Genomic DNA, 58,229 nt, shown 5'->3' on the forward strand with positions numbered 1-58,229 from the left:
TTATCAGTCATAAAGAAGAGAGTAGTAGAGAGTTATGGAGCTTGTTTGTGTTGCAGTGCTCATCACAGGTGGACGTTTCTTCATTTTATTCATGGTCAATGTAATTTTGCTTTTTGCAACAAATTTTCAAAATAAAAGTCTTTAATGTCAAAGTGAAAACATACCAATAGAGTGATGTCACTTCACTTAACCCCTTAACCCCCACTAATTAATGCTGGCCTGTGGGTTTCATATGGGAGTCAGATACCACTGTCATTTCTGTGTTTTCCATTTAGTCCTGTCATAATCACTACGACCACTAGATGGCACCTGTCAACAAAGCTCAGCTATGGGTCATAATAACCTGCTGCACATACAGACTAAAGGCTTTTTTTCCCTTTTCTTTTACATGGCACATGTCACCCTATTTTTCTAGGCCTATTTTAATTTGTCATTTGAATTAATGAATTATATTTTTCTATTCTTATCGGATTGTATCATAGGCTACTGGATTCACTGTCGTTCACCAGACAATAAACATAGTGAACATTTGAATCTGGGAGGGGAGGTGTGGGGGAGAGAGAGAGAGAGAGAGAGAGAGAGAGAGAGAGAGAGAGAGAGAGAGAGAGAGGCGTGACATCGCGCTGTCTGCTCTTAAAGTCGGGAGGAATGAACGTGTCTCAGTCTCCGGTGAAACGTGAACGGAGGAGAGGCGATGCTCCTGCTCCAGATGTCCTGCGCTCCCTCTTCCTCTCCTCCATCATCCTCTCTTTCGTCCTATTCTTCTTCTTCCACTCTCCTGAGCTCCGTCTTTGCGCTTCCTAGGCCTTACGGGGACTGACACGCTCACATCCACATCGGGGGGCGACGGGGGGAGAGACAGAGACAGAGAAAGAAAGAGAAAGAGGGAGAGAGCGGGGAGGAATTACACGCAGACCCGAGCCGGTCCCGGACCTCCATTGGCAAACATCAGCGGGTACGGTGCCTGTTTATGTGAATGATCCGTGGGTAGCGGCTCCGTCCTACAGGGAGCAGCCGGCAGGCCCTGCTGTCTGCTGGGCTGGTCCTGTAGGGAGGAGGAGGAGGAGGAGGAGGAGGTGAAAGTCACTTTTTAATGATGAGTGGATGGATTGTGTTGCTTTGTTATCCGCTGAATTCATGATGTGAACCGGTTGGTAAGTGATGTGCACTGATTCTGCGCTTACCCCCTCTTTTTTCTTTTTTCTTTATTGTTTACCTCCATGTCACTGCTGTGTGTTTGTGCGTAAAGAGGGTGTGTGCGCGCCGTGATACCTCCAGTGTGTGTGTTGACTGCGTGTTGTGTAGCTACAACCCCATCCTGCAGACACTGGTGTTTATTTACAGGAAAACAGGAAGAAATCATAGGCCACATATGGAGTGGATGCTTATTCCTCCTCCACCTCCTCCTCCTTCTCTTCCTCCCTTGTTATTTAATGTGAAACCTGTTTACGGCCAAATCCGATCACGTTACTACATCATCACCACCACCATCATCATCATGTCTTAACAGAGAAAGAGGAGGAGGAGGAGGGGGAGGAGGAGGAGGGAATACGTGTCCATCCACACAGCATGGCAGCGTGGAAAACGCAATCCGCTGCAATCCGCACAGACAGAGCAGGAATAATAAGAGGCCATGTTTGAATCATCACGGACACAGATGTGAAGTGTTTCTGGCGCATTAAGATCCTCATGTTCACGTCTCCAAAAGCTTCTAGATGATTCCAGGAGGAGTAGCCTATGAGGAGTCCGTGTTGTGGTGTTGGTGTTGTTTATGATCCACACTGTACTGTGCTGTCGTTTGCTGAGTAATGAGTCATATCTGTAGCTTGTTGGGAAATGACACAATGGGCTACTGCGGCCCCCAAACTCATAGAAAACCATTGGTGCATGCATGGTGATAGTGGTGAGTTGTGCTGTTGATCATAGTGGTCACTGCTGGCTGCAGATGTGTGGAGCCAACATCTGTAAAACTAGATTACTGTCATAATTTTGCCCACCTCTACTATAATGAATTTGTGCTGGTGTTTGTCCAGTGTCTGGAGGCCATAACAGTTGTGCTGCTATAGACTTTTACTCAATAAGATGATCTCAGTCGGACTTCAGAAGCAGTTACAGATGTTGGATTTTAATCTTGTTATTCCCGTAGAAAGGAAAATACATTCATTTTCAATTGAACACACCTCTTTACAAAGCAAAACTAAATTTCCGGCACTAACACATCTGTAGTCTGGGCCACATCTGGGCAGAATCTGGCTTGTTATTGTTTCATGGCAGCAAGATTTTCTTTATGTGAATTAGTCCAGATGTGGTAGACTACCATATGGGCCAGATTTGGGCCGTGGATCCAGGTGTAGCCTTCAAAAGAAAACAAGCCTCTGATCCAAGTTAGTAGCTAGCTGATTGCTGAGCAAAACACTACGTTGCTAATATTAGCCGGTGTTGTTTGATCTTACAGTAAGATATCTAGGCTTTACTGTGCAGGCTATATTAAATTCCTTGTTCAGTTCATTGGTTGTGCTGGTTTTCTACATTAAAGTACCAGACTAACTTCAAACATATTAACAAAAGTAGTTTATTTACAGTTCGTGTCTCTCTGCAAAGGTATTGAAACAATATAATTGGGTAGCAGATAAAAGATAAACACTCTAGTGGTACTACTTATTCAACAAAACAAAACAAAAGTATATCAATATTCAAAGTATTTATAAGATCTATAACATTGGCACCAGTAACAGAGTAGCTTGTAAATAGTAGTAGTAATAATAACTAGATAGTTTTAGCAATAAAGGTGCTATCAGCAGTAGTTAGCTCAGTTGTAATAGTGTAGTATTACTAGGACTTAGCACAGGTAGTACACTGGGGAATGGGCTATAGCACAAGTATTTTAGGGTTAGCTAAGTTGGTAAAACTGTAACAACACTGTCTCTGTCTTAAGTGTCTTTGGTTACAGAACCAGTAGCATGGTGCTTCAAATGAACAAGACAATAGTATTAACTGGTGATATATTTCGGTCATTGTTGTCATACAAATGTAAAAACAACCTGCAACAGAACAGAACCCAACATAGTAGCGCTAACCTCCAAGTAACAGACAGATACACAACAAAAGCCTGCAATGGAGACAGTTTGATTGTGAAACTGCAGTAACTACCGCAGGATGATAATAATCTCCAAAACCACAGCTTCAAACCTGAACTTGTGTGTGTGTGTGGTAGTGAGATGAGGTAACACAGCAGCGGCCCACCTGTCAGGCTCTCACAGAGCCTGGGGTCAAACTGAGAGGAGGTGAACCTGCAGCAACAGAAAGGGGAAATTCAAAACAACACAAAAATAGTTTGGAGCTGCTGGTGGAAAAAATGTTGTTGTGAAGTGGCTCTTTGAGCTCCGGTTCAAACCTGTTTCAATAATATGAAGCAGAGTCAAGTCGGATTCAACTTCAAGGGCTGAAACTGAGGGAAAGGCTTAGAAAGGTCCCTTAAGGCTTACCTAGAAAGAACGCTGTTGTTTCATATGTGAATGAGGACATTGTACTGATGCTGACCTCAACTAAAACACCTGATATAAACATGCATTTACATGTAGCATTACCAAGACCTCACCCTGCATCGTGATTGGATGTCAGTAGGCAAATTAGGTTGGCAGACCTGTCCGCAGCCGATTGTGATACTGGTACAACATTCAAGCCAACAGCAAAGTAAACTCAGGCCACGTGTTTGTTTACTTTTGACCCAAGAAACCTGTGAGTACTACTTGTGCTAGCTCAGCTACACCTGTTGGTCAGGTAATCGTCTTCTTGGTCCCACAAGAAGCATTACTGCTGAACAACTCTACTTCTTAGAGACAGCTTGAACGAAGCAGATAGAGGCAGAGGTAGGTGGACCTTTCCTTAGAAATACAATCAGTCGATAATCAAACAGGTTGTAAACAAACCCCCAGGTTAGCCAAACTTACTTAGAATAGAAACAAAGGGAATACAGTCCAGTTATTACCCAGAGTTTGCATCCAAAACAGATCACAGAACAAGTCCTACTTCAAATTTGACCTAGCGCAAGTTCATCTGAGTTGCAAATATCGTTTGAATTACATCACTGAGTATGATGTAAGATTTGGTTTTGTTTTTTGGCCAGATGTAAACATTTCACACCAACTCGCTGTTGTTTCAGTTTCCATGAGGTGGAGGTTACATCAGCCATTGTTTCTGTTTTTAGCCAAGCCTTTGTTTTTCTGGAGCTGCACGGTTCAAGATGCTGACTTATTTCCAGTCATCATCACAATCACCAACTGCGATGCTCTGTGAGGCAGCTCACGAGCTGTTGTCATACTTGATGTTGCATGGCAACAAGCATGATGTAACCATATGGCGTGTCACCCGAGCCCACAGCTGAGCTTTGGAGTTGTAGGATCTCAGCACCAACCGATCGTTGGGTCACCAACGTCTCCCACGATCCTTTGGGCTACAGGACGAAGGCTGATTTTCACTGCAAAAACTCAAAATTTTACAGAGAATATTTGTCTTAATTCTAGTCAAAAATGTAATTTCTAGTCAAAACAAATCTCATTATACTTAAAATAAGACTCATCACATAAAAAGTAGCTTGTTTTTAGACACTTTTACTTTTTTCAAACATATTTTCACTTGAATTAAGTAGAAAAATCTGATAGTGGAGCAAGTTTTTCTTTCTTATTACAAGCTCAAAAAACTGCTTCCATTTTTTTACTCATTTCATATAAACATTTGTTTGAAACAAGTGAAAATGATCTAAAAACAAGTTCATTTTTTAGGTGATGAGTCTTATTTTAAGTGGAAAGCGATTAGTTTTGACTAGAAATGAGACATTTTGTCAAGAAATAAGACAAATATTCTTGGAAAGATTTTGAGTTTTTGCAGTGTATTCCTTTTTATTCATGTTAAATGTCGGTGGTGTTGACCTTCAGGAGGCCGTGATGGCGGCTCGTTGGTGTGGGTGGTGGGTCGGACTCTCTCAGCTGAAGGGCAGTGACGGGTGCTAATGTGTAGAGGAGAAAACAAAGGTGGCTTCCTGTCACCTCCGCCTCCACTCCCAGGGTGAGGGCCAGGCGACAAACAGGGTCATGTGATCTGGTCTTCTGGGATATTCAGGTAGATCTAATGAGAGCTACAGGTGCAGTATCATCTCCCTCTCTCCTTCCCTTTCTTTTTCTTCCTTTCTCTCTCTTTCTTTTTGCATTTCCTCTCTTTTTCGTTCTTGCTCTCCCCCCCCTCCTCATTTTCTACGGGCTTATTGCGCCTCAGACAGCAGGGATATTTAGGAGCAGACAGGACTGCAGGACACATACTCCATCACAGCACCGCAGCAGACACACACACACACACACACACACACACACACACACACACACACTCATACACACACTAATATATCACCACCGTTGCCGGCTATATAACACTGGATGGGTTTCTCATCACGGAGAGGAAACTTCTGGATTGTGTTAATTTCTGTCTCGAACACACAGATCACAAAAGCACATAATTAACATGCTGCAGATATGATCGTTATCTTATGTAATATTTATCCATTTTGACTAAATATCTTCAAAACTGACGAATTCCCATCAGCCTCAGCTCCAGTCTGTGTTTCAGTGCTAATTAACAGCAATGCTAGCACACTACATGGTAAACATAGCCTACCTGCTAAATATAAACATGATCTTCAGGGGCCACATCCTTGTTGGTGTGGTTTCACCATCGCACTGCAGAGCGCGCCGCCTGTCGCTAAGCAACCTTGACAACATGCACTTACCTTTTTTTTCTTGTATAACTTGAAGTTATAAGGTCCTTGGTTTGTGCTGTTGAACTGAGCCGAAACACAGTGTGTTAATTGAAAGTGTTGATCATCAGACTCTCTATTGGAGGTGTTGTTTGCTTTTGTTTCTGCTGTGCAATCAATCTTGTGATAGTTTGTTTGTAATCTTGGGGTTAGAGGGTTTGGGTTGGCTAGGGAACCACTGCATGCTAACATTATTGTAACTTAGCCTCACGGAGGGATCTGTTAGCATAGCTATAGACTCTCTACCTAGTCTAATAACCTGAGCAGCGTCAGAGAGTTTACAAAAAATCTACTTTTTCAATCTCAAAAGTCAAAGTAAAGCCACCATACTATTCCTGTAAAGGACAAATAAAGTTGAATCTGAATCTCCTTTCTGCTAACTTTGGTAGATGGTAGAGTTCAAGGCTCGAGCTGGTCACAAAATGTCAACTAATGGTTTGTGTTGTAATGTTAATTTTGCAAAGCATAAGTTATTTCTTGAATATAAAGAAAAATGGGCTAATTATATCTGGTTTAAATCAAAGCAGAACCTATTGCCAGTTGAAAAATGTATATTGTTCAGAACCCTATGTGACTTTGCCATTGGATAGTTCCAAGAGATCCTTATGTGCCCAGTTGAGGGCTGGGATTCTCCCTCTGGCAATAGAAATAGGTCGGTTTAACTCAGTACCTAAGGAGGAAAGACTATGCACATTATGTAATTTCAATGTAATCGAGGATGAACTGCATTTTGTGTTTCATTGTCCGTTATATGACGAAGCCAGGCAGTTTTTGTTTCAGAAAATGCAAAATGTGGAGTTGTTTTGGGTTGATGATGAGGTAAAGTTGGAATGGTTCTTCAGAAAAGAAGTCTTTACTATAGCTAGCTACTTTCATAAAAAGTGCCTGGTCAAAAAGAAAAAGTGAATTATTGTAAGTCCTTATAGGCTGGGTGCCTTAATTGGTGCATGACACTTAAATAAATATAAATTCATTCATCCAAATTCATTCATCAGGAGACAACAGCCAATCGGCATCGCACTCATCACCTTATTCCCACTTTATCCCCAGGCCTCCTTTGCGAAACCAGACCCTAATGGCAATGAAACAGTTAAAGTGAAACATCAAAGTTGGAGGAAATATCCAATCACCATAAAACAGAGGTCTGAAATTTCTATTTCAAGGCTATAACTGTAATTTTACAAGACAAAAGTCATAATATTGTAAGAATTGATTGGTTTTGTTTGGCTTCTTAGCAATAGAAGAGTCTCAGATTCTTCGCAATCTTTTCATTGTCCCGATGCTACTGGTGATGATGATGATGATGATGATGATGATGATGATGATGATGATGATGAGCTAAAACATTAAGGATCTCCTTCTTTATGGATCATGTCCTAATCCTAACGTGGAACTTCACAGGAGGCTCCATGTACGTTCCTCGTTTTAAAGCTTCCGATATTTAACCTCTAAATCAAGACAAAACCCAAAATTAAAAACTTTATTCTCATCATATTACAACATTTTTCTTGCGAAATTGCAGCTTAATTCTCATTTTAAGACATATAAAGTTCATATTGCGAACTTTAAACAAAAACTTTTTTGCTGAAATTTAAGATTTTCTTCCGTAAATGTGGCCCTAACACTGTGTCATGTAATACTAAAATATATAATATGATACAGAAATGTAGATTATCACCCTAACCACAGCTAGCTCCAGTATGGAGGTTGATAGTTTTAGTACCATTTAGCTCTGACCGGTCGACACCAAACCTCTTCATATTGAATTTAACAATAATAATAATGAACTGTATATTCGTCATACAGGAAATGCAGCCGTGAGGTTTTACAACAAACAAACAAAACGACCGGCACCAACATGAATGGACATCAAATGAAGATAAAAACATGAATCAGAGGTGTGGGTGATAGCGAGGGTCACATTCATCCTCCCCAAAAATAACACGACAGGTGATGTTAAAGTGAAAAAAATAATGAATGAAAGCAAAAAGTGAGCAGGATAAATGGTGAGTGGAGGCTGGATGTCACGGTGGGGGAGGGGAGGGATGAAAGTTCATAACTCCAGCCTGTAGGATTTGTACAATATGAAGAGTTACATAACGCAGAGCGCTCTGATCTCTCTCAAACATGAAAACACATCATCCGTGTGCCGTTGAAGACACAGCGAGGCTCCGACGTCACCACGGAGACGCTGGAAAATCTTTATTGAAACAGGTTGAAAGGGACAAATAGTGTTTTTGTCACAAGGTCATAATTCACGGCGCAGTTCATTTGTCAGCCGGAGTATATTTAGCTCTCTGTTCATTTGTTTCTGGGAGAGACAAATTTGACTCTCTCTCTCTTTCTCTCTCTCTCTCTTTCTCTCCCACACACTCCACACTCGCTCGCCCTTCCCCTGAAGTGGGTGGTGAGAGAGTGAAGGAGAGGAAAGCCATAAAAAGAAAAGAGAACCACAACCATCCAAAATTAAAAATAACATATTTTTTTCTTTCTTTTTTTTTAAACAACACAGGCTGGAGAGAGAGAATATGGAAAACCATTGATAATATCAATTCTGTTTTATAGACGTAACGTTTGACTGGTTGTTTAAAGTCAACAGTTCATCCGTAAAAGTCAAAATAAAGTGAAACATGGTCACGAGTCAGTTTGTTTAAAGCAACAGTTCAAAACCAAAACAAATTGAATCTACTTTTAGAAAAACAGCAAACACTGCTGGAAAGAAGAAAAAAAAAATCCCCTGAACCAGTGAATCTATTTTTACTTGATCTTTTTGCTTTCAAACTGAATTATGTCGTGATCTTAAAGATTTTATGTAGCTGGAAATTATTAGCATTGATTTTCCTGCGCTGTGTTTCCTCAAGTTTTCAACAGCAGATACTGTAATGGATGGAGGAGCTGTGGCGTTGGCTCGGCCGCTCCGTCAGGACACAGCTACATCCTGTGATGTCACGTGTTGGCTTGTTAGCCTGGTCATTAGCTAACAAGCTAACAAGTCCCAAGCTGGTTAGCATCCCCACTGCAGTATACTGTAATGGTTATTACAATAATGGCACCATTTCTTCACCATACTCCTATGGAAATGTAATACATGTAGGCCTATATACAGTGGATTTATGTTAAATATACACTTGTCATAATACAGTATGTTATGATTATATAAAGACCTAGGGCTGAAACTAACGATTATTTTCAATATCGATTAACCTGTAGATTATTTAAATGATTATTCCATTTGTAGTTTGGTCAATAAAATATTAAAAAATGTCAATCAGTGTTTCCCCAACCACCAGATGACGTCCTCAAATGTCTTGTTTTGCTCATAAACCAAAGAGAGACTCAGTTTATTGTCATAAAGGAACAAAGAAACCAGAAATATTCACATTTACGTAAGAAGCCTCTTCTTTTTTTTTTTAAACTACCCAAACCGATTATACAATTATCAAAATAGTTGACAGTTAATTTTATAATCGATTATTGTTCGATTAATCGATTAATTGTTGCTGCTCTAATTATATATGAAACCTATTAGAAACTGGAACAATTTACAACTGTAAAAACATAAATATACTGACATTTTATTATATTATGAAAGATATTGCATATGACAGGAAGTGTGGGCCCAGCAATGAGATAAATTAGCTAATAGCTATTAGTTTTACCCTATAAGGAAGAATGACACGTGTCTGTATGTAGCGTGTATGTAGTGTGATGGTGATGTTGCAGTGTCTGACATGAATATGAATATTGCATCATAATAGTAACGATGTGTTGTGTAGTGACACAGGTCGTTGTGTTGTAACGTTGTGGTTCAGTGTGTATGTGAGTGTTGTGGTCCTGGTTGGCTGGTTTTGTGTAGTTTACAGGGGGCGGTGTTATATGCAACTGTGTGTATAGTGTGTGTGTGTGTGTGTGTGTGTGTGTGTGTATAGTGTGTGTGTGTGTGTGTGTGTGCAGACCCTCCAGCCACTCCACTGTGCTCCTATGGACTGAATTCTCTTCATCTATTTCTTTCTATTATCCTCTGCTTCCTTTGTCTTCCTTTGTCAGACAGCTTTTCTTTGTTTCACTCCTCCCTCTCTCACTCTCTCCCTCCTCTCTCCCTCCACCTCTCCCTCCTCTCTCCCTCCTCTCTCTCTCTCCTCCACCTCTCCCTCCTCTCTCCTCTCTCTCTCTCCATCCCCAGGATGTGGCTGTGGGTTGATTAGAAAATGCGTGGCACAGAATAGGCAATCCATCACCCTGCCAAAGCTCGCCACTTCCGCACATGCGCCGGTCGACACACACACACACACACACACACACACACACACACACACACACACACACCATCATCTCACTCTGCTCTTCCTCATTCCCCCTCATCATCCTCACAGATACCTTCCTAAGTGTTTGCTTTAATGTTTTGTTTAATGTTTCCTTCACCTCTCTTCGCCCTTCAAACCCTCTCTTTCTCCTCCTCCTCCTCTTCATCCTCCTCCTCCTCATCTGCATCCACTCGTTCACCCCTGGCAGCCGCGGCTCTTTTGTTTTTATGGATTATCCCGGTGGTAATTTCCTCACTTCGATTATTTACAGTGGAGAGTCGGGAGGAGAGAGGAGAGAGAGGAGAGAGAGGAGAAAGGAGAGAGGAGAGAGGAGAGAGAGGAGAGAGGAGAAAGGAGCGCGGCCTCATTTACAATCAAATATTTATTAAGCTCTCGTATGTTCTGACAGGAGGACGATCATCATCATCATCCTCTTCATCTCTGCTGTTCTGCTGTGCTACAGGCTTTTTTCACCAACAAATCATCTTTATAGTGAAAAGAAAAAAAACTACTGAGACCACAGAGGAAATCTGTACTTTGTGTTCTTCTCACTGCTGCTTCTTTTAGACCTACTGTACAGCAAGGTTGTTGTTTTTTTTTTCATATGAGTTGCGTCAGCCAATCAGGACGCAGGATGTGCAGCTCCACACCACACACCTGTGATTGTAGCAGTAGTATATGTACCTGCACTTCTAGGATATGTGTGAATAGGAGGAGGAGGAGGCTGATTATATTTGTATAGAAGGAGATTCTTCATCTTTAGTCTCATTATAATCATCATCATCACCAGGACATTGAACAGACTGTGCAACAAAAAGACAGATTCAGCTGTTTGATTGGTTGTTGTAATATTCTTGAACCATACAGCGTTTTCTCTCAAAATATAAAAATTTTAATTTTTGTAATTTCATGACTTCACTTTCTTACAGTAATAATGTGACTTTATTCCTCTAATTTCAAGAGTTTAGTCTCAAAACTTCAAATTATTTCCGTAGATTTCTGTATCTGTTATGTCACGCTGTGTCCTTTATAGATTTCAGTGGTAATTTCAAAAACTGTAAATCCCCAACTGTAAATCCCCAAAAACTGTAAATCCCCAACAACTGTTTTTCCGCTCAGAGGCACAAGAATCTAAGTAACTACACCAGATGTTGTATATGTTGTGGTTATCAGGTTAAATCACTAAACTTGACCAGAAGCCATGTCAATACTTGAATCTCAACATTATGGTTTTTTACATTTTTAATTACTGTAATATGACTTTATTCTCCTATTATTATGAGTCGATTCACAAAACTTCAATTTCATTCCCTTAAATTTCTGTATCTATTTATTCATTCTTATGTCATGTTTTATTCTATAGCCTACAGTAGATGTAAGTCGTAATCTGAAATGCTGTAAATCCCCATTTCTTTTAATATTATGAGTCAATTCTCCTAATATTCTGACATTATTCTCCAAACATTATGGGTTTATTCATAAAACTTCCATCTTTTTTGTTTTCCTTCAGTGTGACATTAACACTTCATCCTATGATAGGACCGATCCAGTCAGGACACAGGGGTGTTTTTATGTCTTCTCAGAGAAGCACTGATCGAATGCAGCAGATTGATTTAAGGTTCAGTGCCAGTGGATAAAACTCAGTGAGTGAATGATCCTCATTAAATACAGTTTTTTTTCATCAACATCATCAACACCTGCCTCATGTCACCGGCTTTAACTGGTAAAAACAGTGAGTTGACCAATAGAGACAAAAGACAGAAGATAAAAACCCAGTTCCTTCTGTCCGCTCGTCCTCCCATGAGTCCATTCTGCATCACTACCACCGCTCGATATCCAGCCGGGGCAACAGAGAGCTCTGGGTAATGAAATGGCCACCGGCCGCCTGAATCTGCCTCCTGCCATCCATCATCAGCTGATGACGAGGTCTTCTCCTCATCGGGCCTCGTTAGGATTCGATCACCTCTAATGATGACACTTCATTTAACGGGCTGTGAGGTTTTCCTTTTTTCTTTCTGTGCGGATGCTGCTGACACAGAGATTCGAACAGGAAGGAGGAGGAGGAGGAGTGAGTCCAAACTCGGGACAGTGTTTTGAGTATTATCATGTTTACGCTCCCGGAGTGATTATCTAATCTGCTCAAAGGGAGAACAAAGCTCGTAGGGCTTTGTCATGCTTTTGCACTGCTATGCTTTTGCTCTCCACTGTGTGGGTGGTCTCGCCCACTTTTGATTAATAATAGGTTTGAGCATTAAGAACGGGCTCAGAACCTGAGTGCAGAGACAGGGACTGAGCTTTGTTTGACTTGTGTAAAATGAATGTCAAAATATCCACACAGTGACTCAGAGGTAGAAGTGATCCCACTCTTTACAGCATAATATCCACATCCAGCTGAAAAGCATATTGAGAGATTCTCTGCTCGGTTGCCAGGTCCTTTTAATGCTTGTCTCCGGGTGTTTTATCGGTGTATTATGAATTTCTTAAGATCGTATGTGTTTTAATGCCAGGCCTTTTTTGTCGAATGTGACAGTTTGTGCTCTATAGGTTCGACACGCTCCTGTAGAAATGAAAGGCAGCGATGGTGAACCGGTTTGGCGGCTTAAAGGCTGCACAGTTCCTCTGCTTTTGTTGGGAAATCGGAGACGTGGCAGTTTGTCAATTGATGGTTATCTGGTTGTTAACTGTAAGAGCCCGTGAAGAGGCCGTGGCCCCCCCTGAAGTGCAATTCATCACCGTGGCTAAAATGGTGCATCGCATCATCACATCACCGAGTATTAACAGGGGGCTCAGAGATGCAGGTATCAGTTTATCTGCACTCGTGCAAACAGCTTGATCACTTGTGCCCATCCAATCCTATTAGGACGGGCCGGCCGCTCCGTAAAGGCCCCGGGTCAGCAAATAGAAAGCACTTCAGCTGCATAAAAGAGGATGACAATTACAAGAAGAGCCAACGACACGGAGACCGCGGAGCTGGCCACCTGCTCTGTGCTGCAGGAACAGCACACATCCAGACTGATAGAGCTGGATTTGACTTTATGGAGTCAGATGCAAACACAGATGCAAAACTGAAGGCTGTAAATGATGAGGTGAATCCCATCATTGTGACATTGCTGTGTCCAGATGACAATGATGAGTTGGCAAAACAACAGAGGGAAACTGTTAGCTAACAAACATGTGTTGCTAGTTGCATTTGATGTTTCAAAAGATAGCAGAGTACCAGACTTATTTGCGGTACAAAGATCAGCAGAGGTCAAATCTGTCCAGTCTAGTAACAATGATCTATCTGTTCTAGCAAGACAACAGTCAGTGTTTACCGAGAGCTAATGCTAGCAGTAGCTCTACCAGTAAACAACAAGACTCCCTATGTTTGATGATGCAACTATGATGTAATGTTTCAACGGTCTGTGGTTGCTGATGTAAATAACAGCAGTTACAAGCTCACATGCAAAACTGAGCTTTACTGATCAATTTGACCAAACATGGGAAAGTTAGCTCCACACAGGTCCAACATAGCGTGGGAGCTCTTTTATTTACAGAGGACGTGACTACAAACCAAAACCTTGGTGTACTTCTCTCAGCAATCACCTTGTGTTTTATTCGATGTTACGTCATCATGTCAAGGTTAAATTTCTTCATCTACTACTGTATATCACAATATCTCCTCTCTGTCTCTCTCTTCCAGCAGTGAGCCCCAGTTGTGGCCGGTGGGCATGGTTTTGGAGGGCAGCTCAGAGGCGCTGTGTCCCCCCCCATCTCTGGAGCTGCGCCCATCCTGCAACAAGAGCCAGTCCTCGCCTCCTCTGAGCACAAGCTCGCAACCCCACGACGGAGTCTTCCCTGAGGACAAGGAGCCCGTCAAGTACGGCGAGCTCATCGTCTTAGGGTGAGATACCGAGAGTGTGTCCGCTGCTGTACAGTGCATCGTCTTTACGTTATGTTTGAATGGTATAAGACTGGGATGGTCAGTTCCTGGTCTTTGAGTCAAACTCTAAGTAGGGTAGACCTGGTCCAGTGAGATCCAGTCTAAGTTTGGCTTTTGAAGAACTGAATCTACAAGAGTTCACAAGTGTCCATTTGGTTCCCATTACCTGAGATTGGACCCAGGTCTGCAATCAAAACAACAATGGCAAACAAGGCTTTAATAAAAACAGACCAACCCCAATCATCCATTGGTGGATCTCTGAACAGGCCAACTGTGGACAAGCTCAAGGGTTCAAAAGGCCCCAAAATGTTTTAGCAAGCCTTTAAACCTGTCCAGCATCCAACAGATTCTCCAACCTCTTGACCCGTGATGGGAATTTATTGATTTTAATAATGTTGGTTTACGTGCAAGCAGGAGTCAAGCTAACTATGAGTTGCAGGCCCTTAGCTTCATATTTACTGTCAAACAGTAAAGATCAATCTGTTCTATCTCTTTTCATACTAAGGTAATCACACCCTAATTTTAGCGTCCTATTTGAGCTGTCCCTTTATGGATCTGCCTCACCAGTTGGATTTGAGATGCTATGGAGAAGCCGAACAGATGGATTTCTTGGCTCAGAGAACCAGACCGTTAGTTTGCTGAGTAAGTTGCCCACAATGGACAGTAATAAGAAAAAGCTCTTTAGTACTTATCCACTGCTAAATCTGTGGCCGGCTTCAAGGACACCAGCTTCTGAGTAGCCTCTTAATATTCTGGATTAGTGTGACAATAACGCCGTAATCACAATAAGCCCTTTCATTCCTCTCATTGGGCAGACTGGGCACCAGTCAGGTGAACGACTCTTTGCCCAATCAGCTGTAAAATACCTTACAGAAGACCGTTATCTCAGTCAATTAGTCCGAGGGAAAAAGAGCTAATTCGATCTTCATTCACACCGAGGCCAATTTAGACCTTAAACTCCACGAGGAACAAACAAAAAGGCAGACAAATGGATGTGTTGTATAGATTGCATACAAGTGTGAAGGAGGGATATCTCTCCCACAGGGATGGTGTGGTGCTATTCCAGGCACAGAGACACAGACATATGCTGCCACTCCTCGACCTATTGATCCATGCACTGATGGATGATGAGAACGACTCGCTTGTCCGTCCATGTGATTACAGAGAGAGGGGGAGATTACCTGTCACTGACGTTTTACAGCATCTGTCTAATCATGGCTTCTCCGGGTGCCACTGCAGGACACGACTGGAAGGAGCGGGGGTTGATTATTAAAATGAAACACTCATATCGCTGATAACCAGTCAAGACAAATGATGTTTTATTTGGACTTCTCATGTCCCACCGACCAAGAACCAATCTGGGTTTATGAAATCAGACTCAGCCCTTATTGACCTGACTGATTGAATCAGGTTCACTATGGACAGTGGGTTATAAACAGGCACATAATGTATTAAATCTGTTCAATTTAATACAATAAAAGGAACATATTGGATTTCCTGATGTAGTCGTTTGGTTTAAATGTTATTTCAAGTGATCATATTCGGAGCGTAAATATTAATCTGGGGCATTCTCATGTTTAGTGACCTAGTGGTTTCCAGTAAGACTACGGTTCAATCTGCAAGTCTGATCTTTCACAAGAGGTTGTAACTGTGGTGTTTGTGTGATTAGGACCACTGAAGTTTTATAAATCTGTGTCCAGAGTCACTGAAGAAAATAGGAAATAATCAGTAGATCAGATACTGGTGATACAGGAGATACTCATTGTAAATGAGCAACTCCACATCCCCTCTTGTTCGACCTGCTTGATCTTCTGATGAACAAAATACAAAACACATCACCATCTGTCTCAGTTCTTCCTCCTTCTTTCATCTTCTCTACATCACTGTGTGTTTGAGGCTAAAAGAATAGTCTAGGGCTCCTTGTAATTTGACCTGAGGTGTTACACAGCAGAGCTTTCAATGCAAATACCTTTGGTCGTCAATGTTTGACCACATCTAACCCTTGGTTCACTTGCCCGCCTTTTCATGTTGTCCTGCTCTTCACCTGCTCTGGAAACCAAAAACCCTCAATTAAGGAAAATAATTATGGGATATCTAATGCATACTACTAATAACATATCCTAGTTGGGATATATAGGAATGATATAGGAGAGCTGTATCATGTGATGTTTCTGAAACCAAGGCACCCTAAAGGAAACATAGATGTTACTGGGATAAGTTAATACATTAAAACTGTAAAACTGTTTAATTCAATTGATGTGACAGTTAAGTGCATTTTATTCTTCTGATTCACAGGCACAATGGGTCTCTGGCCAATGGGGACAAGGGTCGCAGAAGAAGTCGTCTGGCCCTTTACAAGAGGCCGAAAGCCAATGGGGTCAAACCGGATGTTATCCACAATGTGTCAACACCTCTGGTGTCAAAGGTGAGCAATCAGAGTACAGTTACTATAGTGCAAGAAAATTATACAACAAAGTTCATCTGTAATGGAAGTATCATCATTTCTATTGAACAATGAAATCACAGTAAAGGATTTAAAGCTGAAATTGAGCCGATGAACTTGGAGATAACTACTGAGCATTAAAGCAGTGGGGTATAACGGCGTTCCCCTGCAACAGGAAATGTTCTGTGGGTAGATGTTCCTGGAGGAAAGTCCTTCATGTCTCCTTGTCATGTGACCGGGGATCATGTTTTTTTCCATCGACAGGCACTCAGCAACAAAAGCCAGCACAGCATCTCCTACACACTGTCACGGAGCCACTCTGTCATTGTGGAGTACACCCATGACACCAACACAGACATGTTTCAGGTCAGTGTACATGCGCACACACACACACACACACACACACACACACACACACACACACACACACACACACACACACACACACACATGTGCCAACTCAACACTCTAACTGTGACCTACTGTAGAAATAGAACAGCAGGAGTGACAACAGAGGTGTGTTCAACGTGACCTGGCGCATTGTATCAGCACGTGAAATTAAATCAGATTTATATTTATTAAATCAATAAATGATGATTCCGTCTATTTGTTGGATACAGAATGTTTATTATTGATGCAGATGGTGAAATTATATCTTTCTATCATGTTTAATTGTGGGATTTTAGATGTTTAGATGTTGAAAGACAGATTTGTCTATGTGGGCTGACTTCCTGTTGGAGACGCACTCTAGTGGCCAGTTAGAGGAACTGCAGCGTGCGTCACTTTAGTGTTTCAGATTTTTACTGAAAAACACATTTTCCCATCGTCTTTTTTTACGAACATTGGATTCTTGGAGGTTATACATTCGTAAGACTATCTCGTGTTCAGTTTCCATGACAACATCACAATATTTTTCATCCAAATTGGAAAAACACTAATGCACATCTGCAGAATCTAAGTAGGATGTTTCTAGCTACTACAGTGAGAGAGCTTTTTGACATCTTTAAGTCCAGTATTTAGCTCTTAGATGCATCCACATGCCAATCAGTTGGTTGTTTTCAGAGATCACACAGCTAGCTTGTTTTAAACCTGTGCTCTTTAGCGGTCCGAGCTAGGCTAATGCAGTAATTAACATCCAGATGAGGTCAGCATCAGTCGTCCTCTTGCTTCCTTCACCTTTATTTACCTTCTGCTGTTCCTCGGAGGTGCCAACAGTAAGTGAACCTGTGAGCGCTGCAGAGAGTCAATGAGCAGAATAACACACAGAGCTCTGAGGCAGCACAGAGGTAATCTGTTGGCAGATTTGTCAGACGACTGGAGAATGCAGCGTCATGAGAGTAAAAGAGAGAGAGAGAGAGAGAAAGAGAGCGAGGGCATCAGAGAGAAACAGAGGGAGGAGAGAGAGTCTGAGCCAGGAGGGAAGACAAAAAGACTGAGGAGATAAGATACACAAGAGAAGATGAGTCACACATCGTCTGCTCTCGGCATCTCCACCACCTTCTCTCATCATCAAGGAGATCCACACTGACGCCCAGTCCGTCCACGTCTGTCTGTGCTCCGTTCAGGGCCTCGTTCACCTATTTTACAAACAAACACACACACACACACACACACACACACTCCTTCACTTAACCTTTAGATTCATCTTTCAATGCACCTGATACGGTTTTGGTTGATATATCTGCAGCGGTGTGAATAACACAGTACAATGACAGTTCGGTTTGACTTTTCTTAAAGGTGAAAGTGAAACCAGTTCAGTCCAGGTTAGTGCTTCAGTGAACTCACTGCTGCAGTCAGAATGTGTTTTCCTTGTTAAAGTAAACTGAGTGTAGTTGTTAAGAGCTAAACTTGACTTGTTTTCAGTTCTTGAAGGTGTTGTACTTCTCATCCTAAAGGCCTCTTCGTTTCTAGAAACCGATGAGTCCCAAGTATTTGACCTTTGTTGGGGTTGACACCTTGGTGGTGGTACGAAGAGTCATTGAACTCACCATCATGTGGGTTGTTAGAGTCACCTGGGCCGAGGTCTGACTCATCAGTGAGTCACTGTCCTCATGTGGCGTCTAGGATCACATGGGTCAAGGTGTGAACACGAGTTTAACACCATTTGTTAACCAGCAGTCGCTTGCAAGCTGCCGCTACAATCCAGGTTTTATAACCACAGCATCGTCTGATAGTTTCTCCAAGTCAGAGACAAAGACTGGGCCATTACTTCAGCTCAATTTACTGTAAAATGGTCAGGTAGTTCATAATTAGAGACAGTCTAGACCATCTCTTCATGAAAATATTCACAAAGACCCAACAGTTCCAATGGAGAAAATGGAAATAATTGCAGGAAAAACGTCTTTTTAAGAGACAGAAACCTTGAGACAAACCAGACTAATGGTGGACGGACACCTGACTCGACCGGTAGGCTACTGGAGAGTTTTGAAAGTTGGAAGTTGCTAAATCTAGTAACATCAAGCTTTGGATATGGCGCGGTCCTTTTTAGGGATGTCTGAAATTACATTACAACCTTTTTCCAAGCATGAATATGAGGATATACTGTGATGTTTGCAACCACAGGTGAGACGGATATGGTTGTTCTTGCCTCTTTTAAAGGAGGTCATCTTAAACAAAGGGGTCACACACACAAATAACTTAGTCCGACCACATCAGCAGCTCCATCTCCAACCTCTCCTGTAGAACCAGCACCACTGTTTCAATCAATCAATTTATTATTTAAAGTGCAAAATCACCATGGTAAATGGTCTCAATACACTTTACAATAAAATCGAGTACAATAATAACAGACAATAAAACAAAAGTAAAACACCAGAGGAAAAGTTAAGAATTAGTTTAAACCAAAATATTGGGTAAAGAGGTATGTTTTAAGACACTACTTATAAATTGCAGTGGATGTAGCTTCTTTGGTATCTAGTGGGAGGCCGTTCCATGAAAAAGGATTATATTGTCTGACTACATCCGTCCTCTCCTGGTTCCTGCAGATCGGCCGGTCCACAGAGAGCATGATCGACTTCGTGGTGACGGACACGGCGGGCAGCGGCAGCAGTCAGGGTGGAGGTGCAGCCGGGGAGGGAGGAGGAGGAGGAGGTGGAGGAGGAGGTGGAGGAGGTGGAGGTGGAGGAGGAGGAGGTGGAGGTCAGTCGGCTCAGAGCACCATCTCCCGCTACGCCTGTCGCATCATGTGTGAACGCAGTGCTCCCTACACGGCCCGCATCTACGCCGCCGGCTTCGACTCCTCCAAGAACATCTTCCTGGGGGTGAGTTGCTCCTCTCTGCTGCTCACGAGGGTAACCGTGGCAACCGTAGTGAGAGCGACAGCAGCAGGGACACGACTGTGTGTGCCGCCGCCGCCGCTGCCGCCCACGGGTGACATCATAGCTGTGAGGATGCATAAGTGTCAGTGCACGTGACCTGGTCTGAGGAAGTGTGTGTGTTTGTGTAGGGGATGTGTGTGTTAGTCATGTGTGCGTTATGAAAGATCTTTGTGGCCCTGAAGTGTTGTTTTCTGTTTGTGATACTGTTTGAAGCTGCAGATTCCTACATTTGTAGTAGTCAGTGAACGTGACACATGTAAGAAGTCTTATAAACTACATATAGTTAACATTGTAAATTCATCATTGATACTTTTATAAATATGACAGCTGGTATTTCATAAACATTCACATATAGAGGATGTGTATACGTTGGAATTTAATTGAATTGAATTGAATTGAATTGTGTTGTATTGATTCCCCAAGGAGGGAAATCTGTTTGTCCCAGCACCACACAACAATAAAAAGCAAATACACAATATACACTGCTCAAAAAAATAAAGGGAACACTTAAACAACACATCTTAGATCTCAATTAATGAAATATTGCAGTTTAAAATCATTATTCAATATATAGTAGAGTGTGTTGAGAACAAAATAACATAAAAATGATCAATGTAAATCAAAATTATCATCCCAGGTTGATTTCACACAGGTGTGATATAGGCTACTTGGAGTTACAATGTGTTGTTTAAGTGTTCCCTTTATTTTTTTTGAGCAGTGTATATAAAAATAGACAGATAAATACTCTTGGCACACACACAACATTCATTCATTAAAAATATCACACATCAACCTTATAAGTGACATATATGGTGACATAATGAGATGCACCGGCAGTATACTGTATCTCATTTATATTTATGTAACCCGTTTTTACCGAATTATTAATGAACACGTCTTTACTTCAGTGTGTTGTTTTGGTTGTGAGTGTCTCCGTCCTTCGGCTGAAGCTGCTGGAACAAAGTGACTCTGAGTGCAGACCAATAAAAACCTCTTCTCATGACGACATGACGTCATCTAATGCAACATTCATCAGGACCTCGACAAGTAGGCCAGCAGTCAGAGAGATGACGTCAACAGGCAGAGCTCAACACACACACACCAACACACACACCGAAAACAGTGGATACACAAACAAATATTTCCTTTTATTAAAAAACAGATCTTTACTATTTCTCTGTGGTGTGACTTCTGACCTCTGAGCAGATAAAGCTGTCGTTGTGCCATAAATAAATAATGTACGCTTAAAGAAGCAGTCCTGCAGATTCTCCATTATAACAGATCCACTTATCTTCTTTATGGTCTGTTGGTTTTCAGCACGTCTGCATAGTAGAGTCTTGTTAATGGCTGTTTTCCCGACTCAAACTGCACAACAACCCAGACTCTGTAGTTTGGTTTTATAAGATGGATGAGATTTACTTTGTTGCGATTTAAAGGGACGACCCATGTACAGCATCAATATCAAGACTAAAACTCAGCAGGATTTCTTTTAGATTTTAAATTTTAATACCATTTCCAGCTGAAAGCTCGTCCCTAAGCGTAAAAGCCAAAGAATGAACTGAAAGATGTTTTTTTTAAAGCATCCTGTAGAGCTGATGCCCTGTGGATTCATTCGTTGCAGAGATTAAACTCTTACACGTCGTAATTCAAACCAATTTAAAGTGAAACACTGATGAGTACAGCAGTGCAGTAATTCTTGGTCTGAAAAACAACAATGAATTTTCCTCCAGAGCAACAAAAAACCTTTGCAGAGCCTCATCGTGCAGTGTCCTCCCGATCCTTTTGTGTTGAAATCAGGGTAAACATGCCAGAAACCTGCTGTTTCATTTAATGAGAGCTAATTTGTGTTCATAATACGACCCCCCACCCCCACCCCCAACTCCTTTTTCTCTCAGGAACAGGTTTATTCTTATGCATGGGTGTATCTCTGCGCATTAGTCAGTACAGTAGTCGTTCTGTACCGAGCTAAATATAGACGCAGAACAAAAGCAACGTTGGCTGTTTTTCCTCTGACATCCACCTCCACTACATCCCCGTGTGCCTCCCCATCATCCCCCTAACCTCTGCATCTGCCTGCTCTGTGTGTGTGTGTGTGTGTATCTGTGTGTATGTATGTGTGTGTGTGTGGTGGTCTCTAAGGAGCGAGCTGCCAAATGGAGGACGTCGGACGGTTTGATGGACGGCCTCACCACCAACGGGGTGCTGGTGATGCATCCAGCGGGAGAGTTTGTGTCTGAGCCGGCTCCGGGCGTCTGGAGGGAAATCTCGGTTTGCGGCAACGTCTTCGCCCTGAGGGAGACCCGCTCGGCCCAGCAGAGAGGAAAACTGGTAAGCTGAGGCGGCGCTGATGGGAGACGAGTTCTATTTTTGGTCACAAGACTTAAGGCTGTTGACCTTGACTTGACCCCAAGAAGTTGAAGCCGCAGGGATGAAAAACGGTCCATCACATGTAGAAGAGATTGAAGGATGTATAGAGGCGTGTTTCCACTGCAGGAACTTCGGGGTTTTATGGGGCCGGTGGAAGGCAACTGGACGTCTTTACGGCTCTTGAAGACATTTCGCCTTTGATCCATGAATAAACCTTTTGGGCCAGAACCAAAAAACCCCCCAAAAAAGTTCAGTTGCCTTCAGTTGCAATGCTTAACTTTTTGATTTTTTTTTTTAAACAAATTTTAACATTTTTTTCTAGAATTAAAAAAATAAAAAAAACCTTGAAATGTTACCACTTTTATTCTAGAAAATTTTAAACTTTTTTTTTTTTTTAAGAAATCTTACCACATTTTTCTAGACCTTTTTTTTTAGAATTTGTTTTTACTTTTTTGGAGAAATTGTAACACTTTTCCATAAATTTCTCTTTAATCGTTCCAAAAATTCACACCATTGGCCCTAATTTGAACATACATTGACTAAAAAAGTAACATTTTTCAGTCTCAGAACAAATATTTGTGTATTTCTGGTGTTTGCTTCAAAATTTTATCCAATGGGGGTCCGTGGTCTTATTTGTTTCAATTTAGGGGTCCTTGAAAAAAAGTTTGAGAACCACATGCTCTAGAAAATCCAGTCAAACACCTTAGGTGTGAAAGATGTTGAGGTTACTGGTCGTATGTCTTGATGACGACTCTTGACGTAACCTCAATTTGGAAACAAGTGAAAATCTAATGAAAAGACAAATATCACAGAGCTCCTTGTAGACAAAACATCGGTTCTCGGTATCAGTCTCTTGAGTTGGAGAGAAAATGTTGGAGGTTGGATCAGATACGCAGATTCTCTGATAATAACTGTGATTCTTCCCTCTTTCCTCTTCCCCCCCGGCTGTGTTTCCTACTTCTGTGCTCCTCTTGAGGTTGAAAATGAGTCCAACACCCTTCAGGACGGCTCTCTGATCGATCTCTGTGGGGCCACCCTGCTGTGGAGGACCCCCGCCGGACTGCGCCACACCCCCACCCTCAAACAGCTGGAGTCCCTTCGCCAGGAGCTGAACGCCGCCCGGCCGCAGTGTCCTGTGGGCTTCAACACTCTGGCCTTCCCCAGCCTGGCCCAGCGTGAGATCGTCGACAAGAAGCAGCCCTGGGTCTACGTCAACTGCGGGCATGTGCATGGCTACCACAACTGGGGCTACCGCAAAGAGAAAGGCCCCGCCGGCCCCGGGGGCACGGCGCCCGCCAGCACCGGGGAGAGGGAGTGCCCCATGTGCCGGCGAGTGGGGCCCTACGTGCCGCTGTGGCTGGGCTGCGAGGGGGGGTTGTACCTGGATGCCGGACCGCCCACTCATGCTTTCTGCCCCTGTGGCCACGTATGCTCAGAAAAGACAGTGGTGGGGTGGAGCCAGATCCCGTTGCCCCACGGCACCCACGCTTTCCACGCTGCCTGCCCCTTCTGCGGCACCTGGTTGACGGGGGAGCAGGGCCACATCAAACTCATCTTCCAAGGCCCCGTCGACTGAAGCCCCCAGACCCTTCGGAGCCGCCGCCGCCACCACCACCACCATTGGTCTGGACGGGAGGTAGAGCTGCTCTAATTTCTGTGTGCTAGAACAAACATCTGAACACTCAAAAGTGTGAGTTTAAAGGAGGAATCACTGATGCCAAGTACAGAGAAAGGACTGTTGATGTGACGAACTGAGAACGACATGCAATAGTAGACGCCAAGGCACATGGACTATGAGGTGTATGGAGAAGATGTAAATAAACTGTGTTGAAATGAACGCGTTGTTTAGTTCTTTTATTGACTTCTCTACGAATATAGATGGAGAGACATCAAAGGATCATTTAGTTTTAGACCGGTTTTCAAACTTTAGCTGCAAGGCGATGCAACATTATCCCGGTTGTTAGGAGTTGCTAGTTTGCTGGACTGGCTTCTAGGGGAGACACAACGATGGCGTACATGCTCTGCAGGAAGTGACGTCCTAGAAAACATGCAATCTTTACTTAGCTGTGCCTAAACCCAACCAATGGCTTCACTTGCTTTTTGCTTTTTACCCCTATTTTACACCTGTACATGTCAGTTTTACTAAACTTAACCAGTCGGGAGTTTTGGTACGATTCTACGTCACTTCCTGCAACTTTCCTGCATCTAGCCACAACCGGGGGGGGGTTACGCAGTATTGATAAAACGTCACTGTGCTGTCCTGAGATCTCAAACACGCCATCTGTGCAGTGCTCAGAGCAGATCTGTGACTTTTTAAACAGAGATAACAAGACTCGAGTGAGCGGTTATGGCTTAACAACTCGACTGCAGCGAGTCGTCCGTGAACTCTGAGAGAGTTTTGTGTTAATTTTCTAAAAAAAACGAGAACCTAAACTGAGAAACCAAACAACAGCGTCCACATGGGAACAAAAAGACAAGAGCGGTCCAGGGAACTGCCACTATCAGTTCTCCTATTCATTGAGCTGTTTGTGTTTTGTCTGTTTCCAGGAGTGCATTTAGCTCTTTAGGACCGTCGTGGTTTTACCCTCATGCAACCCACCCCCTTATCGCCTGACTCGACCGGTCCGCAACACTGGTGGAAGGGGTTTACTGTACTATGACATTGTTGCAGCAAAGGCACTTCACGCTGCGATTGGCCGGCTGCGCTGGAGGTTGAGAGGTTGCTGTTTCTGCTGCTGTGTGCAGTTAATCCCAACATTTACACCTTCCAGTATAGCTGCATAAAAGCACGAAGCAGAGACCGACCACCTGGTACACTACAGTACCTGCGTAAGTAAGCCTCGACACTCGAGTAGGCGATCCGATCCGATCTGCACCCACACGTGTCTCCATAAACTTGCAAGTTTTGCTTTTTTTTTTTCTTTTCTTTTCTTTTTTTTCTCCCCTGCACAAACATGAAGGCCCCCTGTCCCTGCTGCGAGACGCCCTCCTCCCTCCGTAGGTGCAGCAGCCGGCACGCAGGTCACGCACTAGTAAGCTGCAGACTCCACAGAGTGACTCTAAGCCTTGCTCCCAGTTTGCAGCGCCCCCATTGTGCTAAAAATAACTCAAGGTCATCAGCAGCCCTGTGAGGAGAGAGAGGCAGAGGCAGCTGTGAACGGAAAGCACATTACCTTTTCAACACCCCACAAGGATGTTCCACAAGTTGCACCTTTAAATATGTTTCAGCAGCAACCATGTAGATAAACGTGGTGTTTTTTGTTTTTTTTGGACTGGATATGAGCAGATAAGGTTTGTATATCTCATCACGTCTGAGCTCTGACTGCAGGCGACAGCTACAACCACTCCAAGACCTGCCACAGGATTTTAATATCAGTGCCAGAACCAGAGCCCCCTAACAACAACAACAACTGGCACTATTCAATGTCAAGTAGCCTATCTCTTCTTTTTGCCTTTCCAGCGTTTCCAGCTGACACGGTGACGGAGCGGAGCTGCCTGCACGTACAGACAGATCTTCACTGTGTGTGTGTGGTTATTTAAAGGTCCAGAGGGAGAGGCAGGGGTACAAACCAAGGGCGTCCGCCATGTGGACGAGAGAGGAAATCTACAGTGTGTTCGCCGAGGCAACAGTGTGGTCGGGATTCAATTACAGTTCTTCACTCAATGGGATAATGAAATGGAAGATATAATAATGTCAACACATCCATTCATCAGCTTAAAAATAAATAAACACTAATCTAATAATGTTGTAATGGTACATTCACCAACATCGGTGCAATTATTTGTACTTCTCCAACCATACAGGGGCCTCACGTCGAGGCTTATAAGCAGATTCATGTGAATCAGCAGCAGCAGCATCATCTCTCGGTGTATTCTTTGATGCTGCCACTAGGGGGCGTCAACATTTTCAAATACATAGATACTAAAGGCTTCATTTGTCTGATCAAGGTCCAAAAAACAAGGATTTAAAACATCTGAATCAGAAAACATTCAGAAATGCTGATAATCTTTTACTATGCATCAGAGTTTGACTCTCTTGACAGATGTTTATGTCTCGGTAACCAATGGCAAATGTGACGATGGCCTAAAGGGAAACTATACTATATGTTAAAAATATTTTTTAACAGTGAAACTTTACAATCACACTCAACGATTACAAGAACCACAGGAAATCACATTATTAAACTGAACAAATCCACATTGATACTGACTGGACTGATCATAACTGTCGATTAGCAGCAAATCACAGACCTCAGATCAGTTTTGTCTTGTCTTTGTAAATAATAATTTCTATTATCATTTGTTTTCTGTTTAAAGTTCAGAGTCATTTTGAGGACAGCTGTTTCAGGTGCTTTTAGTGAGAAACATAAACATGTTTATTTTGAGATCAGTGGTTTTCAAACTTAAAACGCCCTAAAAACACACAAATTAAACCACAGACCTCAGATTTGTTTCTGTGTGTTTTATTACATGAAGTGTTTGAAACCTACAATCAAATTTTCCGTCAAACAATGTGTTACTTATGGATGGAAATATGGTGAATATTATTTTTTCTGTGGACTTCCAGGAACAACTTCGAGCATGGAGGACTCAAACTGCCATAATAAGAAATGTAACATATAAAATTAATGATGCAAATGTTACACTGTTCCATTTAAGTACAAAATATACTAAATATATTTCTAAAAAAAAAAATTAAGTCAAAATAAAAGACAATATTTTAACATTAATATGAACTGAAGTTTCAATGATGGCGCTCATTGTTGGTAAAAAAACAAAAAACAAAGAAAAAACATTGTACCAGTTTCATGTCTTCAGGTACAGGTGAGTAAAAACACCACAGCAGCTCTCGTGTTGATGTCGATGTTTTTCATCATTTTATTATATAGATATATATATATTTATAATATTTACAGAAAAAAAAGAAGAAAAAAAGAAAGAAAACATGATCAAACTGAGCAGAGACAGCGCCGAGCAGAAAGAAGACAGAGGGTGAGTGACAGGAAGTTCTCGCCCAGTGCTTTTTTTGTTGTTGCTGTTGTTGTAGTTTTTTTTATTTTAATCATTATTATTATTATTAACAAACACCTGGTGAGGGTCTTTATTGAGCCAATGAACAGCGACGAATGAACAGGTGTGCAAACGACGAGATACAAACCCAAACCGATACAAAAAAAAGAGAACCGAAGAGAAAAAAGTCAAGCAGTTTCATCAGAATCACATTCAAAAGCAAAATACCCCCCGATAACCCCTCCCCCAACTCCCACTCCCACTCCCACCCAGTTGCCCCCTCCCCCAAACTCCCCTAGACCAGACAACACAGTAGAGTATTCAATGACACAGTAAAATCAGTAGAACATCAAGACTCGTTAAAAAAAAAAAGAGGAAATAAATCAGTCATCAAAATGTCCAGTATACGTACGTACGTGTGTGTGTATGTGTTTGTGTGTTGAAATGCTTTTTGTTCTGCATCTACTCAAGTGAGACCAACAACACATGTCTTGAAAAGCTGGGGAATGTTACACACGACCCCCCTCCCCGCTATGTGAACACACACACACACACACACACACACACACACACACACACACACACACACACACACTGCCTCCCTCTCGCTCTCCCCCCCTCGACTGTGAGTTTCTACTACAGCGTTCGTTCCAGTTCAGCTCGAGGAAAAGTTAAAAATAAACGTGTAAACCGACGCCGATGAAGCTTCTCTGACCAGAAGACACACACGGAGGAGGAGGAGGATGATGATGATGATGATGAAGATGAGGACGATGATGAAGAAAGAAAGAAAAAAATTGCATTTTAATCGCAGCTACATTTTCCTTGGTGGTTAGTTACATCATCGAGTCGTAGTACCTGAAACACTCAGGTGAGAACGAGGAGGGAGAGGAGGTTCACGACGACGACGATATCGGAGCAGGGAGTTTCATATCCGGTCCGAAAAACCTTACGACCAGTCAGTCCCTGAACGTCCAGACGCCTTTGAACGCAACACAAACCAACACACAAACAGACACACGCGCAATAGACACGATCAGACTGAGTCCAAAAAAAAGTCTTAACAAGGTCCTGATGCTTCTTCTCGCATCGTCTCAGGTTGATAAAAGGCGTCGCCGAGCTCTGACGTCAAACTAAGACGAATCCGATCGCTAAAGGGAGAAACTAAGCGGCTCTAGTTTGATCCTACTGGACTTCCTCCTCCTCCTCCTCCTACTAAACATCTGAACTCAAGGTCCACTTACTGAGCTTTCTGCTGCTTCTCAGAGGACAAGTTACCGTTTTTTTGTTTGTTTTTTTTTCAGCTAAACCATCATGAAAGCTTCAGTCGGCTTTACTTCACGAAAAACGTTACGTCTGCTTCTCGTGGCTTCCTCAGACACGTGTACGCAAAACCGAGACCGAGACAATCGGAGTAAAACAAGAGGCACAAACCGGACGAGCGACGCGGAGGAGAGAAGAAAACGACGACCTCCTTAAAGGAAGGAAGGAAGCAAGGAAGGAAGGACGTTATTCGTTAAGCCCCGCCCACTTTTGAAACAGACACGCCCCCCCCCCACCCAACACGACACCACCGCCACCACATCTCCATCCCGGCTTCATCTGCACACAAATCAAATAAAGGATAAAACTACAACAATAATAAAACAGTAATTATAAGATCAATGCAGGATATTGCCAATTAACTTCTATTACTACACACACACTCTCTCTTTCTTTCTCTCTCTCTCTCACACACACACACCCTCCCCCTCCCCCTCCCCCCTCCTCCGTCTGCCCTCTGACTCCTGTCATGTGTAGTGTCACGGTGGTTGTTGGTGGAGGTCACGGTGCTGAATGTTACAGCGTTTTGTCATTTCATCTTCTCCTTCCTGCGCATGAAATGAAGCTTTTCGACGACTGAAAAGACAAACTAACAGTTCATGTTACAGCTTCTTCTTCCTCCTCCTCCTCCTCCTCTTCCTCCTCCTCTTCTTCCTCAGCTCTAACACTCCCATGTGAAACTAACCGGGCCTCCTCCTCCTCATCCTCCTCCTGGCGTAACGACGGGGGTCACACCGAGGTTAAACGACGACCCTTCACTAACATTAACTCTGCTGCGCTAAACGGCTCCGAGCTCAGTCTGAGTCAAAGAGTCTGAACACATTTGTACTTTTTCGAGAGCTTCAAGGTGTGTTCACACAAATAAACACAGGTGTAAGTATATGTGTATGTGTGTGTGTTTTTGTGTGTGTTTGTACACAAAGTCAACAACTGAGAGACGAGTCGGAGCATCGTCGACGTACAGAGAAACTCTTGAGTTGATGTTAAATCTGTACAGATGAATCGATTTAATGTAAATAAATGAGGTTAAGACTTAACTGAAGAGCCTGGAGCAGAGGAGGAAGAGGAGGTGGGGGAGGAGGAGGAAGAGGAGGGGGAGGAGGAAGAGTAGGAGGAGGCTTCCCCTGGATCCTCATCAATAAATGGCACCGATGAGTCAGAGCTGCTGCTATTCAGGAACACAGGAACACCTCCTACTGTTGTACACTGCACCTACAGCGCACCTGTGTGTGTGTGTGTGTGTGTGTGTGTGTGTGTGTGTGTGTGTGTGTGTGTGCAGATCAACTCTAAACTTCATCTTCTCCTCTAAATCATTACCCCTCATTGTGTTTTCTCTCTGTCCTCTCAGTGTCTCCCTCACTGCCTCCTTCTTCTTTTTCTCCTCCAATGCAAAAACTCAAAATCTTACCAAGAATATTTGTCTTATTTCTAGTCAAAACAAATCTCAGCTTGACTTTAGCTTTAGACACTTTTTACTTCTTTCAAGCATATTTTCACTGGAAATAAGTAGAAAAATCTAATAGTGGAGCAAGTTTTTCTTTCTTATTACAATGCACAAAAAACTTGCTTTCACTGGCAGATTTTTCTAGTTATTTCAAGTGAAAATTAGTTTGAAACAAGTGAAAATGATCTAAAAACAAGTTAATTTTTAGGTGATGAGTCTTATTTTAAGTGGAAAGAGACATTTTGACAAGAAAGAAGACAAATATTCTTGGAAAGGTTTTGGGTTTTTGCAGTGTTTGGTGACTCAGGATGATGATGAAGGAGCCGGTGTGTTACAGTGTGTTATGATGAGGTGGTGATGATGATGGTGGTGGTGGTGGTGGGGGGGGGAGGGGTCACAGAAGGAGAAGACAAGGGGCCGATGTCAGTGTGAAGGTGGTGGAGGCGGTGGCGGTGGCGGCGCAGCTCGTCCGCTCTAACAGCAGCCTCCTCCCGACTGCCGGACGGGCGTGCTCTCGATCTTGAGGTTGGGCTTGTCGCCGCCGGCCGTGGCCCCGGGGCCCATGCGCTTCTTGATCTCGGCGGCCATGGTCATGAAGGCCTGCTCCACGTTGGTGGCGTTCTTGGCGCTCGTCTCCAGGAACGGGATCGCCAGGGAGTCGGCGAACTCCTGAAATTTTAAATAAAAGGTTTGATTGAAGATGAGCTAAATGTAGCGTGTTGGCGTTATATTATTATGAATTTGTCCTAATTAACAGAATCATGTAGAAGTTCTTGTAACTGTGACACAGGAAGGAAACGCCCACTTCCTGTTTGTTCTCTAACGCTGACGCAGCAGTCCTACCTTGGCCGTCGTGTAGTCCACCACCTTCTTGGTGGTCAGGTCGCACTTGTTTCCCACCAGGAGCTTGTTGACGTTTTCGCTGGCGTAGCGGTCGATTTCCTGGAGCCACTGCTTCACGTTGTTGTACGACTCCTGCACAGAGAGAGAGAGAGAGAAGAGGCGACGGCGTCAGTATCAGACTCAAAACTGGAGCTCAACACAGTTTACCAACTGTTTAACCACATACTAGGTCGGACAGCTGACAGACAGCTGACAGCTGCTACAGCTGCTACAGCTGTCTGTAAGGCTTTTCTTTTTAAGGTATGGTAAGGTTAAGGACGGTAAAGTAAGCTTAATGGAAAGGTAAAGGACAGTATGGTTAAGTTAATGACGGTAAGGGACGGTAAGGGACGGTAAAGTAAGGTAAGGTTAAGATAATGATGGTAAGGTAAGGTAAAGGATGGTAAGGTAAGGGATGGTAAAGTAAAGTAAGGTAAGGGACAGTAAGGTTTGGTAAGATAAAGTACCATGAGGTAAGGTAAAGTAAGGTAAGGTAAAGGACGGTAAAGGACAGTAAGGTAAAGGACGGTAAGGCAAGGTAAAGGACGGTAAAGGACAGTAAGGTAAAGGACGGTAAGGCAAGGATAAGGACGGTAAAGGACAGTAAGGTAAAGGACGGTAAGGTAAGGTAAGGTTAAGGACAGCAAGGTAAAGGACGGTAAGGTAAGGTTGAGGACGGCAAGGTAGGGTAAAGGACAGTAAGGTAAGGTAAGGAAAGGGACTGTAAGGTAAAGTAAGGTAAGATAAAGGACAGTAAGGTAAGGCAGGGTAAGGGACGGTAAGGTAAAGTAAGGTAAAGGACAGTAAGGTAAGGTAGGGTAAGGGACGGTAAGGTAAAGTAAGGTAAGGTAAAGGACAGTAAGGTAAGGTAAAGGACAGTAAGGTAAAGTAAGGTAAGGTAAAGGACAGTAAGGTAAGGCAGGGTAAGGGACGGTAAGGTAAAGTAAGGTAAGGTAAAGGACAGTAAGGTAAGGCAGGGTAAGGGACGGTAAGGTAAAGTAAGGTAAGGTAAAGGACAGTAAGGTAAGGCAGGGTAAGGGACGGTAAGGTAAAGTAAGGTAAGGTAAAGGACAGTAAGGTAAGGCAGGGTAAGGGACGGTAAGGTAAAGTAAGGTAAGGTAAAGGACAGTAAGGTAAGGTAAAGGACGGTAAGGTAAAGGACGGTAAGGTAAAGGACGGTAAGGTAAGGTAAAGGACAGTAAGGTAAGGTAAAGGACGGTAAGGTAAAGGACGGTAAGGTAAAGGACAGTAAGGTAAGGTAAAGGACGGTAAGGTAAAGTAAGGTAAGGTAAAGTAAGGTAAGGTAAAGGACAGTAAGGTAAGGCAGGGTAAGGGACGGTAAGGTAAAGTAAGGTAAGGTAAAGGACAGTAAGGTAAGGTAAAGGACGGTAAGGTAAAGGACGGTAAGGTAAAGGACGGTAAGGTAAAGGACAGTAAGGTAAGGTAAAGGACGGTAAGGTAAAGGACGGTAAGGTAAAGGACGGTAAGGTAAAGGACGGTAAGGTAAAGGACAGTAAGGTAAGGTAAAGGACGGTAAGGTAAAGTAAGGTAGGCTAAATGACAGTAAGGTCTTTCTAAAGACGTGACCTCACCTGATCTGTGACATCATAGACGACGATGATGCCGTGGGCTCCTCGGTAGTAACTGGAGGTGATGGTGCGAAACCTCTCCTGACCTGCAGTGTCCCACTGAGACACGGAGACACACGGAGACAAACACAGGGACACAGGAGAAGACAGAGGGGATCGAACATTAGAGTCTGTTCCTCAGCACAGACAGAACAGACACATGGGACAGTGAGAGGGAGCAGGAAGTCGACATCAGACACAAGTTCACAGGTTACGATTTAGTTAAGAGGAAGAAATTATATTCAGGATTAAGATCAAGATAAGGGACAACAGCTATTAGAAACACTTGTGGAAGGCTTTTAATGTGAAATAATTAATGGTAATAGAGTTAATAACAGCAGCAGAGTGGAGTTAATGTGAAGTTGAACAGTTCGGTTCAGCCTCAGTGTTTCTGTTTCTGTTCGTTTGGCCCAAAAATCTAACAAGCAGCTTCATGAGGGAATCGTCACTTTTCTATTTTGGGGCTTTTATGACAAATAAAAACAGAAACTTTGATGTGATGTTGTTGGCAGCAGCTCTGTGCCAAAGTCTAACAGCTTTATAGTCATTAATCTATTTCTGTGTGTGTGTGTTGGACGGACAGATGGACTCGAACCTCCAGGGTCAAAAAGAATAATAATCCAATGTAAAAACATTCACTCTGACTGACAAATATGATTTTGTATTTTTAATATTCATGTTTTTAAAATGATTATTGTTAGATAATATTATCAGTTATCACGTATTATTGTGTTGTGTAAAATGAATTCTATCACTATTCCTCTATAAAACTACAATCATATCATCATACATGTGGGATGTGATATTAAATCAATAATGTAATTGAAAGTGTAAGTGATTGATCCAACATATAATAAAGGAGCAAAGGTGCACAGTCAGCAGTGTTGTGTCCAACAAATCATATTCACACAATGTAAAGACACTCAACAAAAATCACATCATCCATTTTGCACAGAAGTGAAAGTGAAATTTACAATTTTTGCCCGTATAATATATATTTATCACATCGATGAGCTCTATTATTCCCAATATATATAAAATATTTAATTTTATAATACCAATATTAGCATATTTAGGTTCATACTAAGTCTATCTTTATTACATTCTCCCTATATAATAAGGGGGTAGTATGTATTTAGCTATATCATTCATAACTACTCACTGTACTCTCTGGTAAAAGACAGATGCATACAAACCTAAATCACACACACATCATATTCTCTATATTTGTGTGTGTGTGTGTAACCGTTTATTTACATGTCTGGTATTAATGTGTATCATTTGTTATGCAAAGTCAGTGCTCACATGTTACACAACAGAAGTATCACTGTTAGAGCCACAGTCACAAAGAGTCTGGTGTCGCTCACTCTGGTTTGGTCAGTGAAGGAGTTATGATGTGGTGTCATGTGAACTCAATCAGCCTCGTACAGCGGCTTCCTTCTTATGACATAAAGCTCAGACATCCCAGTTTGTAAACGGAGAAGAAACACAAGGAAAAGACTGTGTTTTATCGGTTCAGGCTGATCTGAGAGCAGCAGTATACGTAGGTCTGTTCCCTTAACTACAACCGGCTCCAGTTACAGCTCGGCCTCTGTCCTCTCTCTCTAGTGTGTTTTCATAACAATGGCTGGACTTAAGCCCTGGCTCAGGTGAGGCTTGTGTGTGTCTGTGTGTGCACTGCAAAAACTCAAAATCTTACCAAGAATATTTGTCCTAGTTCTAGTCAAAATGTCATTTCTAGTCAAAACAAATCTCATTATACTTAAAAAATAAGACTCATCACATAAAAGCAACTTGTTTTTAAACACTTTTTACTTCTTTCAAGTTGATTTTCACTTGAAATAAGTAGAAAAATCTGATAGTGGAGCAAGTTTTTCTTTCTTACTACAAGCACAAAAAAAACTTGCTTTCACTGGCAGATTGTTTTACTTATTTCAAGTGAAAATTTGATTGAAACAAGTGAAAATGATCTAAAAACAAGTTCATTTTAAGTGGAAAGAGATTAGTTTTGACTAGAAATGAGACATTTTGACTAGAAATAAGACAAATAGTCTTGGAAAGGTTTTGAGTTTTTGCAGTGTGTATGCATGTGTGTGTCTGTGTTCTCACAATCTGCAGCTTGATGGTCTTGCCGTCCAGCTCGATGGTGCGGATCTTGAAGTCCACTCCGATGGTGCTGATGTAGCTCTCTGTGTAGGTGTCGTCCTGTGAGCAGAGGGAGGAAGAGAGGGGTCAGACCAGATGTTAGAGGTCAGACCAGATGTTAGAGGTCAGACCAGATGTTTGGCGTTCAGAGAGACGGAGGGAGGACTTACGGCGAAGCGCAGCAGCAGACAGGACTTCCCCACTCCAGAGTCTCCGATGAGCAGGAGCTTGAACAGATAGTCACTGAAACACACACACACACACACACAGCAGTTGGTTAAAGTCACACAACCTGACACACACACACACACCGATGTCACAGGTCAGACTGCTACACACACACAGATGAACCAACACATTGTTGACGATGAGAAGATGTGACTTCCTGGTCCTCACAAACGTGTTGCTTAGTAACGGCTGCAGTTTTTTTTTAGACAGTGTCACTCAAACAGGAGGAAATCAACGAGCGTTTGTTGGGACTATTTCCAGCGGAGGATTGATCCACATTCGGAGCTGACGACAGTAGTGTGTGTGTGTGTTCACTGGTGTGTTTGTTGATGAAACAGGCTCCGATTGGTTTAGAGAAAAGTATTGATTACTGACAGGTCGATGTCGGATTAATGGGACATTTTATAACCGATCATTATCAGAAACGTGTGTTCTCCCTCTCCACACTGAGGCTGCATCATCTAACAGCACTCTCTACCTGAGATCATCTCTATTTAAATCAGTGTAAACTTAGTGTAACACGACTTCATTCATAAACTATGAGCACGATAAGGTTGTTTGTTTTGCTTTCGCATGACTGTAACTCAAGATAACGTTATCAGAGTCTCTGTGGTTCACTAAAATGGGACAATTTTCTGTTAAGATACATTTATATGCTCCTTTTTCTTTTTTTAAAAAATCTCTTGTTGTTTCGTCATCCTTCTATTGTCCTAACTATCTGAGGATATTACGCTTTAAGGGATAGTTCAACATTTTGGCAAATTGGCCCATTGCCATAACCCCTATAGTCATAGCAGTAGGTTCGTTATCTTTAATTGTCGGTGCAAGCTATTTTTTAGAACAGCAGCGCAGAGCTGCGAGCTGCTCAGAGCTACACTACGGAGGCTAATAGGATTTCTTGGTTTCCCTCATCAAACTCATCAAATACACAATCCAACAACTCCAAAACGCTCTGGTGGACAAGTTGTGACCTGCACATTCACCACGCTATGAGATAATAACAGAACGTTACCAGACAGAGTTGTTTTAGAGGGAAATGCAGAGACTGCTTGCTGAAAAACTGCCCCTGAATGCAACACGCATCATCGGTTTTGCATGAATTTCCCTCTAAAACAACTCTGTCTGGTAACGTTCTGTTATTATCTCATAGCGTGGTGAATGTGCAGGTCACAACTTGTCCACCAGAGCGTTTTGGAGTTGTTGGATTGTGTATTTGATGAGTTTGATGAGGGAAACCAAGAAATCCCATTAGCCTCCGTAGCGTAGCTGTGAGCAGCTCGCGGCTCTGCTCCGCCGTTCTAAAAATAGCTTGCACCGACATTTAAAGGTAACGAACCTACTGCTATTATGACAATGGGCCAATTTGCCAAAATGCTGAACTATCCCTTTAAATATTACTTAAAAATCACATTTCTGCCGCATTTTGCTGATTTGTTGTCAATAACAAAGTTTTATACGTATATAAATGTATAAATCCCACAGCGTTAGGGAGGTTGTGGAGCAACAGACTGTAAACAAGAGGTGAAGCAGCAGCTGATCTGGAACCTGCAGCAGGTTGATCAGGTCGTACCTGGGCTCAACGGGCGTAAACACGACTTTCTGTCCTGGCCTGATCCTCACTACCGACAGACACAGACATAGACTGTCCCGACAAAAATAAATAATAAATAAATAAAAAACAACCCCTCCGACCCTCCGACCAACCACGGGGCAGAAAACAACCTCCCCCAGACAGCTGTAGAGAAATTACCCAACACCACCAGGGCTATTCTTGTGTCATAGGAAACTGAGACTGTGTGTGTATGTGTGTGTGTTTATCACAGCCCGACACTCAATCGACTGACAATATGTCACTAATGTTGCAGCAGCAGCAGCAGCAGCGTTGTTGCAAAATCAGCCCAGGTCACATTTCCACACGGCTGCGTGTTGATGTGGTGCGATGCCACCGCGGCCGCCGCCGATCCTCGGTCTGATGAGGCAGCAAACGTGACAACACAATCACTGCGACAACAGCATCACTGAGACAGGATGTTGTGTGTGTCATGTGATGTGTTCAAAACTTGTGCCAAAACACTTTTACTTTGTAGAAGATGATCAGGTTTTTCTGCTCACACATGTGCTCCTCTCACAAAAGATTTAAAATGTTCAACGACATCCTGAAAACATGTCGAGAGATAATCTAAAACAAAAACAACGAAAAAAGTTGTTCAAAGAATTTAAAAAAATATTAACACACCAGAGCTGAAACTTCTGGTATTTCTGACAATAACGTAAAAACACCGGTGCAGTTTAACTTCCACCACGTCTAATAAGGAGGAGGAGGAGGAGGAGGGTGTTTGGAAAATACCTGACAATCTGGCACCAGATGATAAACCCCCTTTTTTAACTCTCAGGTTTCACATCACCTGACTCATAACTGTCCTTGTTGAGATTATAGTAAATAACCGGGTTTCGAAATCAGTCCACCAAGACTGGACGTTAAGAACAAGACAGCAGTGGATGAATGTTCATTAAACAGAACATTTAATCACGTTTACATGGGAAAATATAGATATAAATGATCATTATTCTAGGGCTGGGATTTCCAGATTCATGTCAACCCTAATTGAAAAGATCTGACATCGATTCATAAAATCAATCAATCTTTTAATGTCTGCAATTTGTTTCCTCTGTTAAATCTTGAGTTGCGCTGTTTACTTCTGTAGAGGGTCGTATTAAATAAATGTGCATTAATGTAACTGCTTTTGGGTCAATTCTGTATGTAAAGATTGATATTTTTTGATAAAGCACCAGGTTAGAGAGTTACATCTTTCTTAGTTCTGTGAAAATCTCTTTCATAACCGAGCAAAATTGGTATTAAAACTGAAATATCTCTAAATTAATCCATATCTAATTGAATCGGGACCTCAAATTGATCCTATTGAAACCAGTCCACCAAGACAGCAGTGGATGAATGTTAATTAAAAAGCTAGTTTAAGTCACTTTTACATATTCGTAGATATAAATACTCATTATTCATTCATAATTGGTTTTGCAAGTATGTTTAAATTTAAATAATGTGGGCCAGGTGCATTATGCCACGACACCACGTGGGTGTAATTGTAGGTAATATAGAAGGTATATTTAACCAGAGACGAGCTGAGCCAGTGTGTCAGTAAACACACACACACACACACAGCAGGGACATTAAAGTGTGTGTCTGCTAAGGGTGTGGGATGTTCACGGAGCTCGTTAGACCGGGTTTTTTGGAGGATGTGCTGCTGCCGACAGAGGGGACGCCGGCGTGTGTCCACCTCCACCTTTCACAGGGTCGTCCGTCCAACAGCTGCTACCTGCCGTATCACCTGTCCTTACAGCCTGGCTTCAGATATCAGCGGAGATAGCACGTTAGTTACAACATGATTGAGAAACAGGCTGCTGAGACGTTCAAAGCACGTCGGTGAATAAATAGCAGAAAAAGTGCAATATAACATTAATAGACAGAGATATGGTGAATATAGTGACCTGTACGGACAGATAGGGGGTTAAATAATATATGTAGATTATGCAACTGGGCCCATAAAGGCAGAGGACGTGTCTTTAAGATTAAAAAAAAAGAAGAAAACACACATGGGGTGAAGTTGTTTACCCAGGTCAGAGGTCATACACACAGGCATCATCTGTTACCGGACAAATACAATATTTTTGTTCGTTTGCTTGTTTTCTCTCTCAAAATAATAAACACAACATTGTAAATTTCACATCCACAAAGCTAAAAAATGTCCAAAACAACCCCATCATTTATGTTGTTTCACTGAAACTTTATTTTGTTTTTTGAGTCTCTGAGACATATTGATGATAATAATAATACGAAATGTTCATCAGCCAGTCAATTTTCATCAGAATACCTTATTTAAGTTTGTCTGCCACTTTATATAGATTCTATTGTTCCTATGTGTTCATTTATTTCATCATCTTTTATTATTATTATTTCATTTTGTTTGTCAATGTTCTTTTTTAGTCTATTATTTCATGCTGTCCCATTTGTGTTATTGAGATTTGGAAATATCTGATTGTATATACTCTCTGTTGCACTTTGTTCATTGTTGGACATAAATAAAGATTCGTTTGGAAGAGGAAAAAAAGAAAAAAATGTATCTGTTACCGTGCTACTTCACGCATTGTTACCGTTTTCCAGTCTAATCTACGGCTGCAGTCTCAAACACATTTTTCTTTTTCTTTTTTCAAACGGCACCAGGATGCTTCGTTAGCTTTTTTGTGTGTGTGTTTTTTTTTTTTTACATTTGTCACGGCTCGACAACAACAACGACGACGGCGAAGGAGCTGTCAGCTGACGACGTCCACAGACAAACCGACACATTAAAGGAGCTGGTCCGCGCCCTGTTAGCTCGTAGCTAATGCTGCCATTAATTTCAACGGCTGTTAGCTTAGCATTACCTCCGTGGAGTAAAGCTAACGTTACACCACACACACACACAAAAAAAAACCCACAGCTAATGTTTAATGCTAAGTTTCTGACGCATTTTGATAAAAGGTAGCTAAACAAAAAGACGAAACACAAAATAAGGTGTTTTTACAGTGGGGATGTTTGATGTTAAACTCACTATTCAGGATTCATGGTTTCACTCTGGATGTTTTTCTGTCGGTGACTCGACTCTTCCTTCCTAGTACTCCGGCAACAAAAAAAGAAAAAGAAAAAAAAAGATGACTAGAAAGGTCCGGTTATTATCCGAGGCACTTAAATGGGCTGCTGTTGTACCGTCCCCTGTTCGGCCTGGTTCATATATCCTCGATTCTTGCGGACATATCCCTGTTTTCTGCCCGGTAAAGGTGTAAAGTATATTAACTGCCTTTTTTTCTCTCTCACACAGCTCCTCAGTGTCCGTTGCTAGCGAGTAGTTTTAAGATGAAGGCCGCGCAGGTGCGGAAGTGACGTAGAGTAACGTGTCCCTAAAGAAAAATGACTGACGTCGACGTCATGGGATTTGTAGTTTATTGGAGAAGTCGAGCTAAACAGACAACAAAAGCACAAAAAATATATCTATTTGTGTATTTTTAGGCCCGGGTGAAACAGTCAATATTGACATGATCATATAAGTATTGAAATGATCATATATGTAAAGGTTGTCTCAGAATTTCATCCAAAATCCCACGTTAAAGTCTTATAATTTTGTCACATGACCATACTGGGATTTGTAGTTCATTATAGAAATCAAGCTAAACAGACAACAAAAGCACCAAAAATATATCTATTCATGTATTTTCAGGCCCGGGTGGAACAGTTAATATTGAAATGATCATATAAATAAAGGTTGTCTAAGAATTTAAACTAAAATCCCACGTTAAAGCCTTATAGGCTAATTGTGTCATATGACTATACTGGGATTTGTAGTTCATTATAGAAATCAAGCTAAACGGACAACAAAAGCACAAAAAATATATCTATTATTGTATTTTTAGGCCCGGGTGAAACAGTCAATATTGAAATGATCATATAAGTAAAGGTTGTCTCAGAATTTCATCTAAAATCCCACGTTAAAGTCTTATAATTTTGTCACATGACCATACTGGGATTTGTAGTTCATTACAGAAATCAAGCAAGCTAAACAGACAACAAAAGCACCAAAAATATATCTATTTGTGTATTTTTAGGCCCGGGTGAAACAGTCAATATTGACATGATCATATAGCCTAAATAAAGGTTGACTAAGTATTTAATCCAAAATCCCATGTTAAAGCCTTATAATTGTGTCCTATGACAGTGCTGGGATTTGTAGTTCATTATAGAAATTAAGCTAAACAGACAACAAAAGCACCAAATATGTATCTATTTGTGTATTTTTAGGCCCGGGTGAAACAGTCAATATTGACATGATTATATAGATAAAGGTTGACTAAGTATTTAATCCAAAATCCCCTGTCCAATCCAATTAATATTGACATGATGATCATATAAATAAAGGGGGTTTAGGGATTTGTAGTTCATTATAAAGCAAGCTAAACAGACTACAAAAGGACGTAAAATGTCTATTCATGTTATGTTTTGTTTTTCGACTGACAAAATTAACATTGACATGATCATGTAAATAAAGCTACTGATGCCCATGTCCACCAGGAGACACTGTGTCCAAATTAACATTAGTTATGAAATACCAAGTCACTATTAGTCAGATCTTCTCCAGTTTCATAATAATGTCACTTCTTCCTGTTTGATGTTTTGTCTACTCACCATTTAAGATTAAGATTTGCTTCGATTCTTGATGATTCAGTTTCAGATAAACACAAACATTTCATAATTTTGATTTTTGACACGTTATTTTGATGAATGATGTGATCTGATGAAGTTGATCATGTAAGAAGGGTAGGCGAAAATAAGCGAGAGCTTCAGCCTATTCCTTTTCGGTCGGCTCTTTTCTAGTTGAGTTGATTTTTGTTTTGTTTTGTTGGACTTTTAACTTTGAATGACCTGACCGAAATAAACACATTTTCATTCATTCATTCATATTTTAAACCATCCACAATGTTCTCAATTGTAAAAATAAAAGGATTTATTTTCTTTGCAAGTGCAAACATATTTTAGGCTTACATGTGCAAAACAGTTGGCAAGAGTAAAACAATATCAACATTTTAAACAAATAAAACTGACCCCAGATCAGTGTCATCAGTCCTCTTTTCAGTCACAGTCGTTGTCTCACCTGAGTCACCACAGTCCAGTAAATAACAATGAATCAACATAGATTGTTACTGTTTCACCAGAAATGAGACAGTGGTGACTAAAGATGGTTCATACTATACAACCTCTTCACTTAAAGTTGCATTTGTGTGCACATTGTAACAAAGCAGACATTTTACATCTCATACAGCCCCGACTGAACCACTTACTGTAAAACAATTAGCAAATGTAATATTTTGTGCAAATATAGCTAACTGCGAGAAAATGCAAATATCTTGGTATTGTATTAATCAATAATCAGACCTTTAAAAAATGAGATTATTTGGATATTGTCTTTTAAGTCCAGCTCAGATTCTCTACTTATATCTTTCATTTAAAAGCTACCTCTTTTTTAGAAACAGACAATCTCTGGTAAACATATGAAACTCTAATATATACAATATTTTTTTTAAAAAAGGTGCAAAGTCAAGTAAAAATGCTTTAGTTTCTGCGGCTTAATTTTCAGATTCAGCTGGAGAGGACACATTGTGACCAATCAGAGTCCAGAGGAAGCCTGAAAATACCCCTGAGTCTTTTTTATGGACATACTTTAATGTCTCCATCTAGTTTCAGATATACATCTAACGAGACGTCCACTTCCATACAGCATTAAACCTCATCATCATCATCATCATTATCCATCTTCACTGCTGAGCCGGCGATGTACTTCAGATATCCGTCCTCCTCTTCGTCCACATCCTCCACTCTGGCTGCAGCGACGGCCACCGGATGGGGCAGGTAGACGTTTTTCCCTCTCCCCCCTGAGTTTTCAGCCTGTGGCTCTGGACAGGCAGCAGCAGCACCACCACCAGCAGCAGCAGCAGCAGCAGCGGCAGCCACCTCCAGCCCCTGGTTGATGTAGCTGGCCTCCTGGCTGGCCTCCAGGGCCGGCAGCTCTGACAGAAAACCTTTCAGCTTCTCACCCAGCTCCTCAAAGCCAGGCCTCCGGTTGGGCTCCGTATTCCAGCAGCTCTGCATGACTTCATAACTGTGGGGTGAGACGGAGGCAGGGTTCAGTAATTATAAATGCTGCAGATATACAGAATTAGGACTAGAAAATCTGTCTGAAAACCTTTCATATTGATTTTGTATCAAACCTCTACAGGTGCCGAACAATAGCATACAAATAACCTTAAGAATCTAGGACTGGCCTCATATTTAAAGAGGAACTAAGCAGGATTTCTCCCGTGGTTATGCTACATTTTTACCTTAATTAAAAAGCTCCGGAGTAATTGTGATAGTTAACTACATGACTTGTGACTTGTTACGAGTGAGAACGGAGGCTCTCTGTCACCTGGCGTTTCATGGCTGAAAACCAACCTTGCAACATCAGTGTAGTTACTCGGTCGCCACCCCGGTGTCCTAGCTCTCGTCTCTGCACCCCGCGACACAAACGCGCTCCGTAACTCGTAATCTTTTGTTTATGACGGTTAAGACTACACAAATACACACGCCACAACATTGTACATATATGTTATGTAACGTTATCCGGTCGCTCCATTTATTGATTTTTCGCCGGCTTTGTTGTAAACAAATGCACATGAGCAAGAGGAGCATAACCAAAACAGCGGAAAAGCGAGCGGACTTGCATAGTTCCCCTTTAATAGCATCTTATATCAAAAGTTCCCTGATTTGACGGCACCGCCATTTGTCTGTTCAGGTTTAGAAATCTCCTCCAAGAGCTCTGGACTCACAGTTTTTCGTCGCAGTCCTCAGGCGGTTTAAGTCGAAATCCAGACCGCATGTGGTCCAGAAGCTCGTGGTTTTGGATTCCGGGGTAAGGAGTCCTCCCTCGGGACACGATCTCCCACATGGTCACACCGAATGACCACTAAGAGGATGCAAAATTATAGGTTAGGTAAATATTTAAACCAAGACATTTGTCTCATAAAACAAGGAGCCTGAACTCACCACGTCACTTTTGGTGGTGTACACGGACTCGGACAGGCTCTCCATGGCCATCCACTTGATTGGCACACGGATAGCCACTTTCTGACGGTAATAATTGCTGCTGTAGATGTTCTTAGACAGGCCAAAGTCAGCCACACACACCCTAAGGTCATCGCCCAGCCTGTGGATAATAAAGAAACAGTTTGAACAGTGCATTAGCATGATGAGCACAGGTACAGCTCGGCCACAGCCACTCAGCCTGTGTCACTGCTTCCTTTTAAGACTCAAAACCGTGGCTGAATACCAATAACTGAGGACAGAGACACAGTCAGAGAGGAACAAGGACGCCTTGATGTGCAGCAGCTCCTCCTGCTCTGATGGCTCTCTCCCCCTCAGTCTCGCCCTCTGGTGGACTCACATGCAGTTGCGTGCAGCCAAGTCCCTGTGCAGAAACCCCTTGGAGCTCAGGTAGGTCATCCCCGCGGCGATGTCGATCATGAAGCGCAGGAGACTCTGATGGGGAACAAACTGGAAGAGAGAGAGGAGAGAGAACAACGTGTCTTGTAGTTTATTCTGTATTTGTGAACATGTTATTGTGCAGCATGGTGTGAGGATCGTTTTGTTTGTGCTGCTACACCCTCTGGCCTCACAGTGATGCCACAACACTGGGAACTGAAAGTCGACAACTGAAGTTCCTAGAAATTGCTGCCAACACTACAAACATTCACGGTGCTGATCTCAGACATCTCTAACCAAGATCGATATCTCAGAACTCGTTGTTCCTTTGGAGGACCACATGGTTTAAAGTTCCTGTTACGCCTCAGCTTTGTCGGCCCCAAGGCAAGGGGCATAACAATGGATCTCCAACAACCACCGAAACACCCACACAAAGACACTTTAGGGAAGGAAAAGGTTTAAGAAAAAATAATAAGGGTGACACAATCAAGACAGGGCAAACAAAAACCAAGCTGAGAGGCAGCAAGCCCAGCACTGCCTTTGAGGGAGAAGCCATAACAGTTCTCATTGAGGCGCCTTCAACCAACCTCAACAACAGATCATCAGGGAGTTCTCCTCAAGCCCCAAGATCTGACTTACAGTAAGTTGGTAACTGCAGCTTTAAAGGGATAGTTCAACATTTTTGGCAAATTGGCCCATTGCCATAATCCATAATAGTCATAGCAGTAGGTTTGTTATCTTTGTTTGTCGGTGCAAGCTATTTTTAGAAATATTTGGATTCGCTACGGAGGCTCATGGGATTTCTTGGTTTCCCTCATCAAACTCATCAAATACACAATCCAACAACTCCAAAACGCTCTGGTGGACAAGTTGTGACCTGCACATTCACCACGCTATGAGATAATAACAGAACGTTATGAGATGGAGTTGTTTTCGAGGTAAATTCATGCAAAAACCGCTGATGTGCGTTCCCGTCAAGGGCAGTTTTTCGGCAAGCAGTCTCTGCGTTTACCTCTAAAACAACTCTGTCTGGTAAAGTTCTGTTATTATCTCATAGTGTGGTGAATGTGCAGGTCACAACTTGTCCACCAGAGCGTTTTGGAGTTGTTGGATTGTGTATTTGATGAGTTTGATGAGGGGAAACCAAGAAATCCTATGAGCCTCCATAGCGTAGCTCTGAGCAGCTCGCGGCTCTGCTCCGCCGTTCTAAAAATAGCTTGCACCTACAATTAAAGGTAACGAACCTACTGCTATGACTATAGGGATTATGGAAGTGGGCCAATTTGCCAAAATGTTGAACTGTCCCTTTAAGCAATATGATGTCATTACTGCTCACCATGAACAACAACATCTATACGCATGGTTGGAAAACCTGGCTAAGTCTGAGAAGTTGCAGGGCATTGATAACACCCTGGAAACTGAGATTGTCCAACCATCAGGGGAGAAGACTCACATCCTAATGGACCTCTGAGTCAATGTTACTTTATTTCCATCCCTTAGTATATATATATAGAGAGAGAGAGAGAGAGAAAGCAAAAAGAGGAGGTGCTGTAGTTTGTTTGATGACCATGTTTGGGCCATGTAACTGGAATCAAACTCAGCTGGTGCTTAGTGTTACAGTAAAACTATGAGGGAATGAATCAGTCCTCTGTAATATCACTATTGTAGTGTGTATCTGTGTATGTAAGCATGTGCAGTAACAGGTTGTACATGGGTGTGCTGACTGTATCTCACCATAGGAATATCACCATAGCGTGTAGCAATGAGGAAGCGGCGTAGGTCTCCATGTTTCATGTAGGGCAGGACGACCAGGGGGACGGGCAGAGGAGAGTCCTGCTCCCTCTGAAGAGTGACCCCTGCAGCAGGACAAACACAAACTCATGTCCAAAAAGCTCTGCTGCATTGGAAAAAGTTTGCAGGTACAATAAGGAAAGGTCCTCAAGAAGCAGATACAAACTTACTGTAATCTGATTTAAGTTTGCACACTTGTTAGCGGTATAACTTCAAAGGACTACTGATGTTGTTTGGGGTATGCTTCCAGAAACTATGGTTCATGTCGTCCTTCTTGAATAAAGAGTCTCAATTTCTCTGCCAAGCTATTTCCTAACCCTCCTAACCTTTGAACAGATAGATAGATAGATAGATAGATAGATAGATAGATAGATAGATAGATAGATAGATAGATAGATAGATAGATAGATAGATAGATAGATAGATAGATAGATAGATAGATAGATAGATAGAACATACCGAGAAGTCTGACCACATTTTCATGGTCAAAGTTCTTCATGATATCGGCCTCAGTCAAGAACTCGTGCAAGTCTTCCTCACGATGGAGTCCAACTGGGTGCAGATGGCAGAGAAAAATTACAAACAAAGGTAAAAAAGAAAAAAAAAAAAAAAAGCCAAATACTGATACACAGTGTGCACTTTCAGTTTCATTTTGTGCCAACCTCTCATTGTTTTCACAGCGACTTTGATGTCCAATCCTTCCTCCGGTGTAAAAACCCCCTCATAGACTGAGCCAAACTCTCCTGGAGAACAGGAAAAAAAACAGTTCACAGTTATTTTCACTGGCATACTGTATTTATCATTAGAAAAATATCCACTCAATCATTATTTCTATTTCTGATGAAAGTTTGGGACTTTCTAGTTTCTACTGAGGTGGTGATTATGGTGGTTGTTGTGCAGTTGGTTTGGTTTATCAATGTTCATAACAAGTGAACTGACCTTTGCCGAGCTCCTTGCCCAGAGTCAGTTGGTTTCTCTCCACCAGGACTTCCTTCAAACTGGACAGCAGCCGGTCACTGATCCCCTCCAACATCTGGGCCACTCCCTCCTCAACTGAAGCATACATCAAAAGACTTGTTTGGTAAATAAATATCTTCCTAATATGACAGGAAGATGCAGAGAGAAAAGATCAACATCTAATCTAAGCTGACCAAATGAAAAAAGTAGCTCCTGTAGCTTTGGTAAAACTCAAGGCTAAACTCATTTGGCATTAGATAGTCAACTGTAGACTAAATAAAACATTTTTTTTTTAACTTAAAGGGATAGTTCACCCAAAATTCAAATTTCACTCATTATCTATTCACCCTCATGTCAACTAAGGGCTGGGAGAAGTTTCAGAGTCATCCGTGGCTTCTCTGAGTTACAGCGGGGCTCCGTGCAGCACTGCATGTCCATATGAGGGTTGCGAACGGACACCACTTCTCTTCGTCCAAAAGGAGTGTATTTTCGTCTGTAAAGTGGGGTTGTATGATGCCCCAACAAATAGCCCCTTTAATAAGTATATTTTAATGTTTGCAGTAGAAGATGTCTCAGTACACTGCTCTTCCTGTGTCAGTGACACTGACCGGCGGAACAATAGCTCATGTCGGGCTTCAATACAAACATTACAGAGCTGTGTGGAGGTATTTGGATGGTGTATTGGGAAAATACACTCTTTTTTGGTGTGTCTTTTTGGACGAAGAAAAGTGAGCACCATTCACAACCATTATATGGACAAATTCTGCTGCGCGGACCCCCCCGTAACTCAGAGAAGCCACGGAGGACTCTGAAAATTCTCCCAGCCCTTAGTCGACATGAGAGTGAGTAGATAATGAGTGAAATTTTAATTTTGGGTGAACTATCCCTTTAATAAATAATAGCTTATTGGATTAAACATTAAAGCCTCAATGTGAGACATGGACACCACTGTTGTCCCTTTGATATATTAATGTATATCTTTAATATAGGGTCATATATTACATTTCTGCACGGAGGACTCTGAAACTTCTCCCAGCCAAGAAAATAGGCCGTTTCTTTGGGTCTGTTCAAAACACTGGGGTCCATTTGTAGATACATACAACCCCAGAGTCTTTACCAACATCATGATGGCTCGTTTTAAGGTCTGATCACAGTAATGACCCGTAACTACGACACTTACCGTTGTCCTGCTGCACTACGGCCACTGGACGTCGGTAGGAAATTTCAGGATTTACTGGGAGAAGCTCCACAAAGTCTGGTTGCAACCTGCAGGGAAATCAATATTATTGAAAGTAGGATTGTCATCATTTTTTCACCACACATGAGAAAACATAATTTTGTTTAGTCTCTCATCATTAGAAAATGTTTATATATAAAATCCAGTTGTAAAAGACCTTTTGCAAAAAAAATGATGACAAGATGAAGGAAGAAGTAAACGATGGAGGCTGAGAAACAGAAGATGTTTTACCGGAGTTTAGTGTAGTTTCGGCGCAGCAGGCACACGGCCATGGGGATGACGGCCGTAAGCAGCAGAACACCAAATAAAACACCGACTGTGACCCACATGGGGAGACGTTTCTGCTGCTGAGGAGCTGCAGTTCCCTGCTTCGAGATGTTGTTGGTGGCTGGAGTCACTGTGATAAACACAGGAGGTTCTCTCCCTGGAAGAAACAAGTGATTCATGTGGCTCAGAAATCAAATGTTTTTCTCCAGCTTTGTCATTTAACCCCTTAACACCAACTTGCCCACCAGGTCTGGCAGGACCCACAGGCCAGTGGGTGTTCAGGGATTAAAGGGATAGTTCACCCAAAATTGAAATTTCACTCATTATCTCACCCTCATGTGGACTAAGGGCTGGGAGAAGTATCAGAGTTATTCGTACCTTCTCTGAGTTACAGGGGGTCTCGGCGTAGCAGTGCATGTCCATATAACGGTTGTAAATGGATACAAACTGTCTTTGTAACAAAAAGACACACCAAAAAACATCCAAATACCTCCATGCTGCTCGTATGTAATGTCCGTCTTGTATTGAAGCCCCGAAATGCGAAATTGTTCCAAAAAAAATTAAATAAGTCTATATTTCAAGCTTGTTTTGTAGCGGAAGCTCCTCTTCCCGGTTCGTCAAATTTGGACAAACCGGAAAGAGGATGGACCCTGGTTCGTCCAAATTGGACGAACCAAATTTGGAACAATTTCGCATTTTGGGGCTTCAATACAAGACGGACATTACATACGAGCAGCATGGAGGTATTTGGATGTTTTTTGGTGTGTCTTTTTGTTACGAAAACAGTTGGTATCCATTTGCAACCGTTGTATGGACATGCACTGCTACGCCGAGACCCCCTGTAACTCAGAGAAGCCACGGAGGACTCTGAAACTTCTCCCAGCCCTTAGTCGACATGAGGGTGAGTAGATAATGAGTGCAATCTGAATTTTGGGTGAACTATCCTTTTAACACCAATTTGCCCACCCAGGGTCTGGCAGGACCCACAGGCCATTGGCTGTTCAGGGATTAAAGGACAGTCTTCCCCAGTCCAATATGGTGTGGAGTGGACGTTAGCTGACATTTTGGTGCACGAGGTCACCCATCTGTTTCTCAAAAAGGCCAAACCCTTAATTATACACAATTCAAACCCTCAATAAAAATGTAAACAAGTGAGTTATATAGATAGGACAAGTAGTAGCAGTGTAAAAATTAACCCCGATCAGGCTTACATACATCTGTGAATGGTCACAGTGGCGGTGGATGCCGGTGGCGCCCCGTGCAGGCTGGATATATCGTTCAGGGCTTGAACCGACAGCCTGTAGCCACAGTGCGGGTCCACGCCCGTGATGCTGACCGAGGTGTTGGTAAACCCCAACGCACCGGGAACGACCATCATGCCGTCTGCACACGGTTTCCATGGACCGCCGGCCTGCACTTCCTTCTCACACTTGACCCGATACGTCACTTCCTGTCGGCCGCCCCGGTCCAGAGGGGGATCCCACGTCAGAGTCAGCACCGAGTCGTTGTGGTGGTGGGCGGTGAGGTTCACAGGAGCAGACGGCGGCTCTGGGTCAAGACGGGGAAGAAACATCAATAAACCTATACAGAAATGTAATATATGACCCTATATTAAAGATATACATTAATATATCAAAGGGACAACAAGTGGTGTCCATTGCTCACATTGAGGCTTTAATGTTTAATCCAATAAGCTATTATTTATTAAAGGGATAGTTCACCCAAAATTCAAATTTCACTCATTATCTACTCACCCTCATGTCGACTAAAAGCTGTGAGAATTTTCAGAGTCCTCCCTGCCTTCTCTGAGTTACAGGGGGGTCCGCGCAGCAGTATTTGTCCATATAATGGTTGTGAATGGTGCTCACTTTTCTTCGTCCAAAAAGACACACCAAAAAACATCCAAATACCTCCATACTGCTCGTCTGTGATGTCCCTCTTGTATTGAAGCCCCGACATGAGAAATTGTTCTGCCGGTCAGAGGAAGAGCAGTGAACTGAGACACTGGGAGCTTCCGCTACAAACAAGCTTAAAATATAGACTTATTTCATTTTTTTCGGAACAATTTCTCATGTCGGGGCTTCAATACAAGAGGGACATTACAGACGAGCAGTATGGAGGTATTTGGATGTTTTTTGGTGTGTCTTTTTGGACGAAGAAAAGGTGGTATCCATTCACAACCATTATATGGACAAATACTGCTGCGCCGAGACCCCCCGTAACTCAGAGAAGGCACAGAGGACTCTGAAACTTCTCCCAGCCCTTAGTCGACATGAGGGCAAGTAGATAATGAGAGAAATTTGAATTTTGGGTGAACTATCCCTTTAAACTAGTGGGATGACACTCGTTGATTCCCAGTAAACCCAGTCGGTGTCTCTTACTGGTGCAGTCGTGGTCGTCGGGTTCAGTCGGCAGGCGGCTGAAGCCTTGCAGACAGTCGCACCTCTCCGACCCCTCGCCGCGTGTCCTGGTGTTCGCCGGGCACAGTCGGCATCCTGCGCTGTCATTGGCCGGCTTGTAGTGGCCCATCCTACAGGCTGGTGGTGAAAGAGAGAGAAGTTTGTGCTGGGAACGGATCACAGATCATTTAAAGATTATAGGGTGAAGATACAGGAAAAACACAAACATACTAACATACATGGAAATCTACAATACAGGTTTCATATTATTATTACACATATGACATATATGTTTTTACTATATATTCAATGTATGCACATATCATTGTGTAACGGCTGCAGCATTGCATCATTGTCTGTGACTGTTTTGCACAACATTCAGTTTTTTCACATCCGTTTCCTGTTTATATGTCTTTTATGTGTATGCTGTGGAGTGCTTTGACTGTTTTATGCTTTGTTGTCTTGGAGAGGCCGAAGACAAATTTCCACTACGGTGGACAATAAAGTCTTTCTAATCTAATCTAATCTAATCTAGAGTTCTAGTACAACTGGGATCCAGAAACTGATCCCAGACTTCAGATCCTGATCCAATCAATATCCAAAATAAAATTTAAAAAGAAGCCACTATGTCACTTGTTCCACTGGCTTTGACACTGACACGGAACTGTGGGCGACATCTGTGCTGAGCAATGCAGGAAACATCACAAAATAACATAAAAGGAAGGAAACGGATAATGGAAAAGAAGAAGTGAAAGTCGTGGCTCATTGTGTACTGGAGAAGACGCTATTCTGGTCTTCTAAGAACTACAATGGCCACTGAGACAGACACCGCCAGTCGTTGATTGACGACCCGTTCAGTTTCAGTGTTGCTGCTACAGCTGTTAAATAAAAACATGACTAAAAGGATATTAAATTATAGCCAAAACCCTTATTTTAAAGGTTCAATTTGAATATGGATTGTTAAAAGTTAATAAAGTGGAATGAAATTTATATAAAACAGTTTTTCCACTACTACATTAAGTCAAAAAAGATCAAAGAAATGTATTTAAATATATTATAATGACTGATTTGTTTTGCTCATCTGAAGGTCACATGGTGAGATTTATAAAAACACGCACTATTGTTGTGAAATTGAACCCTACAGAAATGATCAGTTTTGAAACTGTGCAGCTTTATGCAACTTTATGATGTCACAGTGAAGTTGACCTTTGACCTTTTGGACATAATATAGGTATTTAAAGCAGAAGTAAGCAATCCGGTCGTTTTGGCTAACTTCCTGTCAGCAGATGGAGTTAGCAGTCCCCGCCCTCGTCCCTACGTCACCACATTCACGCGCATCCCTTGGCTGCACACACAGAGAGGACTGCCCCTTTACGCCGTTCTCTCTCCTCATTGGATAAAGGTTGTAGGATACAAGGAAAGTTTTCTCCTCGGCTTACAGCAGAGCAGAGTGACTGACAGACCCGTGTTTCAGACCAAACACTCTTTAAAAGTGATTGCCGTCGGAAGATATAACTATTTAACATTTATATTACTGTAACACAAATATTTCGCTTACTTCTGCTTTAAAGATTAAAATTAGATTTATCGTCACAAAGATAAACGTCAATAAAAGTGTGATATGAAAGATTAAAGCAGAAGTGAGCAGAATATTTGTGTTAATATAAGTCTTAAATAGTTATATCTTCCGACGGCAATCACTTATATAGAGTGTTTGGTCTGAAACACGGGTCTGTCAGTCACTCTGCTCTGCTGTAAGCCGAGGAGAAAACTTTCCTTGTATCCTACAACCTTTATCCAATGAGGAGAGAGAACGGCATAAAGGGGCGGTCCTCTCTGTGTGTGCAGCCAAGGGATGCGCGTGAATGTGGTGATGTAGGGACGAGGACCAATAGATCCATGACGAGGGCGGGGACTGCTAACTCCATCTGCTGACAGGAAGTTAGCCAAAACGACCGGATCGCTTACTTCTGCTTTAATTGAATATGTAATAACTAATAACTGGTCCATACCTTGACAGGTGTCACCCACGACGTCATGTCCGGGCCGACAGGTGCAGCCCCCCTGCAGCGGCCCCCACTCCCCATCCATGGTGCACTCTCTGCGAGGTGGAGAAACCTCCACAGCTCCCGTCACACAGGAGCCGACCCGGGGGCCCGACCCGGCCCCCGCACTCCCAAACGAGACCAGGTGACCGACCACGTTAGGACACTTCCTGTAGTACACTCTGAGGGAGCTCACTAGCACACACCTCCCTGAGTAGGAGAGGGCGAGCTGGAAGCCCCCGTGCCTGAAGGGGCCGAGGCTCAGGGCCCGGCTGACGTTCAGGTAGGGGGTCATCTGGTCGGGCGTCGGGTCGGGGAACGGCTTGGACGTCTGCAGCTCCTCCACGTCGTCCCCCTCCTGAAACTTTGAGAAGGGTGCGTTCGTGTCGTAGAGGTGAACTCGCAGTGGGTGGAGCTCGCCGGACGGCTCTTCTTCTTCCTGGGCAAACGTGACGTCCATCAGCAGATGGTGAACGTCATCCAGCTCCGTCCATGGGCTCAAAAAACTTCTCATTGCTTTTTTTCTACAAGCTTGAAACACAGGTATCGCATCCTTTGTCCCGAATTTAATGTTGACCTTATTCCACTGGAGAGAGAGACATGTCATTATAAATCTTACAGCATATAATATAATATAATATAATATAATATAATATAATATAATATAATAGCTGCTTTGTTCGCTTAATATTACAATAATATTAATATTGTCATCATGATTTTCATTTTTGACACTTCCTCTTCATTTTCATTTCACTTACATAATATAATATAATATAATATAATATAATATAATGTAATATAATATAATATAATATAATATAATATAATATAATATGTATCTTCTATAACATGACCCTGGTATATCTGCTTTGTTCGCTTAATATTACAATAATATTAATATTGCCATCATGATTTTTATTTTGACTTTGTTGACACTTCCTCTTCATTTTCATTCACTCATATTAATATAATATAACATAATAAAATATAATATAATATAATATAATATGGATCTTCTAACATGACCCAGGTATACCGGCTTTGTTCGCTTAATATTAGAATAATATCAATATTGTCATCATGATTTTTATTTTGACTTTGGTGACACTTCCTCTTAATTTTAATTTCACTTATATAATATAATATAACAGAATGATTTATTTAAGTTTTTATCATAAAATACAGACTTACTTCTTTGCGTGGGGAAGACGTCCATGCCTCTGGTCTCTGGTCCGACCTTAAAATCTCCACTAAACAGAGGAGATAAGATAAAGTCAGAGTTACAGTCACTCTGCTGAGTCATCTGAAACACCATGGACTTCCTGTTCCAGATGTTTTTCTCTGTCTCAGACTGAACATTGACACAGTCATAAACACATTCAGAGTGAAATTTAGATCTAAGTTGATTTAAAATGAAAGCACGAAGCAGCTCCTCATTCCACACGTATTCCCAAACGCCTTCATCTATCATGTCTTCATCAGGGCGGCATCTTGGGTCGTTTCCTCTTTCTTATGAAACAGGAAGTAGGCTAATTATCACCACCCTGACAATGTTCACCAAAAAGTAAATATTTACACGTTTTTACCAAAAGCTGAGCTTGTGGTTGAGAACAAAAATATGTCTGCTATTGGTGGTAACCAGTGATTTACATGTATGTTTTCCTTTTCACTCTCTATTCTTGCAATAGAAAGTGTTAAATCTGAATTAGTTTGAATTGCACATGGAGTCCCACAAGGCTCAGTCTCGGTAACTCTTATTTACTCTTTATTTAACAGATTTATTTATTATCACATCTATTCATCCACTGGATAAATGGATCATTTTACAAAATGTTTGATATATCTTTTTTGCTTCCCATGTCTTTTATATACAGTATAATATTATATGTACTGTATATATGTCAGTGGACTTTGGTATGCATTTATACCCACATAGGTATAGCCTATACTGTATGTACAATATTAACATATAACATATCTACATATGAGCAAACTACATTTGTACTGGAAAAATCTATAGGATACACACACACATACGTATATTTATATATACTGTATGTATTATGCTGCGTTCACATGGAATCCGACAGATTGCAGCAACGGTCTGTTATACTTTACGACGGTCATTATACAAAAATAACGGACCGTAGAACGCAGCGATGGACCAATCAGGGATCATATATCACATACTTTTTTATTTCTATACATAAATGTTACTTACAATATAAAATTGTTGCAATTTCTAATCAGTCTCACTTAAATTTACTACTTATATGACATACCTGTTTTTATTTTTATGTTCACATATAGACTATCATATATGAAAATACAATCTGTGTATAATATTATATTTGTCTATGGGGAACAACAATAGACTTTTAAAACTAGTTCCTTTGGTCATTGTGGGTGTTTTGTCTCTAACTTCTGTTTTTACTCAATTTACTTGATTTTGTTGTTACAGTATTTATTAATTGTACTAACAATGCTGTAGCGCCACATTATGTAATACAATAAATAATGTAATAATAAATAATGTAATACATTTTACCTCATGTAATAGTTTTGTTTACTTCAGTTTATTTCAGTCTTTGGTTTGACATATAGTGGCATTTTGAAATAATCTGCCTCATTTCATTTCATAATAAAATGATTGAACGCAATATGTAATAAACTTTGCTATATTTTGTAACAAGTTGTTAAATATTGCATCAGTTATGGCAAAATGAGGGTGTTGGACATTTTTTATGAAGAAAATTTAATAATTTGGTGCATTACATAATAAACCACCAAAATGGATGTCTTAATTAGAAAAATCATTATACCAACAGAACTTTGACTTTGAGCATACCAGCATGAATCGTAAATAACGATTAACTTAAAAAAAACTAATAGGATACGTGCCACACCTGCAACTTACTACAATATACATATTGTGATCAAGAATTTTATTACGAAATGTGGCAGATTATTACAAAAAAAATGTCAAACCAAAGACCGAAATAAACTAACCTAAACTATTACATGAGGTGAAAATGTATTACATTATTGCAAAATGTGGCGCTACAAGAGCATAATTTACATTCTGCATTTAAATTTTGCTTTTCCACATTATTGATTGATGATTTATGATTTTCAATTAAAAAATATAATTGAATAATGACATTGTCATTTGGGTAAACATGAGCTGTGTGGTTTCACTGTGATGGTTCTGACTTTTCCCACAATGTTTTTCATTTTGAGGTTGTGTTACATTAGCTCATCACAGTTGTTTTTTGCTTTCTAGTTGCATTTTAACATTTTATCAGCACATTCTTTCAACGTGACTGGGCTCACTGGGCTGGACCTCCGAGGGCAGGTTCAGCTAGGAAGCACAGTTACTGTACACACATAATATACATATTCAGACTTTTTATCACTGAATTAGAACCACAGTGAGTTGTCCCATAGTTTCCTGAGCCACTTCCTGTTAACCGCTGGAATGCGCCTCAGAGTTTAGAAACACTGTTTAACAAAAAAAACAACAAATTTGTTTTGTTTTTCACCCATCCTGACATTAAAACACCTGAACACTTACCTTCTTCTGCCTGAGTTTCCCACATCCACAGTAGGATCAGAGATGTCCAGATGATCCACAGTTGACCGGTCCACGCAGCCATGGTTCAGAGCAGCTGGGTCATAATTTACTGCTGCTGCTGCTGCTGCTGCCTACATCTGAGCTGTCACTCAGCTGTCTGGGTTTTCAGGAACGTCGTCATGAAAGTTGTGAAATGAGCCTCCTCCTCTGGAAAACACGCCCCCACCCACACCCTCCAGACCTTCAGACCCAGAGATCTTTGTGCTGCTGTTACAATCAACTACTGTAACAACGTCTTCGTCCCCTGGAAGTTACATTCCTATTTAATGATACATACCCATGTTTGGGTATTTGGTTCTTATCTGTGTATCATGTTTATATATTGTAAAATTGCGATAAAGGGTCTTGTTATTATTTGCCAATTGAGTTTTTTTTTTTTCTTCAATATTTTATTCCTTCGGCGCCTTTTCTATTGATTTTGATTGTTCAAATGGAGTACAAATATCGAACAGGTTGTGTGAAGAATTCAAACAATGTCCAAATACAAAACAATTCAAATTAAAATATAAAGAGCATGTTTTTTATAAGATACAGAGATCGAAAAGACACTAGGTGATACATGGTGCTGCTACTATTATTGTTGACATTTCATTTTATTTTATTTTTCTTCTTTTATGTCTCACTGTGACTATGTGTTTGTGCTTATATATGTATGTGTGTATGTGTATATGTATATATATATATATATATATAGATATAGAGATAGATAGATAGATAGATAGATAGATAGATAGATAGATAGATAGATAGATAGATAGATAGATAGATAGATAGATAGATAGATAGATAGATAGATAGATAGATAGATTGTTAAGTATTGTTGTCATTTTGTGTTGTCTTGTATTTATTGTCGTTTGTTTGTTGCTTTTATTCTGTTCTTTTTTATTCTATGAACTGCGAACTTAGTCGTACTGTCTGTAAGTGTGGTCTGTTGGTTGTGCGTGTGGGTGTGTGTGTGTATGGTTTTTAAACTGTTTGACTGCAGGATGCACAGCACTGACTGTCCGAGACAAATTTTCCTCCGGGGACAATAAAGTTTATTTTGATTTGATTTTGATTGACAACAGTAAAACGTTTTGTGGGGAAATTTTTTGAGCCACTGCACAAACCTTTGCTGACCAAACTACAGAAATATGACATGAAAGTAACTTAACTGCATTTTATTGCAATGAAATGTAATTATGAATGTACAAAAGCCTGTAAAGTTTATTTGTACTTATACTACTTATAACTGACTGTGCCTTGACTTTATCTGACCTCAGCTAATAGAGAGAAAACAAATAAAATTGTTATACCATGTAGTGATAAACCATTTTATTTTCTACTGGCTGGTGCAAGCATTTCACAGGAATCTAATCTTTTCGGTCCATTATTGAGAAATTTCAAACTTCCTCATTCTTTCTTTAGACTTGTTGACACCTAGGAATTTTTTGCTGTCATCATCCACTTTTAATGACAGAAGTTCACACATGATAAAAGAATTAAAAGTTGCACTTTTTTTCACCTAGATGATAAAGTTTCTAAAATGGTTTATTAGTTGTTCATTCATTAGCTTATTGACATGGAAAATTTGCTTTTATAGATCAGCATTTGCCACAGAAACAAACGGACACATTCACCGTTGTTTCACATTTACGTTGAGTTTCTTGATTTGAATACTTGGTATAAAGGGAAGTTTAATCTGCTGCATAAAATGACTTTACATAAAACTGAACCTCTATGAGTTTGCAGATTCAGTTTGTATCTTATCTTATTAAAGGGATAGTTCACCCTAGAATGATATTTCGCTCATTATCTACTCACCCTCATGTTGACTAAGGGCTGGAAGAAGTTTCAGAGTCCACCGTCCCTTCTCTGAGTTACAGGGGGTCTTGGCGTAGCAGTGCATTTCAATGCCACGGTAGCAAAGGGACACCGGAGCTCTTCGTAAAAAAACACACACAAAAAAACATCCAAGTCTCCATGCTGCTCGTATGTAATGTCCGTCTTGTGCTGAAGCCCCAAATTGCGTAATTGTCC

The 58,229-nt window shown here is 41.6% G+C and overlaps 3 protein-coding genes and 1 long non-coding RNA gene across 10 annotated transcripts in view; 1 reads left to right on the forward strand and 3 right to left on the reverse strand.

Annotated features, from left to right (window-relative positions):
• peli3 (pellino E3 ubiquitin protein ligase family member 3) overlaps positions 1–23,996 on the forward strand; it is a 62,664-nt gene extending 38,668 nt beyond the window's left edge. Inside the window, exons 1-8 of one of the 7 annotated variants that reach the window (XM_085760221.1) lie at positions 661–955; positions 13,793–13,993; positions 16,328–16,457; positions 16,740–16,841; positions 19,460–19,535; positions 19,587–19,735; positions 21,932–22,120; positions 23,136–23,996. In XM_085760221.1, coding sequence (XP_085616347.1) covers positions 13,821–13,993; positions 16,328–16,457; positions 16,740–16,841; positions 19,460–19,535; positions 19,587–19,735; positions 21,932–22,120; positions 23,136–23,735 — 1,419 coding nt within the window. In that variant the 5' untranslated portion in view covers positions 661–955; positions 13,793–13,820 and the 3' untranslated portion in view covers positions 23,736–23,996. Of the gene's footprint in view, positions 1–584; positions 956–6,832; positions 6,949–13,792; positions 13,994–16,327; positions 16,458–16,739; positions 16,842–19,459; positions 19,736–21,931; positions 22,121–23,135 lie in introns of those variants that run through there. The other 6 variants (XM_085760219.1, XM_085760215.1, XM_085760216.1 and 3 more) reach the window with 6 other exon arrangements.
• Positions 23,997–27,008: 3,012 nt separating this feature from the next.
• Positions 27,009–29,933, reverse strand: LOC146968842 (uncharacterized). The gene is made up of 2 exons (XR_015034243.1): positions 28,391–29,933; positions 27,009–28,354 (listed from the first exon to the last, which is right to left on the reverse strand). It is a non-coding gene; the product is annotated as an uncharacterized LOC146968842 (long non-coding RNA).
• A 278-nt stretch (positions 29,934–30,211) lies between these two features.
• On the reverse strand, positions 30,212–39,497 carry rab1ba (zRAB1B, member RAS oncogene family a). The gene is made up of 6 exons (XM_085806313.1): positions 39,424–39,497; positions 34,762–34,834; positions 34,556–34,651; positions 32,411–32,506; positions 30,780–30,911; positions 30,212–30,605 (listed from the first exon to the last, which is right to left on the reverse strand). Exons 1-6 carry the CDS (start codon positions 39,435–39,437, stop codon positions 30,411–30,413), a joined length of 606 nt encoding a protein of 201 aa, XP_085662439.1. The 5' UTR covers positions 39,438–39,497; the 3' UTR covers positions 30,212–30,410.
• A 1,875-nt stretch (positions 39,498–41,372) lies between these two features.
• Positions 41,373–56,299, reverse strand: LOC146968844 (tyrosine-protein kinase receptor TYRO3). The gene is made up of 15 exons (XM_085806312.1): positions 56,151–56,299; positions 53,768–53,826; positions 52,541–53,159; positions 50,511–50,666; positions 49,345–49,677; positions 48,094–48,286; positions 47,806–47,891; positions 46,608–46,721; positions 46,331–46,411; positions 46,128–46,220; positions 45,612–45,733; positions 43,840–43,949; positions 43,443–43,602; positions 43,226–43,362; positions 41,373–42,519 (listed from the first exon to the last, which is right to left on the reverse strand). Exons 1-15 carry the CDS (start codon positions 56,230–56,232, stop codon positions 42,141–42,143), a joined length of 2,724 nt encoding a protein of 907 aa, XP_085662438.1. The 5' UTR covers positions 56,233–56,299; the 3' UTR covers positions 41,373–42,140.
• Positions 56,300–58,229: the final 1,930 nt, after the last annotated feature.

This window comes from Trachurus japonicus, chromosome 18 (assembly GCF_045865225.1).
Source record: "Trachurus japonicus isolate A0001 chromosome 18, Traja_1.0".
NCBI classification, from domain to species: domain Eukaryota; kingdom Metazoa; phylum Chordata; class Actinopteri; order Carangiformes; family Carangidae; genus Trachurus; species Trachurus japonicus.

What these genes read in the sequence shown, in the direction of transcription:
- rab1ba (XM_085806313.1), bottom strand. An exon ending in GTCTGCTGCTGCGCTTCGCC is followed by an intron (nt 34,652 to 34,761) that starts GTAAGTCCTCCC and finishes CTCTGCTCACAG; the next exon opens with GACGACACCTACACAGAGAG. An exon ending in TGGACTACACGACGGCCAAG is followed by an intron (nt 30,606 to 30,779) that starts GTAGGACTGCTG and finishes TTAAAATTTCAG; the next exon opens with GAGTTCGCCGACTCCCTGGC.
- LOC146968844 (XM_085806312.1), bottom strand. Translation starts at nt 56,232, where the DNA reads ATGGCTGCGTGGACCGGTCAACTGTGGATCATCTGGACATCTCTGATC. An exon ending in GGAAACTCAGGCAGAAGAAG is followed by an intron (nt 53,827 to 56,150) that starts GTAAGTGTTCAG and finishes TCCTCTGTTTAG; the next exon opens with TGGAGATTTTAAGGTCGGAC. An exon ending in GAGGACTGCGACGAAAAACT is followed by an intron (nt 42,520 to 43,225) that starts GTGAGTCCAGAG and finishes CTCACCCCACAG; the next exon opens with TTATGAAGTCATGCAGAGCT.